The following is a 71,628-nucleotide window of genomic DNA, read 5'->3' on the forward strand; positions in this document are numbered from 1 at the left end:
TTAAAATCCTAAATCCGCCACTTGTTCTAGATATCTGGCAACAAGTTCCATCTTTGAACTTGGCCTCCGCCAGGTCCGTCTCTGGGGGAGCGTGAACAATGCGACCTCACAGGACCCCCAACTTGGATCACTTCATCCTATTGTTTCACCATCCCATGATCTAAATTCACTCGTACAATAGGAGAGAATCCAAGGCGGCATAGTTCCATCAACGTTCATTTCCCTTGCATTTTCATATTCATGGTGCTCCATCTCATGATCGGCATCTCACTGAGGCTGCCTTCGAGCCGCGTGTTAATCACTCATTGCCTATGCCAGGAGTCGGCGGTACATGCACACTTGATGTCTGCTCGAGTGCCGGGCGCTACCGGCCGTGCATACACAGTTGAGTGCTGCCACTGCACGCCTGATGCAAGGTGCATCGCTGCAGCCGTAGAGGTAGTTTATTTAATCCTTTTGATCCTTTCTTCGATTTGACCTCCAAGTCCTTCAAAATTCAGATGAATTAGATAACGTAGGGATTTATTTCTGTTAACTTTGTTCTTTTCATCACATCGTGCAAGCATTTCTAGGTTAAATAAATGCAAGTTTCCAAAACCCAGTCCTCCGATCCATTCTCCTTACGAGTGCACAATGTTTCCTTGGACAATCAGTGCATCTTGTGATCATTTTCTTGCTGTGCCCACCAGAACTTTCTTGGTGAGACGAGAAGCGCCATTCCAATCCCCAGCACCTATCTCTTCAGGTTTGGACCCGAGGTGTTTTGGTGGCCGCTGTTTTGGTGGGGTGGTTCCAGTTTTGGTTTTGATTCTGAGAGCTTTAATCTAATCTTTTTTTTTGCCAAGATCTTATCTAGACACATTAGTCAATGGCTCATTGATTAGTGAGTGATTACATGACGAGAAGGCTCTTTCTTCTGGGTGTCTCGATCGGGAGTCTAGGGGTCAAAATCGAAAGCGACTGAGAGACTACCGCGGACTGGGGTCTGGGCACTCAATAATTCAGTATGTTTCTTCCAAACGTTACAGATAGGCAAAATTTGCTGTGGGACACTGCGATATGACCTAATATGCTGGCACACACCGCAAACCATCGAATTTGCCCGGTACCATTATGAAAACGGATTCCTTTGCTGCATCACACCGCACCCCTTTTATATTATTTTGCCCAAACCTGGAGAGAGGAACCGAATTGAATGGACAATACTACCCTTGGCTCGGGTTAGATGGTCTGGTTCGACCAAGATGAACATGGGAGGCCGACGAGCCATTTACTAGCACCGGATAGGGTCACCCCGACCACGGCCGCGTCCATGGCGCCCCGCTGGCCGCGTGCGCCGGCGGTGCCGGTTGGCCGCGACGCAGGGTACACCCAGCAGCTCCAACTCGGCGTGCAGCCACGCCGCCATCCTCCGCGCGTCGCCACCGTGCCCGACGTAGACGTCGCACTCGCCCTCGCCGCCACCTCCTCGCTGCCGGCCCCGTCGACCCCCAGGGAGGTCCACGGCGCCGCCCTCCTCCTCATCCTCACCTCCTCCGGGTCCCGGATGCGGACCCCGTGCGCAGCCCCGGAGCTCGCCGCCGCCGCCGCCATTGCATCCTCTCTAGCTCAAAGGTAGCAGGAAGGGGTCCAGATGTGAAAGGCATTGAGGCTGTGAAGAGGGCCATCGTTGGTGTTGAGTGGTGCACTGAACTGTTGCAGGGTGCAGTTGACAATTTGAAGGATGCAGATGCTGCTTTCAAGAACATTGCTCATAGCAAGATGGCATTAGAGACCAAGATTGATAGAACAGGGAACATCTAGTTGTTCTAGGCGTAGCCAACTTGTTTCTTTTGCTTCTTGTTTTCTGATGGTGTTGCTAGTCAAGTAAGCAGTTTGTAGGTTATGTTGGTATCTTCTGATGAATGCTGTAAGACATGAGTAATGCAGTTCTGTTGTCATGACCAATCCAGCATGATTTAAGCCTGAACATCGCCAACAAGTCTAGCACTGCTTAATGAAGGCAACAAGTCTGCCATTACTTAACTAAGCCAACAAGTCTGGCATTGCTTAACAAAGGCAACAAGTCTTCCATAACTTAACTAAGCCAACAAGTCTGGCATTTTAGGAGACAAAGACTTTCACTCAGACAGTAGGTTCATAAGCAACTGCTTCTTGGTCTGCTTGTTCTGCACCTTCCTTTTCTTTAGCTTGTTAGCCTTCTGATCATCAGGTGTAGGTGAGGTAGCACCATCTGCATTGTCCAATTGCCTCTTGCGGCTATTGGAAAGAAAATTGTTAGGACTACTGACATGTGTAATTGACAAGTAAAGGAAATGTTACAAGTTCATCTCACCTCCTCGTGTTGCCTGCAGGGCTGTTTGTCAGTAAAGCAGCTGCAACGATTGTGGTGCACTCTCCAGTCTGGGAATGCATGGTTGAAGCAGTGCTTGTAGTCTTAGCTTTCTTAGTCCTTGTTTTCTTAGGCTTGGGGGGTGCTGGAGGAGGTTGTTATCGCCATAAATTAACATGGTTAATTTATGGGCCGAAAGCAAGATGTGCTTAAAGCAGAAGATTAAGGAAGGCTTGTAAATCGGCTCCTGCGTGAGCATATGGGCCACATTGGTCGTGTATCCTTAGATTTAGTTTAAGATTAGAGATAGAGTCCAATCGGGACAAGATTAGTTTAGATTGTTTCCAAAGTCTCCGGACTATAAATATGTACCCTTTGTTATTCATGAAAGAGAGCGTCATCACGACTCGCAAAACAACAACTCTCGGCGCATCGCCACCCCTAAATCCTAGGGTTTCATCCAAGTAAGTGCCATGCTGCCCTGATCGCTTCTTGCGATCAGGGCAGTATTGTTCTTGCTTCTACCTTGGTATTACTCGTACTGAAGCGTTTTTTATGGCGAGTAGTACTAGTTATCATGATATTCGTAGCATGGCTATTAGTAGATCCATTGTGCTTTGTTGCTTATCATCTGCGAATATCATGTTGTCTCTGTGCAATCACGTTCCGATCTCATGCTAGTTCTTATTGCATAGAATTAGTCGCACAGGGACAACACCCTGCTTCTTTCATGTTTAGTAGATCCGATCTGTTATGGTTTGCTCTTATCTTAAGAGTTGGCATAATATCTGCTAGGTTAGGCCTTGCAAACGGATTGGATGATCCGGTGGTGTAGTAGATGCTTTATCTTAGCCTTGATAGGGATTGTTCCGAGAATCGGCTCTTGCTAGTTCTTAGGCCTCTGTTTTAGGTTGTGGTTTAGTTGTCTGTTACGTTCGCTAGGCCTAGTCACGTGTAGGATGTTCCGATCTAGCAGTGAAGCTGTTACCATAGTGGATTAGATCAACTAGATTTGACAGAAGCAGTTTTATAGTAATTTGCTCTATTTATCATATCCGGATACAATCAGATCCCGTCTGACACCGGGACTCGATCGGCTCTTCAAAGCCGATGCAAGAGTCGTCCCGGGGAGCCGACCACAGCTCGGACTTACGTTTACACGTGTCTTTGTATGCAGGAAACTGTTCGGAGCACGTCTGCACCCTCCTGATCGGGTATAGGTCAGGTGGCACGCCCGGTTTTCCACAAAACCTCCGGGCGCGTGACGGAAATTGCGGGACCGTCGACGAGGGAGCAGTGCCTCTAGCGCCCTAGCAACCTCCCGGCTCTTCGTGTTGCCCGTCGTTGCTCGCCGGTGGGTTTCGGTCGACAACACATTCTGGCACGCCTGGCGGGACCCTCGACAACATCCACCGCAATGATGACCGGAGCTCAAGATCAAGAACCTGTCCCCAAGCCCGTCACGTATGAAGAGCTCTCTCCTGAACACAAGAAGAAATATGATGAGGTCAAAGCTCTACTGGAAGCCGATCTCATCGGCTCTTTTGAGAGGACCCGCAACCATGGCATCAGGTGGAAGGGGTTCTCGCCTGAAGGCGCTCTCGACAACGTGGACCTGTCTGTACCATCAGAGGAGCGAACCAGGGCCCTGCGTCAGGAGATGAACTACATGGTGGCCCATGCACTTCATCGGCACACTCAGAGCCTGATGAACGAGCTTGAGCGCATGGCGCACCGCGTCATCCAGGAGATAATCAAGAACCAGTACTCTCCATCGGGGCCAACCCTGGGGAGTCATACAGAGGAAGCTGCACTGCATTCTAGGCCGCAACTGCCATTCTCATTTGCAGCCCCCAGACCGCAGAGCTCGCCGATCTACGTCGTCCACAAGATCGGCGGTGATCCTGGAGAAGGCCAATTCCTCACCGAGCCACCCAAGGAGATCCCGCACTGGCTACACGTGCGCCTACATCCCAGACAGCGTCAGTCCAGCACGCTCGGTGCAGATGGTGAACCCAGGAGCTTCTGGAGCAGACACAGAGAAACAAGCGTGGCTGGCAAAGTATGCTACTGGGCCGAGTGCTGAGCCATCGGCCCCAGGAGTTCTTAGTGTGGAGCAGGTCAGTGCAATACTCAGAGACCAGTTCGACATCCTGCCCAAGAGGAAAGCGATCGGCTATTCCGAGCCGTATCCAAGCGACTATGACTTGATCCCACTGCCACCCAAGTATCGGCTTCCTGAGTTCACCAAGTTCAACGGATCAGAGGGAGCCAGCTCCATCGAGCATGTGAGCCGATACTTAACGCAGCTTGGGATGATCTCAGTGTCGGATCCATTGAGGGTCCGGTTCTTCGGCCAATCCCTTACAGGTCCAGCCTTTAGATGGTACGCGTCGCTAGCTCCGGATTCGATTCGGACTTGGAGGCAGCTTGAAGATCAATTCCATACCCAGTACCACTCGGAAGCTACAGAAGCCGGAATTGCCGACCTCGCCCAAGTCAGGCAGAAGCGAGGAGAGACCGTGTCAGAGTACATACAGCGCTTCAGGGAGGTCAAGAACCGATGCTACTCATCACGCATCACAGAGAAAGAGGCAGTCGATCTGGCTGTCCTGGGACTTGCTAAGCCGATCAAGGATGCGGCTTTCCAGTTGGAGTTCACATCTCTGGCTCACCTTGTGCAAAAGTTTACCGCATATGAGCATTATCATCCTGAGCTGTACCAGGACAAGTTCAAGCGCCATGTAAACATGGCACAAGCTGAAGAATCTGACGACTCGGGTGAAGAGCAAGAAGTGGCCGTGGCAGAGTGGACTCGGGGGGCAAATCCTGTCCCATGCAAGTGGATCAAGCAGCAGGGGCTTGTGAAGGGCTTCGATTTCGACATAACCAAAACAGAGCAGATATTTGACCTGCTCCTCAAAGAAAAACAGCTGAAGCTCCCAGAACATCACAAGCTGCCGACGGCACAAGAGTTGCAGGGAAGGCTATACTGCAAGTGGCACCACTCGTTTACTCATGCCACGGGTGAATGCAAGCAGCTGCGTCTTCAGATCCAATCGGCTATCGAGCAAGGCCGATTAATCCTGGCTCAACACACTATGAAGGTGGACACAAAGCCCTTCCCACAAGCTAACGTGGTGGAGCTGTTAGACTTCGGATCCGAAAGCCAGGATCTAGCATTCCAGATCAACATGGTGGGACCTATTCGCCGCCATGACAAGCAGAGGAGAGAGGCCGCTTTTGGCAAGCGGCCGCAGAATGCACACGGGTTGGAATAGCAGCATGTGACTGAAGAGCAAGTACGTCACATCCGCAATCAGCTTCCAGCTTCTAATCGGCTCCTAGAAAAATATCAGTACCAGTACAACCTGCGCCGCCGACACGAATCGGAAGAAGACGAGTACGAGCACCGCACAGGAAGGACATTGGGAAGGCGCCAGGCTATACGCGACCACTGGCATTGCCCATTCTTCAGGTACTGTTGGAATTCCGGCATGTGCCGATTACCTACTATAGATGATTGCTTGGAGTGCAGGCCTCGAGGGCACCAACAGGACAAGACATCGGTGTTCCGGCGTCTGGGGCCCAGAACTCGTCAGGACGACCATGTGGGGCTCCCATCCGGAGGTGATGTAGAGCTAGAGGAAGAAGACAGGTACCATCGCCCACGGTGGTGTCCTAACGGGCTCAATCGGTCGCAGAAGCGCAGAGTACAGCGCTTGCGCAACCTCGAAGATGCAGAAGCAAAGTATCTTGACGTGCTGAGGAAAGCGCGTCCGGATCTCGCGGAGCAAGTTAGGCGACCGCAGAGGAAAGAGAGGTGCCCCCCGAAGATGGAGTGGCGTCCCAAGCAGACAAAAGACGGTGAAAGGCCATCGGCTGACGTGAACATGGTGTTCGTGCTCCCGTCGGAGTTTCGAGCACCCCAACCGGAGGAATCGGCCATCGCGCAGCTGGATCTCGGACCATGGCCAATCGTTTTCGAGAAGCCCAAGGAGAAGAGCTACAAACACTTGAAGGGGTTATATCTCAAGGGCTTCATTGACGGCAAACCTGTGAATAGGATGTTGGTCGACACTGGTGCTGCAGTTAACCTGATGCCATATTCTGTGCTGCGCCGATTGGGTCGCTCTTCTGCCGATTTGATCAAGACCAATGTGATGCTCAACGACTTTAATGGACAGCCATCAGAAGCGATAGGGGTTCTTAATGTGGAACTGACAGTGGGCCGCAAGACTGTACCAACATCGTTCTTCATCGTCAACAGCAAGAGCACATACACGGTGCTGCTTGGAAGAGACTGGATTCATGCCAACTGTTGTATCCCTTCCACAATGCACCAGTACCTCGTCCAATGGGATGGCGATGAAGTAGAAGTGGTCCCTGCAGATGATTCCAGCGAGGTCTCGGTCGCAGACATGAACGCCTGGGATGCGGAAGGACAAGAGCCGATTTCCGGGATCGCCCTGGAAGACTGTAATCGGATTGAGGTGACAAAAAACAGAATGAGGCTGGTCTTATCCACTGGCCTCACAGAATAGATGCACTCTGGCTAGTTACGGGGTGTAAGGAAAATAGAGAGGCCGATCCCGGCGATCGGCCCCGAAAAATAGGAAAATTCTGGTTTTGGTCGGAATTGTTACATCATTTACGCATGAAGGCCTCCTGTAGCAGTTGGCTATCTATTGACTATTTGGCTCTGAGAAATGAGAGAAGTATAGAAGCGGCCAGCCCGTGCGGTTGGCCAAATAATTTTTCTTGTCATCTCCCTGTGTTTGCTGTTGACATTGTGGATAAAGAAGACTCGCTCGCATTCGCGGTCGATTTTTTAGATGACGGCAAACTCTGATACGGATTCACATCAGCTGATGATTTGGAAGAGGTTGACATCGGTCCTGGGGATAAGCCACGACCGACATTTATCAGCAGTAAGTTGGATCCGGCTTTGCGAGAGGAGATGATCACACTGCTAAAAGAATACCGGGATTGCTTTGCATGGGACTACACGGAGATGCCTGGATTGGATAGAAGCATAGTCGAGCATCGGCTCCCGCTCAAGACAGGGTTTCGGCCGTTTCAGCAACGAGCACGCCAGATGAAGGCCGAAGTCCTAGAAGAAGTTAAGAAAGAGGTGGAGAAGATGCTGGATGCTGGGTTCATCAGGCCGTGCCGGTATGCAGAATGGATCTCCAGTGTGGTGCCGGTACAAAAGAAAGATGGCCGATGGCGTGTCTGCGTCGATTTTAGAGATCTCAACAGGGCAACTCCAAAGGATGAATACCCAATGCCCGTTGCAGAGACGTTGATCAACGCCGCTGCTGGCCACAAAATGATGAGTTTTATGGATGGCAACGCCAGTTACAACCAGATCTTCATGGCCCCAGAGGACGTGAACAAGACTGCGTTCAGAGTACCAGGTGCAGTTGGCTTGTTTGAGTACTTGGTTATGACCTTCGGATTGAAAAATGCCGGTGCAACATACCAACGTGCTATGAATTACATTTTCCATGATCTCATCGGCAAGCTGGTAGAGATTTATATTGATGACGTTGTGGTCAAGTCCAAGTCATTTGCGGGGCATTTACAAGATCTGCGTCAAGTTTTGGAGCGGACTCGAAGGTTTGGACTCAAAATGAACCCAAAGAAGTGTGCCTTCGGTGTATCGGCCGGTCAGTTTCTGGGATTCCTAGTGCATGAAAGGGGAATCGAGATCGGCCTAAAAAGTCAAGAAGCCGTGAAGATGATGAAGCCACCTACTACAAAGAAGGAGTTACAGAAACTCATCGGTAAAATTAACTTTGTCAGGTGGTTTATTTCTAATCTGTCCAGACGCATTGAGCCATTTATGGGCTTAGTAAAGATCAAATCCGATGATGAGTTTCGCTGGGGGGCAGAACAGCAGCAAGCTTTCGATGAAATCAAAGAATATTTGTCAAAGCCTCTAGTGTTGGTTCCTCCTCAGCAAGATAGGCCGTTCTATGTGTACCTATCTGTCGGTGACACTTCTATTGCTTCGGTGCTAGTCCAGAAGCATGACGGCCAAGAAAGGGTGGTTTTCTACCTCAGCAGACGCATGTTAGACACCGAGACCAGGTATCCTGAAATCGAGAAGCTTTGTTTTTGCTTATACTTTACATGTACAAAGCTTCGCCATATTTTGCTCTCGGCGGAAACAATTGTCATATGTAAATCAAATGTCATAAAACATATGCTGTCGGCTCCTGTCCTGAAAGGCCGACTTGGAAAATGGATGTTTGCATTGTCAGAGTTTGATATCCGATACCAGCCTGCAAAAGCAGTCAAGGGACAAGCACTGGCGGATCTTGTTGCGGATAGGATCAGCATTGATATTGCTGCGTCATTTATTCGTGCTTGGGCTATGTTCTTTGACGGATCGGCTTGTGATGATGGATGCGGTGTGGGAATTCTGTTGGTGTCGCCTCGAGGGGCGACTTATTCCTTTTCCATCAGAATGACTGCCTCATGCACCAATAATTTGGTGGAATATGAAGCCGTTCGCAAAGGGATGGAACTTCTCCTTGAAGCTGGTGCAGAAGCAGTGGAAATTTTTGGAGATTCGAAGCTGGTGATTTCTCAGCTCACGGAGGAATATAGGTGTGAGAGCGAGGCTCTTTTCCCGATATGGATGCAATGCCGTGAGCTGATGTCACAATTTAGATACATCAATTTCCACTGGATACGCAGGACTCTGAACAATGAAGCCAATGATTTGGCACAGATGGCTTCCGGGTACAGAGAGACAGCCGATGGAGTCGAGGTGGAAGTCCAGTTTCTAGAATCCGGAGACTGGAGAGCCGATATCTTCAATTACTTGAAGGATTCGGCTCGGGGGCACCCAGAAGGATAAGACTCAAGGCCATGAAGTACGTTCTGATAGGGGATGAAATATTCTACAGGACATTGGAAGGACTATTACTTAAATGCCTGGGACCCCCAGAGTCAAATCGGCTCTTGCATGAGGTACATGAAGGAGCCTGTGGTACTCACCAATCGGCTCACAAGATGAAATGGCTGATTAGGCGATCGGGTTATTACTGGCCCACTATGCTTGAAGATTGTTTCAAATATTACAAGGGATGTCAAGCATGTCAGAGGTTTGGCAAAATTCAGATAGTGCCAGCATCAGTGATGAATCCTATCATCAAACCCTGGCCATTCAGAGGATGGGGCATGGACATGATTGGACAGATCAACCCGTCGTCTAGCAAGGGTCACCAATGGGTCTTAGCTGCCACAGATTATTTCACAAAGTGGGTAGAGGCAGTGCCCATGAGGTCAGTAGCATCGAGAGATGTGATCAGCTTTGTCAAAGAACACGTCATTCATAGATTTGGGATCCCTCAGACCATTACGACCGATGGAGGATCGGTCTTTATATCAGAGGAGTTCAGAAAGTTTGCCGATGACATGGAGATTAAGTTGATCAGATCATCTCCGTATTATGCCCAAGCTAATGGACAATCTGAAGCATCCAACCAGAGCCTTATCAAGCTCATAAAAAGAAAGATTGATGAATACCCTAGGCGCTGGCATGAGGTGTTATCAGAAGCTTTGTGGGCATATCGTATTTCGTGTCATGGGTCCACCAAGACGTCGCCGTACCATCTAGTCTACGGCCAGGATGCTGTGCTACCATGGGAAATCACGGCTGGATCAAGGCGTGTTGAGTTTCAGAATGATCTATCTGCTGAACAGTATGCAGCCTTGATGAACGATAATGTGGAGGACCTGACAGAGCTAAGGCTTTGGTCGCTGGAAAAAATCAAAGAGAACAAAGCTAAAGTCGCCCGTGCATACAACAAGAAGGTCAAGCCTAAAGATTTCCAAGTTGGAGATTTGGTTTGGGAGGCGGTATTGCCATTGGGAACTAAAGACAAAAAGTTTGGTAAATGGTCTCCGACTTGGCATGGGCCGTATAAGGTTGATCAGGTTTTACCTGGGAATGCATACATGCTCGAAGAATTGGATGGCGTCAAGTTTCCTGTTGCTGTCAATGGTCAGCATCTCAAGAAGTATTTCCCGAGCATGTGGGAAGGCGAGTAGCGAAAAGCCGATGAGATCCATCTGGCTGCAGTGTAATAGGCCAACACGTTGAGTTGGCAGCGCAAAAATAAAATAAAATAAAACTAAAATAAAAAAAAGAGAAAAGAGTCATGAAAGGCCAACACGTTGAGTTGGCCAGTAAAAAAAAGGAAAATCATGACAGGCCAACACTTTGAGTTGGCTAGTGAAATATATGAAAGTGAACAGCCGATGTGTGACCATCGACTTAAGATGTTTTTAAAGGACAGTTACGAGTTTCAAGTTAACAGGCAATACTAATTCTCTCTTGAGCCTATCTATTGGTTCAGGAACTCTTCTATGGCATGGATGGCTTCAGTACGGACGGCGTCTGCTCGTGCTACAATCGCTTCGTCATCCTTGTCATCGCCTGTAACTATCTGCCGACTCAAGGTGCTGATCTCTGCAAACTCTGCTTGTATCTGCTCGGCTATTTCCTGGGTTTCTTGCTTGGAGTTTGCGATGGAGGTTTCCTCGGCCTGGAGAGTTCTTTGGTGGTGCGGACCTTTTCTTCGAGTTCCGCCAGTTCTTTCTTCAGGAGATTGAGTCGGTTCGTGTTGGCAGACACGTCAGCTTTGATATCTAGGGTTGCTTTCTTCTGGTTCAGAGCCTTGCACTTTTGGGTAATGTCAGCTTTCAGAGAAGCTTGAGAACGACGTGCTTCCATCCTTTGTTGTGCTTTACTGACTTCTATCCGAAAGAATGGGAGGTTGCTGGCTGACCAGAGCTTGATTTGCAATGGCTCCGGGAGTTGGGGTTCTATTTGCTCAAAGATGTTCTTTATGTTGCTGGAATCATCAACCAGAGCGGTGATTGAAGCAGATAGAAAATCCTTGATGAGTCGAAGCTGATGTGATAAGTTAGCCGATTGCTGCAGAGGTAATGCTTTTGCTCCAGGGACAATCAGACCCATTGATGCCGGGTCGAAAGAAAGTAAACCTGAAATGTCAAAGCTCTATGGACATCTCTGGAGTTAGAACAATATACATTTATGAAGCTATCGGCTGGTTCGAAATTGGTTTCATGATGTTACCTGTTCTGAAGAAGAAGTGTTGGTCGTTTCGGGAGTAATCGTCCTATCAGAGCTGGTGTTAGCGTCAAGAGCCTCGACTGTATCAGTTTGTTCTTCGCTTGTATCCCTCAGTGCATCGGGGGTTGCAGCTGTCTCATGTTGATTCAGGCCTTCTACATTGGAGGTTTCTTCAGCTGCATCCTGGAAATAGAATTATAGTCAACCAGAGCATATATGTCTAAAATAAAAGAGAAGGTTTTGAAAGATGAGTTACCTGGTTGGTGTTGAAATCTGATGGAATCGAAGATGCTGGTGCTGGTTTCTTGATCACTCGCCTTGTGATCATCTTCCTTTTCTTGGTCAAGACTCGGGGGGCAACTACTGCAGAGGCTTGTTGTCGCTTGGAAGCCGACTGAAGTAAGTCTGGCTGAACAGACATTATCACTTTCTTCATTGGTGGTGATCCTTTGCAGAAAAGTACATCAGGAGCAGTTGGAAGAAAGTGAAAAGGTTCTCCAGTACTGGTCGTGGGTTCTGGACCATCTTGTTGCTGCTGACAGGATGAGCAGGTTAAGCCAAGAGAAAGGAGTAGAGGACTTAGGAGGAATAAAATGCATAAATTCAGTACCTCTTCCTCGAGGATTACATGTTCGGGATCGATTTGCTGCAGTCGAGGACCTAGAGCTTTTCTGAAAACATGAGTTTTCCACATGTTCCAGCAAGTATCGAAGCCGATTGATGAGGAGGTGAAAGACAAATCGGCTGGTATTGAAATGTGGAGATTGTCAAACATGCTGTAGCATCTCGAGCTAGTGAGACCATCAGACAGATCGGCTCTACTCTCCACCAAGTGGTAAATATGGAAGTGGGGAGGGACCTGTCCTAGGCCAAATTGCCGAGCTACTATGACTGGCTGGTAAGATTCATAGCCTGGCTTGATAATTCTGTTAGAAGTGCTGATGCCAACGGGGAGGAAGCCAGGTCGAATCATTAAAGAATATAGATGCCGAGTGCTGTTGTCATCGGCAAAGTTATCTAATCTGAAGGCAGTTGGGTTCTCAAAGGATTCAGATTCAGTAAAAGGGAAGTAGAGGGGATTATCTAATCCTTTGTAGAAGACCCTAAACCAGTTTATTGCATCTGCCGAATTCTGTTTACTGCCAGGGAGACTGAATAAAGCTTGGCCATAACTAGTACATCTGATTGGTTTGCCATTTTCATCAGGAAAGGAGTTCTTGGTTAGGCTTTGGAAGTTGGGAATATGGTGCTGGAAGTACAGTTGTGCCCACAACTGGATAAACCACCAAGGGCCTCCAGTTCTCAGTTTTTTGTGGTTGAGCAAGTTAGATGTCATCAGATGGAGATATCTGTATGTTTCTCCAAGGAAAAGTTTGCCTAGGCCGGTGTGATTACCATGGGCCAGGTGATAGGCCAAGGGGAGATAGTTCTTAGTTGGAGCTAAGGAAGGGCCATAGAAGATGAAGTGTTCTAGCCAAAGATTTAAGAAGGCTGTGTGTTCCTTCTCAGTCACTGGACCTTTTGTTTTCATGTGCTGACTCATGTAAGTACCCCAATTTTTGCAGTTGACTTTGGAAGAAAGTTTAATGGGGACTTCTGCCATTTTGTGAGCAGCAGGATTGGGAGAGCTAATGTCTAGTCCAGTGATCATGGTGACATCCAGCAGAGTAGGGGTCATGGGTCCATGACCAAAGAGGAAACAATTCAGAGCATCAGACCAGAAATAGCCGATGGTTTTCAGAAGATTTTCATCTTTGTCAAGGGGTGACAGTGATAAGCTAAGTGCATCGGCTATGTTCAAATCCTGCCATAAGGGCATGTGAGCTTTTGCTACTCTGTTGTACCATATAATCCAGCTCTCAGGTGGATTAGACCAGGCTCTTAAGCAGTCGGCCCAGAGGTTCAAATCGATGTTTTGACTCACAAAAGGAATCCTATTTGCTTCACAAGAGATCAAATCTATGGGGTTTTCATGAGTTTGTGGGCCAAGACAGAAAGATTTTGGATTAGAGGGATGCGGCAAGAGGATGTCTGACACCTGAAGTTCAGAAGTTCAGGAACATGCGTTTGGTGTCATGTTTCAGAGTTTCAGTTTCAGAAGCTTGGTAAGCTGAAGAAAATTAAAAGATTAGGCCGAATATTACCTTTAGGCCGCAGATTGCCGTATCATCAATTGCAGAGCTTGTTGTTTGAGTTGCAGAATCTGCCATGGTACAGATCTGTCGACTTAGGGTTTGCTTGCTGTGGGCTCTGATTCGAATTTCGGCTGCTTGGAGAGTTCTTGCTCGGATTTGTAGAGCTTGGTTTTCGAATTACACTCGAATTTGAAGGTCCGTCGAGTTCGGTTCAGACTGGAAGTATTATTCTTCTACGGGTCGCTTCTAGTTTGAATTTCGTCGGCTCTTGGATATTTATGGAAGCCTGATGCGTTGCCATCGGCTTTTGGGAAAATAAACGAAGACACATGGAATTAAGGGGAATTTGATTTCATTAAAAGGAAATTCATTACAGGGAAAGCCGATTTTACGAAAGGAATTAATCCTTCGGCTTTGAGGTCCTATTCCTACAATACTACTACTACTGTTCGTAGGTACCTAGTACCTACGACGCTTGGGGCTTCGGGCTGGTACATCCTCGCTACCGTTGTCGTCACTGCTGAAGGCGCTGCTGCCGCCTTCAGACCCGGAGTCGCTCCAGCCGTCGCCGTCGCCGCTGTCCTCCTCCTCGCTGTCCTCCTCGGAGGACCCGAGGAACCGGAAGGGCTTTCCGCCCATCGGCTCGTCGTCATCGGAGGGGGAGTCGATCTCTTCTTCCGAGGAAGAGTCGACTCCGTCCGAAGAGGGGTCTTCTTCTTCGTCCTTCTCCGACTCCTCTTGGAACAGGAGTCGGAGGTCTTCTCCTTCAGATTCGGGCTCGTCCTCCTCGGAGGCGACCCCGAAATCGAACTCCTCTGCATCCCAGTGCAGAGGAGCCAGCGCCTCGTAGGCTGCTGTTGGGTCCCACTCAGGGGTCGGCTCTCGGCTCTCTGAGATGGAGTCGATAGAGGAGGCCGAGAGGGAAGAAGAAAGAGGAGAAGAGGAGGAAGAGGAGGAAGAGGAGGAATCTCCAAAAGAGTTGGAGCCGGAAGAAGAAGAAATCGCCATTGCTGGTGCCGGAGGATTGGGGTTTCTGCGCTACTGGTTTCGGGAAGAAGATGGAGTTTTTCTGTGAATAAGAGCCGATGCAGAGGGAGGTTAAATAGTGAAAAGGTAGAAGACGGATCGGCAGTTTCACATTCTACGAGGAGCCAGTTGCAGAGACGTTGTGTCTTCCTTGGTGGTTGCAATGTGGTTAATGAAGATGAAGCGACGGATTGGTTTTGGAACTATCATTGCCAAAACCAGGGGGCATGTGTTATCGCCATAAATTAACAGGGTTAATTTATGGGCCGAAAGCAAGATGGGCTTAAAGCAGAAGATTAAGGAAGGCTTGTAAATCGGCTCCTGCGTGAGCATATGGGCCACATTGGCCGTGTATCCTTAAATTTAGTTTAAGATTAGAGATAGAGTCCAATCGGGACAAGATTAGTTTAGATTGTTTCCAAAGTCTCCGGACTATAAATATGTACCCTTTGTTATTCATGAAAGAGAGCGTCATCACGACTCGCAAAACAACAACTCTCGGCGCATCGCCACCCCTAAATCCTAGGGTTTCATCCAAGTAAGTGCCATGCTGCCCTGATCGCTTCTTGCGATCAGGGCAGTATTGTTCTTGCTTCTACCTTGGTATTACTCGTACTGAAGCGTTTTTTATGGCAAGTAGTACTAGTTATCATGATATTCATAGCATGGCTATTAGTAGATCCATTGTGCTTTGTTGCTTATCATCTGCGAATATCATGTTGTCTCTGTGCAATCACGTTCCGATCTCATGCTAGTTCTTATTGCATAGAATTAGTCGCACAGGGACAACACCCTGCTTCTTTCATGTTTAGTAGATCCGATCTGTTATGGTTTGCTCTTATCTTAAGAGTTGGCATAATATCTGCTAGGTTAGGCCTTGCAAACGGATTGGATGATCCGGTGGTGTAGTAGATGCTTTATCTTAGCCTTGATAGGGATTGTTCCGAGAATCGGCTCTTGCTAGTTCTTAGGCCTCTGTTTTAGGTTGTGGTTTAGTTGTCTGTTACGTTCGCTAGGCCTAGTCACATGTAGGATGTTCCGATCTAGCAGTGAAGCTGTTACCATCGTGGATTAGATCAACTAGATTTGACAGAAGCAGTTTTATAGTAATTTGCTCTATTTATCATATCCGGATACAATCTGATCCCGTCTGACACCGGGACTCGATCGGCTCTTCAAAGCCGATGCAAGAGTCATCCCGGGGAGCCGACCACGGCTCGGACTTACGTTTACACGTGTCTTTGTATGCAGGAAACTGTTCGGAGCACGTCTGCACCCTCCTGATCGGGTATAGATCAGGTGGCACGCCCGGTTTTCCACAAAACCTCCGGGCGCGTGACGGAAATTGCGGGCCGTCGACGAGGGAGCAGTGCCTCTAGCGCCCTAGCAACCTCCCATCTCTTCATGTTGCCCGTCGTTGCTCGCCGGTGGGTTTCGGTCGACAATAGAGGTGCATCTGAGTCATAAACAGTCTCATTGCATGTCTTCATCATGTGGCCAAGCTGTCCACACCTCTTACACCTCTTCTTACCAGTTACCTTCCCTCCTTCTTCGACACCCTTTATCCTTCTTGATCTTGGACGTCCAGCAGATCTCTTTAGAAGTGGTGGCCAAAGCTTGAATCCCATATTCACTTTTGGCCATTGGCTTCTACCTGTCATTGGCATCACTACACCTTCATAAGCCCTCTTGAACATGTCAACTGAGTAGTGCTCATCTACAAAATCGTCAACATCTCTGTTTCTTGTTGCATTGATTAGACACAGGGCATGTGTACATGGGAGCCTAGTGATCTGCGACCTTCTACAACTGTAGGTCCTATTTTCGAGATCAACAGTGTGTCTCCAGGTTTTCAACTTTTGGGTAGTGCCTTCTATCTCTGCAGTGTTATTGTGGCCTTTGTGAATGACATACTTCAAATTCCTGCTCCTAGCATTGAGGTCCTTTGTTATGTGAGGCAGGATCCTACTAGTCCACTTTTTAGCCAAATCCCTCCTAGTGTCATGCTTCTCCATGATCAGTTGTCTGATCCTGTCCATCAGGGGAATAACTGGTTGTGCCTTTTCTTTTCTGATCCAACTATTGAACGTTTCAGCAATGTTGTTAGTGACATAGTCACATTTGCTAACATTAGAAAACTTCCACCTATTCCATAAATGTTTGTGATTATCCTCTATCCACTTAATGGCATTTGGTGAGGCCTTCTGCATAATGTTGTAATGGTATTCATAATGACCTTGATTGTAAGCTCTACAAGCTGGCCATAAGTGCTTCTTGAATACAACACCTCTGTACCTTTTCTGGAAGTTCTTAACAAGATGGCGCATGCACTCCTTGTGTTCTACCCCATTTGAGAACACTGATGTCACAGCATTGTCAATCCCTTTTCCTGCATCTGTACAGATAACAAGCCCTGGTGGTGAGCCTATAGCAATTTGCAACCTTTCAAAGAACCACTTCCAATTGTCACTTGATTCTGACTCAAAAACAGCATAAGCTACTGGAAAAAGCCAGTTATGGCCATCAACTGTTGAGGCTGATGCAAGCTGTCCTCTCCACCTACCAGTTAAGATAGTTGAATCCACACCTAGAAATGGTCTACAACCAGTCAGAAATCCATCAACACATGTCTTTAAGGCAACAAACATCCTTGTAAACCTCACTTTATTTCCAATCTTTTGATGATCAATCTCCACTAGACTGCCAGGATTGGTCCTCTCAACCTCAACCTTGAATCTAAATGCATCTTCAAAACTATCATCCCATTTGCCCATGATCTGTTCCAGAGCCATCTCTTTTCCATCCCAGGCCACATAGTATGATAGCTTTATGTTGTACTTCTTCTCTAACATCTTCTTTAGAGCAGCAGCTCCAGTTGTTGGTTCCTCCCTTAGAATATCAATGACCCTGTCCCTAACCCAAGCATTAGTTGCCATGGAATTGTGGTCAACCTTGGCTCTGCTGGCACATGCTTGCTTGTCCACTAGCCTCTTTATCTGCAAAATACAATACAGCATGCAAAAAAAGTATTATTAGATCCAAAAACAATATTGTCAATATTGTATTCAATTAACAAAGCATATCAATGCCAACCTGCCAAGTTTGTCCATCCTGCAACTCAGAAGCATGAATCCTCCATTTACACCTCTTCCCCTTGCTCTGTGTGCCCTTGCAATGCCCTCTATACCTTGTCCTCTCACTGTAAGGAGCTGCAATTTCAAACTCATTCAGTACTGCATATTGCCTAATTGCCCTCTTAAATGTATCCCCATCCTCAAATGTCTCATTGAGGGCTATGGTGGGGTTTTCTAAGTTAGTGACATGCTCAAGTACATCACATCCAGCTTCGTCATCAACTAGGAGTTCATCATTCACACTAGAATCAGAATCAAAATCAGAATCAGATGGAGCATGATCTGATCTGTTGTTTGCCTCAGCATGTGCCTCTACATCTGACATATACGGAAGCTCATCATTTATACCAACATATTCTTCTTCATCATCAACCCAGGGTTCTTCATCATCATCAATTGATTTTTCCTACCATTGATCTTTTTGCCTTGTTCGCCTTTGCTTCAACAGATCCACTCTCAGCCAAAATGCTAGATGTTTCATGCCTACTAGTTATCATACCTGGTTCAATTGACTGGCTAGTTTGCTGGTGGCTATTTCCCAATGGCAGAGTGTCATAAATTGTGACTAACAGAGGAAGCCTTCTATAGTCCCAATACATGTCAAGTGCAGCCATCATCGTTGAGTCAGAAGTTAGAGTAGAATAAGCAGATGTTTCCTTGTTCCAGAAACTCAGATTCATTCCTTGATTTCTCCCATGCTTTACCTCTACTGCTATATCATCTGAAAGATCCTTGAAATTGGTTGTATCCCTATCCACAACTAATTCGAAATTTCTGGTTTTGTGAGTCAGGTGCCTACCGTCATCACGAATCTCAACATAGTCTGAAACACGCAAAGCAATTATGCAAGCAGAGGTACGATCCATCCTAAAACAATTACAAGCAAGAGAAACCAGGCGTGAATGCTAAGATGCAAGTTGTTAGACTAAGATGCGAAGTGCAAAATCCATAATGATCATGTCCAAACAACCATTCCATTATCGAATCTGCCAGATCAAAAGAACGAGAGGCTTACCCTTTGGGGATCCAATCAAGACTGGCTGCCTCCGATGGGGAATGGATGCTGGGGCACAATCGCTTCCCTCCTTTCGGAGACACCATCTTCTCCGTTGTGCATCCACGCTCGGCTTGGCTTAGGGGAGAAGGCCTACCAGCACTGGCACCGGCGGCACTGACGGCGACTCGAGGAACTCGTCGGTGGGGTGGCGGCGCAAAGGGGTGAACTTAGCTAGGGTTCAAGCGACCCTGTCCTGCGCTAGTAAATGGCTTGTCGGCCTCCCCTGTTCAACTTGGTCGAACCAGACCATCTAACCCGAGCCAAGGGCAGTATTGTCCATTCAGTTCGGTTCCTTTCTCCAGGTTTGGGCAAAATAATATAAAAAGGGGTGCGGTGTGATGCAGCAAAGGAATCCGTTTTCATAATGGTACCGGGCAAATTCGATGGTTTGCGGTGTGTGCCAGCATATTAGGTCATATCGCAGTGTCCCACAACAAATTTTGCCTTATAGATAATACATTTGTGAATGTTTTTCCATTGTCTGTAAGCTGTATTTTCTAATTCGAAGCTACTAGCGCTCGGACGTTCGAACACTCCGTCGGAACGTTGAAAATTAATTACTACAACATTCAAGATCACTACATGCATCACTACAAAAATATATAAAAGATAACTCTATCATCCAACTATGTGCAGTGATAAAAAATTACCGTCGCAACAAGACACTATATATGTTTCATGCAACCTCCAATAAGAAGGACAATGTGTAGAAATAGAGTTTTCTAACATCAACACTTACCTTTTGCAACATTTAAAAATTATAATTACGATTTAAACTACAATTGTAACATTCAAAAAAAATATTTTTTAAAGAAATAAGAAAATAAATAGAATTAATTGATTAGATTAAAATGGTGCGATATGGAAAATTAACTGTTGAAACATTTTTAAAATAAATTTAAGCAACATCCAAAAAAATTGTTGCAAAGCATCTTAAACCTCAAACGTACTGAAAATGACTACTGCAACATCATAGATTGATCCATCGAACAATCTTAAAATAACTATTGCAATACCAATAGTCAACTTAAACTTATATTGCAACATCATTATATGCCTATGGCAACAAAAAATCATGTAAGAAGTCTACCGCAACATCTGTCATTGAGATTAGAGTGAGACCGCGACATCTGTCCTGGTGCAACATCAGTTCGTAACTATCATAACAAAATTACCTGCAAAATTTTCCCACCGCAACATCAATGCAGTCTTCAGTTCTTTTTAGGCGTCGGACGCCATGACGCTAGCATTTCCATTTTTATTTTTATAATTTTCTACTAATAAATTGGCTGGTTTATCCGCCTGCAAATATTTAGCCCTAACTGTTAGCTCTTGCTTTCATATTATAGTTGTAAATTTTATAAGCTTGAGGCCAACCTATTCCCTTCCCCTGCAAATTTTATCCTGGTGGCGGGTAACAAGTGAATTTTAGTGATTTCTTTTTTTAGTTTATTGAAATGATATTATGCAGCTTGCTCTATGAATTTCTGATTAGAGTTCAGAAATTATAAGTTGCTGATTGGTTACAGTATTATATTGTTGGTTGTTACAATCTTCAGAGTATTGTAGTCTGGAAATGAACCTCTATCTATCTGAACAATGTACCGACTAAAAGTATACAAATCAATCACATGAGACAAATGTGGCCCGCAATAATGTGCAGGGCAATGCTTTCTGCTGGAAAACCACTCTTGAAATCCGGCGAAGGAAAAACTAAACCGGCGGCAACACATCACGCGACGACTGCGGTGCCGCCGCCGTCACTGTCTTTGCGGCGCCAGCCCGAGGCACGAGGTCGCACCGGCAGAGCGGGCACGTCGTGTGCGCGTGCAGCCACATGTCGACGCAGTCCCTGTGGAACAGGTGCCCGCACGCCGGCAGCCGCCGCACCGCTTCGCCGCGCCGAACGTCCTCCAGGCACACCGCGCACAGCGCGCCGCCCCCGGGCTTGCCGCCGCCCTCGGCGTCGGCGGGGCCGCACTCGTACGCGAACGCTGGCGGCACGTCGCCCGGCGCCGCGCCGACGAGCCGGCAGGCGCACCCGGCCGACGCGCCGTCCGCCCGCCGCGCGCTCGTGCCGCGCGGCCGCCGCGTCGAGGCGCCGGCGGGCACCAGCCAGCCGATCACGCCGAAGAGCAGCACGGCGGCGCCGGTGACGACGCCGGCCTTGAGGACGCCGGCCGTGGCCGCGACGACGCAGAAGAGGAGCAGCGACACGCAGGCCACCGCGACGCCGTAGCAGGCTCGGCACTCGACGTCGTCGTCAGCGCCCGCGGAGGAGAACGGGATCGTGCCGCCGCTGCTCATGAGTAGTACGCCGCCCCCCTCCGTGTCCTGGCGCGCGGATGGCAGGGTCTGCCTCTTGCCATGGCTGCGCGGCGGCCGCGGCAAGAAATAGGACAGGGCAGGGCGGCGGGGACTTCGCAGGGGAAGGGATAATGCTCGCTCGCTTTAGGAACTGCTGCTGTGAACTCTGCGAGCGTGCGCGTGGTTTGGGCGCAAGGTTTTCAGAAATAAGCTGCGGTATTCGTTGGTTGCCGCTGCGGTGGTTCGGCAAATCGTAAGGGAAACAGGATATTGAGAACTAGCCTACAAGTTGTCCAAAACATTGCTATGGTTTCTAGCCAAGGTTCTAAACAGCATGCGATAGCTGCGAGATGGATCATGGATGTACACGTAAACGTTTTCTCATTACCTGCAAGTTGCTTGTTATTTAAATTATTAAATTTACTAATTGTGTACCTCTAAAACCTAAAAAGAGTAAAATTCATGGCGGGCCCCTATACTTGTCAGGGGGTGTCATCACGGTCCCTGAACTCCCAAAATGGCAGTTTTGAGTCCCTATTGTTGGATCGGGTCCGTTGAGCCATCCAAACCCGCACCCGACTGGGTCTTTTAGCCGATTTGGCCGTCCACGAGGGAGCCGAAGTGGGTCAGGTAACACTCCTTCTCGGCTCGTCCTCTCCATTCGCCGCCGCCCCATTCCCCATCCTTCCCCTCCCTCCTCGTCCTCGTTGTCGTTCTCGCCGCGCCCCCTAGATCTGCTGACGGTGATCGGTTCCCCGCCTCCAGGTACCCACCCCACTATGATTTGGCTTGAATCCGCCCCTTCTTGTTGCCATTCACCTATCCTCTGCCTCTATGTACCAGTGCACATGGATTGGAGCTCGAGCAGCGCTGGGGGAAGGGACAAGAATGAGATGCCAGACCTCCCTCTGATTGAGTGCCCCGAGTGCCGTTCTAGGATGATGAAGGGCATGATGGCTAGGACAAAGAAGAACTTTGGCCGCTTCTTCCTCGTTTGCCCAAGTCGCCAGGTGAGTGACTGTTCTGATTGCCTGTATTTGTGCTAGGTTTTGCTCTGATTGAGCTGCAATGGTGTGTAGAAGAATGGAAGTGGATGTCAGTTTTGGTGTTGGGATGATGAGTACGAGAAGTATTTGATGAGCAATGGACATGTGTTTGCTAGCTACCAGCCGATTTTCTCCAGGAATCTCGAACTGGTGCAGAAGGAAGGAACTGAAGTGGCAAGAACACCCAAGCTAATGCAGCTGAGCATGATTAGGATCAGATTGTTCAGAAGATCATCATTCTAGAAGAAATAGGAAGGAACATTGTTCTGTTACTGAAATGTATTCTGTGTGCATGTATCTTTCTTTGGATTGCTGTAATGAGGGTTTTATGTAAGAATGCATGACCATATGTAATGGTTCTAGGCATGACAATATGTAATGGTTCTAGGCATACTGAATGACAATGAGTGGTTTAATTAAAACTCTAATTAAGCCTTGCTTCATCTCAAAATGTGTCTCATTCAGCATATGTTTTGGCCACAAGCACAAAGTTGACAGATGGAATGTTTGTTAACCACAAGCACACAAAGTTGACTGATAGAATGTTTATTAACCACAAGCACACATATTTAGAGGAGTGCATACATATCATTACCATAAATATCATCTCTAATTGTTCTGAGAGGATATATATATATATCATAGACGCCATCTCTAACTGTTTTGCACTTTCCTTCACAAAAGAGCTGTCTGATTCACAAAAGGTTAAGTGGTCCAAAAGATGAGATGCATTCACATTATGCCTACTTCATGCTTTTCCTAGCTCTAGATGGTGCAGCCTTGCCTGCTTTGGGATCCTTCCTCTTTCTTGCAGCTGCCTTCGCTTCCTTGGTAGCAGTTGTAAGAGCTTCTGGCTGTGGCACTGGTTGGTTTGAGCTGATGAAGTGAGAGTCTGGCAGAGGCCCAGCATGGAGATTGGAGGAGTATCCAGATTGTGCAGCCTTCAAGCAAAATTATGTTAGTAATTGATGGAGCATGAATGAGTTTGCAAAATGTAGAATTGACATAGTTTACCTCTTCCATCATTCTCATCAGCATGGTGGATGTCATCTGTGACAGTAATAATGAAGGCTGGCTTGACTGTTGTTGGCTATCTTGTGTGAAGCAAGTAGGCTGACTTGTAGGATTCACTGAGATCTCTTCAGGCAACTGGACCTCATCTGCAGGCAGGTGTTGTGTAGCAACAGGAGGCACATTAAGGACATAGTCTTCAGGTCTTATTCTCATCTTCTTCAAAAAGCAGCCTTTTGAATTGTGGTTTTCACCCTGATAGCAGCCACATTTTATGATCACTCCATGTCTGCTCATGTTTGTTCCATGTGGTCCCTAAACTTCATGTGGTTGCTTTCTCCTAGACTTAGGTGGCCTTCCCACTTTCTTCTCATATAGAGGTGGCAGCACTCGAGGACCATTCATTTTATCCCAGGTTGCCATATCTTGACATGGAAAGATAATTCTTTCACAAGCTGCATTGAAAGATTGCACTGAGTAACATTCATGCACAACACTCTCAGATGGGATCCTCTCATGTCTCAGGCATGATATTGCATGTCCACAGGGAATGTGTGTTAGTTGCCACCTTCTACACTCACATTCCTTCTTGATGATATCTACAATGTAATGCTTTTCTCTCTCAGCCACTTGAAATTAAATACACCTTGTCCAGCAGGAAGTGCATAGCAAACATTAGCATACTCTGCATTTTTGGCAACTTTTTTCCTAATCTTAGGACGGATGGTTCCTACAAAATTCTCTACTTCCAGTTGTTTGTTATAGTACCTAGTCATGAGCTGTTGTTTAATTCTCTGCAGAATACTAAGGATAGGCATCTCTCTAGCCTCTAGAATATACTTGTTGAAAACCTCACAACTGTTGTTCAAGAGCAGATCACATTTAGGGAATTCTGAAAAAAGGCTCTTACCCAAGTTTTAGGTGCCGTCTTGTCCAACCACTCGAATGCTTCCTGATCAAGTGCCCTCATTTGTTCCATATTGTGATTCCACCTAGCCATTGTGCTTGATCTTGCACAAGTCCACAATTGGTTCTTCAAAATGTCACCCTTGAATCCTGCATCTCTAAAATTGGACCATAGATGCCTCACACAAAATCAGTGCTCTAAGTTAGGGAATACTTTCTCAACTGCTGGAATAAGACCTTAAAATAGCATCACAAAAAATGTATAAGTAATAGTCATGGCTAAGTAACAGTTATGGATAAGTGCCAACAACTTACCTTTTGTTTATCAGTCATGCATGATAGTCCATGGAAATGTATTGATAATGCCCAAATCATCCTTCAAAGTTTGCAAGAACCACTTCCATGTGGCTAGTGACTCCACTTCAACCACAGCCAGTGCTATTGGGTAAATGCAATCATTGGGATCAATACCCACTGCTATGAGGATCTGACCACCAAATTTGTTCTTGATGTGGCAGCCATCCAAACAAATGAAAGGTCTGTACCTAGAAAGAAATCCTCTCTTGCATGCATCCAATGACATGTAACAAGAAGAGACTGTTCACAGTGTTGAGATAGAATGTACTTCCTGGATTACTTCTCCTCAATTCATGTCCATAGTCCCAAAGCTGATTGTACTGCTCACTCTCATCTCCATGTATTTTCTTTAGAGCAAGCCTCCTAGCTCTAGCCAGCTTGCTTCTTGAGGGAGTAAGGTTCCATTTTTTATGAAAAGTTCTTGCAAAGTTGGCAAGACTCATCTTGTCATCAGCTCTGAAACTGTCCATGTACTTCTCAGCCAGCCAATTTAAGGTGCACCTCTTCAGTACCCACTCCTTCTGGCAATTATATTGACCAAAATATGTCTTCACCATGAAATCCTTAACCCTGCTATTTTTTTATGCATACAAACTCCAAGGGCAGCCATCAGCACAATGTGCTCTAATTCTCCTCTGATCCTTTCTTGGCATCTTTATGTTCACCCTATTTTTCAAGCTGTACTCAGTTATAGCCTTTCTCAAGATCTCTACTGACTCAAATACCATTCCAACGTTGAATGCAGGGTTACTCAAATCCTCTTGTGTAAAATTCTTGAATTTCAAATTAACTTGACCGTCCACATCATCATCTGGTACATGCAGACCTTAATCATCACTTGATTCAGTTCCTCCTTCGGCAAATGTCACTGCACTTCTCCTTCCATTTTGTTGCCTTTAGATACTCCATCGTCCACCACATCAGCATCAACATAATCCAAAAACAGATCATTTTCTCCATCCTCAACCTCGTAGTCACTGTCAGCAAAGTCTGAGTCCTCACTATTCTCACTGCCACTAGCATTTTCTATTCCTGTGGCTTGGCAATTCTGTCCATCATCAAAGCTGCTTCTCAGATTTTTGTAGAAATCAGGGAGTGTCTGAGGCACATTCTTTTCAACATATTGTACCTTACAAGGGCTAAAAACCTTGGGCAATTCTGCAGAGGGGTTTACAACCAAATCATCCAAATTTACACCCCCAAGGACTCATCATGATCAATGTACATGGCCAGATTCTTAACCCTACCAACCACGGATCTCATGGCATTCATGTCTGAATCATTTGAGACTATTCTCAACCCATCTGCCAGTTCCTTCCCCGATAACAACCAATATACCTTCAGAGAGGCCTTATCAGTGTAACCTCGATGTTCAAAGAAATCCTCAAGCCATAGAGGAGACCAAGTATAAGCGTCATAATTATCAATCCAGCTAATCTTCCCATTCACATACGTCGTCAACTGACCAGACCCAACAAAAGACCCACCATGATGCAACTCAACTATAAAAAGCTCATCGCTGGCACCTGCATTACAGCACACATTCAAACCTAGGGTTCACAGGGGAAAATCAACAAACCATATCACAAAGATCTAACCATTCAAACTTGTCCCTAACCCAAACCAACAAATCGATAAGAGAAATTGGCTGCAAAAATTACTGTAAGTGGGAGCTACATTCGCCTTCCGCCGAAACGTCGGTGCCATCGCTAATCGGGGCCGCCTGAAGCAGCGTCATGGTGGTGTCGCTGGGTCTTCTTCCTCCACCCAGCAGGACCAACGATCCCCGCCAACCTCCATCGGCCGCAGCAGTAGCTGACGGGCGGAGGGCATTGGCATCAAATCATTTGGCATGTCTATAAAGAACTAAAATCACAGGCATTCATCACTAATTTATATCTATACTTGTTTCAAAAGCATGTATAAAGAGCTATCATCACTAATATTCAAAAACTAATTTCATATCATCACATGTTATTTAAATAAATTCAATTGGCACTCACTAGGAGCGTAGATGGAGCACGGCCGGCGGCGGGAGCCTTGACGGGGTGGGGGCCGGAGCACGGCCGGGGTGGACGCGGCGTGTGACACGGGTCGGTGGGCAGCGGGGCAAGGAGCGGGGGTTCTTCCTCCTCCTCCTCCTCCCTATGCCGGCTCGGTGCCCTCCTCTTCCTCCTCCTCGGACGTCGGCGTGCTGTGCCCTCCTCCTCCTCGGACGCCAGCGCGCGCTGCACTCCTCCTCCTCCTCGGTCGGCGCAGGCGGCGGCGGCGGCGCGTGAATACAACGGCGAAGGCGGTCGGGCGGGGTGGGCTCGATGGGGCGGCGCGCGAAGGCGGCCGCGGAGCGCGAAGATGGCGGTCGGGCAGGGTGTGCTCGGCAGGGCGGCGCGTGAAGGCGGCGGCGGCGGTCGGGTGGGGTGGGCTCCGTGGGGCAGCGTGTGAAGCCTGCGGCGGCGGTGGGCGAAGGAGGCGGTGGCGTGGGAGGCGAAGGCGGCGGCGGTGTGGGGGCGGAGGCGTGAGGGCGTGGAAGGCGAAGGCGGCGGCGGCGGCGGCGGCATGGGCTCGGTGTGCCGGGGCTGGGGCGTGCGTGAGTGATGAAGAGAGGCAACCCGACCGGTTAAGAGTCAAAATCGTCACTTCGCCGTGTGCCAGATCCAGGACACGGCCAGCTGTAGGGCACCTCGGCGGCTCAGGCTCGTGCGCACACCGGCCGCACTAGCAGCCCACCGCTCGTGAGGTCCGCCACCGGGCCAACGGCCATCCCCTCGGCGCCCACGGCGTTCCCGAGCTTGGCCACGACACGGAGTGCGTGCTCGGCGCCACAGACGTCGCCACGCAACCGTTGGCCATGTGCTCAAACGCACCTGATATCCTAGGAGAAACCGGGTGATTTTGCATCATTACTTTGTTTATTCATAACTTTTCATCTATTTTTCCTGTCTCACCTCTGTACATTTTTTGTATATCAATTATTGTAGTCTTATCTTCCATTGCAGCAGCGTGAGGCAGAAATGACGGCCGCGGTAAGCACCCTGTGCTTTGATTTATTGGATGAGATACTTATGTATTGCTACTATGACCAACCATCTTTCAATCATTACTTGCTTGTCTTTAGTACTATTTTCTTTGGTGGATCATGCAAGTCTGTTGCTAAGAACTAGTTTAATTCCTGTTAGCAAGTAGCAATAGCTCAGTAGTTGTTGGCGGCTCTTTGCTTTTATTAATTTGCAGCTCTTAGTTGTTGTTTGGAACTGTGACATGTCTTTTTAATCTACAGTGATACAATAATGTTTCATATTCAGTGATAATTAGCTTATGCTTGAAATATTTAGAGAAGTCTAATTTCACCGTTTCATTGTTATTACCTGTTTGCTTGGGTTTAGCCTAGTATTCAGCTTAGGTGAAATGGCTTTCAGGTATCGATAGCACTAGTCCCAGGTAAAAGAATTGAACACATGGGTGTCAAGATCGAGTCCAAATTACACTAGTTCAAATTGGCACGCTATCTCAGTTTCTGCTTGTTCTGTCAATTCTTGCAGCATGTTAATTATGAGACAATGGTTTTGCTTCTACAGATGCCATGGTCACTGTTATTCAATTTTACATATGCTGATTAGGTTATGTGACTTTACAGTTTACAGGTTAGTCAATATGACTAGATGAGAGTATATGTTCAAAATTGACATTAGCAGCAATGTTATTTTGTTTGGACTTCAAATCTGATGAGATGACTGAACGTATTTATTTTCCCTTGTTAGGTTGTCAGGTTGCATTCTCACTAGATGAGATAACTTCAAAATGCATTCTTACTTCAACTTACTAATTTCAACTTCAACTTACTAATTTCAACTTCAACTTGGTTTGCTGATTGCAACTGGTTTGGTTTGTCAAAGCAAGTCAAGGAAACAAAACAAGCAAGGTTTAAAGAACTGGCAGTTAGAATATAAGAGAAGCCTCGCAGAGAAGAAATCATTGGTAGCCAAATGTGCTGCCACAACACTCTCATCAAAACTGATAGGTGGTGAAAAAGAATTCTTTGCTTCCCTAGTGGTTGCTGGTGGTTCATACTCTTGATGAAACCTATTTTTTGTTGTTTCTGATGTATTTTGTTGTCTTTGATCTTGCAATACTACACTACTACTTTTGATACATGAAAAAAACTGTATGTGATCCATTATTCTGGTGTCATGATGATGGGATGCTAACATTATTGATATGAGGTTATAATTTGGGCAATAATTGCTTATTGTGACTTGTGAGTTGAAACTTTTGTTTTGGTAAATGGGCTGTGTATAAAATTGAATCTGGTTAGCTAATATTAAATGTTGGGCTGAAATCAGGCCCACTTTGAATTGGACCCATTCAAAAATGAGTTGCAAGGCTGATGTCACTCGCCATGTCACCTGCTATGTCGATTGCCATGTCACCTGTCATGTCAGCACCACATTCCACGTTATTGCCATGTCAGCAGCCATGTCATTGACCACGTTCATTTACACATCATCATTGCTATCCATGTCATCGCCAAGTCACCAGCCACGTCATCCTCCATGTCATCAATATGTCACATGGCAATTGAATCTGTGACGAAAATTATACTGTTTGTGATGTTTATTTTCGTCATAGAAAACAGGCTTGGGTTGGGCTTTGGGGGCCCGGGGACATTCTATGACGGTTTTAAAACATCATGGATCAAGCAATCCATGACAAAATTTTAAGGAACGTCACGAGGTGTGATCTGTGATGCTCAATATATGACGTAATTTGAGATCGTCATAAATACTATTTTATGACAGTTTTTGAGTGATCTGTGACGAAATTTAATCGTCATGGATCAACAGATTTTTTTTGTAGTGACATGGCGAATTCATGACTTCACCGTGTGCCAGTTCTAGGGCACACGCAAAGCCTTAACTTCACCTTGTGCCATATCTAGGGCACATGGCAAAGCCTTGACTTCGCCATGTGCCAGGTGTAGGGCACACAACAAATCTAAATTCTATTATTCATGTGGACAACTTCCATAATATGAATTTAAAAAATTAACTAACCTAAGTACTTAAATTTTTTATCTGAGCTCAATAACATGAAACTTATTTTTTGACTCACTCTATTCTATTATTTCATGTCATTATAGATCACACTTAATTTATATCAATTAAAATAGTTTAATTGCAATTAATACATTAAAATTACCAAATGGATCTGAAAAAATCTCAAATTTTAACATGAAGCAATCTTTATTGTCTATTGCCTATAGAAAAAGTTTTATAGTCAAACTCAAATTTGTCCGTCATACCACCTACAAACCTGACCACATCCTTCTCTTCTCTCTAAAACTTCTTCGGGAAACTCTCAATTTGTAAGCATCATACGTGATAAAATGTGCAAAACATACTCAATTTTTTAGCACAGAATCCACGTATGATAGCATGAGATAGTGACAAATCTCATCATTATCTGACGTTGTTTGAATTTTATAGAATTTAAACACTATTCACCCCCATGATCGTCGTAATGATTCGGGACCACAATTTTTGAAGTTTCATTTGAACTACTAGTTAAGGTCTCACATTGCAGTCAATATCATGAATATCATTTTTGACTAATTCTTTTCCTATTATTTCATGCACTTGCATTCAAATTGGACTTATACAAAAAAAATCTTTCAAATGAAATAAATTAGTTAAATATACCAAATATTTCAAGAAATACACCAAATTGAAACATAGAGTACCAATCAATATATGAAGAGGGTAGAAAATGTATTGAAGGAAGAAGTGAAAAAATTTCATCAACTTTGTCGTGTGCCAAAGAGAGGCACACGGCAAATACCATAGTTTGATGTGTGCCAGAGGTTGGGCACACAAGTGGAGTTTGAAAAAGGGAACGGAATGGTAAAACCGAGATATCTTTTCAAGGTAGATAATTTAGAGGACTAGTTCAATTAATGAATTCGAGTGAGGAAGTCATCTAGCAGCGAATCCATTTGCGTCCAGCAGAATCGATCATCACTTCCAGGAAATGTTCGGAACAGAGAACTTTCCTCAGAATCTTGATCCAAAAAGCTGATCATTTGGGGCGGAAAACGAATTGACATCTCGATGTTATACAGCCCGTCTTGCTTCTACTTTGCTTGTTTGCGCGTGGCTAGTCTGCGCTCTTTGGACTTTTCAAACTTAGCGACGATTAACGGAGCAAGAAAACAGATGTGCCCCATCAAACTTGCAAAATGACGAAATCGGTATTCAATCCCTTGCTTGTTCCTTCTTTCTTCCGGTGAAAGTGAAAGCTCGAATTACCAGCCCCAAAAGTGTTCTTTTCCTATTATTTCATGCACTTGCATTCAAATTGGACTTATACAAAAAAAATCTTTCAAATGAAATAAATTAGTTAAATATACCAAATATTTCAAGAAATACACCAAATTGAAACATAGAGTACCAATCAATATATGAAGAGGGTAGAAAAAGTATGGAAGGAAGAAGTGAAAAAATTTCATCAACTTTGTCGTGTGCCAAAGAGAGGCACACGGCAAATACCATAGTTTGATGTGTGCCAGAGGTGGGGCACACGACAAAGACTGAAGTTTGCTATCTGCCTCAAAGAGGCACATGACATGCCGAGCTACTATTGGTATAGTTTCCAATCCCAACCATTCTCGACAGGAGGGATCATAGCAGGGAGCGACTACTACAGTATCGGCTGTCCTGCGCCCCCCTCCTCTGGCGCCGGCAGAGTTCCAATACAGTTTGAGCTGAAACAGTTCCAATACAGTTTGGTTTTCAGATTAGACTGAAATTCTAATCTTCAATCACAAATGCAAACAGTTTGTTCATCATCAATTCTCGTCCATTCTCGACTTCCAATACACTGTCCTCCCCTTCTTGAGTAGACTAGAAAGCGATTCCAGTTGATGGAAGAACCCAAACGGCCGTCCCTCAGGCTGACGGCTGAGGCACGCATCGCGCACATGACGGCCCATTGTCATGTGCCAGTGCCAAGACACACGGCGAATGGCCAGATTTGCCGTGTGCCGAGGGAGGGCACATGGCAAAGCTTAATGGCCGTCGTTGGCCGTTGCTCGGCCATCAGGCCGACGCACACGTCCTGCACGTGTAGAGGGTTTGCCGTGTGCCTGATACAAGGCGCATGGCGAATAGAACAAATTGCCATGTGCCGCTACAAGGCACAAGACAAAGTGACCCGTTTGTCGTGTGCCTGAACGTTGTCGTGTGCTTTTTTTTTGCGATGCACGACAAAGTTCCTTTTTGCCGTGTGCCCGATAGAATGAGCACGGCAAAGCTTCGGGCACACTGCAACGTACAAGTTTCCGGTTGTGGCTGTATCTCGACGGCCGCACCTGAGGAGGGAGGAGGGGAGGGAGGGAGGCGGCCCCGGCTTTGCTACCAAGACTGGCGCGTGCATGTGGACGCGAGCGGAGTGGGGAGGAGGATCTGAGGGCGGCAGGGGAGGAGGAGCAGAGGGCACCGGTGATGGAGGGAGGCCGATGCGCTCGAGGTGGAGGGAGAGAGAATGGGAAGGAGGGGGTAAAAGGGATAAAAAAAATTGATGTGTGGGTCCTGCTGCTGCTGGTAGTTGCTACAAAGAGGAGATATAGAGCATGGGATGTGTGCGGGAGAAAGTGGTACAGAATAGAGAATCTCGATGATCAGGATAGAATATTTTTTTAGAGAATAAAAATAGAGGATGATGAGTGCAGACAGCCTAAAGAGTGGGCAACGGATTTGGATTTGACGGCAGTCGCCTGCAGACACAATGAAGTAGTGCGGGGCGGGTGAGAGTGGCGGATTGACTTGCCTCATGACACCTACAGGTGCATATTTGAACTGATGATATGAGTCGCGGGGGGACCGGGAGTCTACATGTTGTAGAAGCGGAGCTCACTGCGCTGTGCATCTTTCTCGTTGAGACTCCGGGTTTAGGGGGTATTTACAATTTACGAATATCATCATAAAAAGCAATGTGGCCCGCAAGTGTTCAGGACAAACGAGTTCTGCTGGAGTTGGAGCCACTCTTGAAGGAAAACTACACCGGCGGCAGCACATCACCCGACGACGTCTGCGCCACCGCCGTCACGGCTTTTGCCGCGCACGTCAGCGGCAAGGGCACGTCGCACCGGCACAGCGGGCACGTCGCGTGCGAGTGCAGCCACATGTCGACGCACTCCTTGTGGAACAGGTGCCTGCACGACGGCAGCTGCCGCACAGTCTCGCCGCGCCGCACGCCCTCCAGGCACACCGCGCACACCGCGCCGCCGCCCTCACCATTGGCGGCGGCGCACTCGTATGTGAACGCCGGCGGCACGGCGATCGCCGTCGCGCCGACGAGCTGATGATTACAGGCGCACCCGGCCCACCGCAGGGCCGATGCAGCACCCACGGCATCGTCACCTCGCCGTGCGCCCGTGGCGCCGGCGGGCACCATCCAGCCGATCGCGCCAAAGAACACCACGGCGAAGGCGGAGACCGCGCAGGCGTTAACGACGTCGGCCGTGGCCGCGAGAACGCTGAAAAGGAGCAGCAACGCACAAACCACCACGACGCCGTACCAGGCTCGGCACTTGACGTCGTCGTCGTCGCCGCCGCCGCCGCCTGCGGCCAAACTCGTGGTGGAGAGCATGGTCGTCGAGCTGGCACTGCTCGTGAGTCCTGGCACAGGGATGGCTTCGTTTGCCTTGCCATGGCCGCTGCACGGTGGCCGCGTCAAGAAATAGGCAGACGGCGCGGGATTCAGGACTGAGCTGGGGAAGGTTAGTGCTTGATTGCTTTAGGAACTGATGCCAGTGTGACTCGGCGAGCGTGGGCGTTCTGGCATAAGGTTTTCTGGTTGTGGCTCTGATTAGCAGCCAAGGGCAAAGGGCCGCCAGTTTCGGCCTTGTGGCTGGTGTTTGTTCTTGTTTTTTTTTCGCAGACGCTTGTGGCAGGCAGGTGTTTGTGGAGGAAGAATGATGCGGTATTCGTTTGTTGGTTATCAGTTGTCACTCTCGGCAAATCATAAGGCCACAAGGGAAAGAAGTAGTGACGCACATACAGTTCTATTATTGGAAACATTTTAAAGATAAATTTGGACAAAGTTTTGAGTTTCTGACCTTAAATTTAAGAGTTTCGCATAATGTAAGGGTCAGGACGAATCACGGTACCTACCTGATGTGGACTCTGCGGCCGGGCGCCGTGCCACTTGCCTACTACTGGTTCCATGGAACACCCTTCAGCCTCTACTGCAATGTAGAGGAGCTGCTGCGAGTGCCACCGTCACCGTTGGTGGCTCTCGATCTGGATCTAGCACTTGGGGGACAGAGGGGTTGACCTCGGTGCACCTGCCGCCATTCGTGATGAAGAAAGGAGCAGTAATGGAGTTCGTCTAAAAAAACGATGAGTACTGGAGGGCGTGGCGCCAATTCTACTATTCAAACTTCACGCGTCAGCAATTATCACCCAATGTTTAGGGATCGTTGAGCCCTAGTTTTAGAATGTATTTAGTGGCTCGGCGGCGGCGGCGGAGGCGGAGGCGGTGGCGGCGTCTGTTGAAGGCAACGGCTGCCGGCCCAAATGGAGGAGCAATAAGACTACGGTCGTCTACGCGGTCCTTATTATATATATATATAAACGTAGAAAACGACGGCAGGTCAACTTAGCGGTATGGTTGCTCTCATTGTGCAGCAGTAAAAGGCAACCGAGAACGAGTGTTACACAATGTAATGAGCAAAACATAACGAATTTGTAATGGTTAAGCATCAAAGGCAGACTTTTTTTTGTTTTGAAGGAATTCACTTTTTTTTACGAGCTGGTTAATTTCAAGGATCAGTAACCAGTTCGGTTCCCCCATCATCATTTTTCAGGTGTATGATGAGCCCAGAGCAACTAGGTTGTCCCTAGGTGTCATTTGTACACAATTGCACAGTTGGGAACGTATCTAGTGCAAACCACAGTCTTCGTGAAAACCCGTGCAAACCACGGCAAAAAGATCATCTAAATTCACCAAAAAATCACACATGTAGATGATATGATGATACATAATCTTGTAAAATATTTTGTCCAAAATCTACTTTATTTGTGAGATATAAAAATAACAAATTTCTAACAAATCATCTGGACAACTTTCTGGCTTGAAATTTGTTATTTTTATATCTCACAAACGAAATCGAGTTTGAACAAGATATTTTACAACATTATATATCATCATATCATCTACATGTGTGATTTTTTTGGTAAATTTAGATTTTACCGCGGTTTGCACGGGTTTTCACGAAGTCGTGGTTTGCACAAGATATATTCCCTTGCACAGTTACGGTGCAGACATACATGACATATGTACACATCTACTAGGCTAGCTATGTGATCGCACCGGCGGCAACTCATCATCTTCAGCTGACGACTCCGGTGGCTCCTCCGCCGCTCTCCGCCGCAGCCTTCGGCATCGCTGCTTGGAACGGCGGCGAGACCACGCAGCGGCACATCGGGCACGTCCGGTGCGAGTGCAGCCACATGTCGATGCACCCCACGTGGAAGACGTGCCTGCACGCCGGCACCTGCCGCACCCTCTCGCCGCCGCGAACGTCCTCGAGGCACACCGGGCACACCACGGAGGAGCTCGTCGCCTCGCCCCCGCCGCCGCCCGCCTCGAGCGGGCATCGGAACGCGAACGCCGGCGGCGCGTCCACCTGAGCGCACGGGTAGCCCGGCCGCGCGGCGCCCGCCGTGACCGTGACGACGGCCTGCAGCTCCGCGCCCGCGCCCCGGCTCTGCCCGCCGCTCGGACGGAACCACACCTTGGGCGCGAAGCAGCCGGCAGCGCCGAGCAGCAGCGCGGCCAGCGCCGCGGAGGCGAACGCCTTCCAGACGCTGACGGAGGCGGCGAGCACGCAGAAGAGGAAGATGGAGACGCAGAGGACGACGATGGCGTAGAAGGGGCGGTTGTAGCCGCTGTCGTCGACGTTCTCGTCGCCGTTGTCGATGGAGCTCGCCTGGAGCTGGAGCTGGTGCCTCGGGTACATGTTGAGCATGGTGATCGACTCGGTGAGTGTGTGCGAAGCGATTCTCGTCCTTATTTCTTGCTTCTCGGTGCCCTGCCGCCATGAACGAAGGTTTCGCGGCAAATTTATAGTGTTCGCCCTGGGGACTTGGCACATTGCCTTAGCGTGTCGCTGCTGCAGTTTGGTCAAAATTTTCGGGTCCAATTTAATTGTTTAACAAAGGATCATTCAGCTGGAGAACATGTGTGTTCTTATTACGCATGTGTTACTTTATCTGAACGCCTAGTTAATGAATTAAGGGTGGGTGTTTTATTTACGGACTGCCGCACGGCAGGAATTGAGAGCGACGCCGTCGCCGTGACGTGCTCCACAGGGCGTCCAAACGCCGGCCGCACAGGAACCGCACGGCGGCCGGCGCGGCCCAGCTAAGGAGCAATTTCAAACAGAAAAAAGATATTACACTTGTCCTATAGGAAGCATCAAATCAATGTAGATTTCGCCCCTAAACAATAATATCCGTGCGAGCGTAGCTCATCTGGTAAAATTCATTGTTATGGAATCTGCTCACTCTGATTCGAGTCCTCAACTTGGCACGGGTACGGTGCTCGTATTTTTCTAGATTTATTCTAGAATTGAACTGACATTATTTTTTCAATGATAGGCGACTCGGCCGTCAATAGTGTTACGCTCGTCAATTTTGAAGATCCGCCGACTCAGTCTCTTGAAGGTGCTCATAGCGGTAGGACTTAAAAATAGAAACGTTGGAGCGAGGTTTTGAATTGTGTGGTTTCATTGTTTTATATTCTAGGTACAAGGATTTTACAATGTATCACATTAAAGTTTTTAAAGTTCACAAATAAGTTTTGACACGTGACTTATTTTTGTCAACGTTCCTCCCACCTTCATGTAGACGTGAAAACAATACCCGCCAATTACTCTACCCTCCTCACCCGGTGTGACAAAGAGGGAAAAAATTGTGTGCCAAAATTCATTGGAGGTAAAATTTAAAAGAAGCCGGACAAGAGATTCTAGATACACCGACGGAAAAGAGGGTGCAGAAAAACTCAAGGTTGACATGCGCTAAAAAATATTAACCGTGACTTTTAAAAATGATCTCAGAGGTGAGCATGATTTTGAACCACCTGAAGGGAATCGGGTGCTCGTAGCCTAAGAGGGAGAGGGGGTGAATTAGGCAAACTAAAAATTTTAACATCAAGCTCCAACTATTTACAAATAAATTAAACTATGACATACTATATAGATGTGCGACTAGTGTTCTTCAAGTGTGAAAACTCTTATCCCAAAAAAGTTATGCAATATATAACCAATTCTATCAAAATTCTACTCTATGAAAGTAAAGTCACACAAGATTGCAATAAGTAAATGCGGAAATTTAAAGGAGGGATGAGAGAAAGCAAACTCTTTGACACGAGGATTTATCCCGTGGTTCGGTTAGCCACAAAGGCACACTTACATCGACGTTGTTGAAGCACTCACAAAGAGTATTGTTTCTCGGCCACCAAGTCTCTTCCGTGAACACAATCATGGTCACCTTGGCCCCGGGTTCCACTAAGAAACTTCACCAAGAAGGGTGGGGATCTCCACATTGTTGGAAATATGCCCTAGAGGCAATCATAGAGATGATCATATTTCCATGTATTCATGATTAATGAAGTGTTTCTTGAATATCCATGAAAGACAACTTGTATTGATTGACTATTATGTGAATTGTCTGTGAGACTCTTTACTTGTATGGTTATTCTAAAGCTGTTCCTAGTTGGAGTTCATGTGAGAACACACATGGATATTAGACTAGCACATGTATTAGTTGATGACTATGTTTCACAAGACATGGACATGTAGATGTCAAATTAATAATGTGGGCTCATGTGGGACATGAGTCTGAACTGACCCAACACGAGAGATGATGATTTCTCATTACACAATATGTACGCTATGTCCTAAGACCTGAGATCGTCGTATGTACTCAAGATGTGAACCGATTTACTTAGGAGACATCAAACGCTGCACCGTAACAGGGTAGTCATAAAGGTGGCTTTCGGGTCTGTCAAGAAGCATGCTGTGAGACATAGTCGATCAAGATGGGATTTACCCCTCTCTACAAGAGAGAGATATCTTTGGGCCCCTCAAGTGATTCGGATCAAGAAATGCATGGCCATGCTGGGGTTAAGAGTTAACCAAGGATTTCGAATCACAGGATTGAGAAAGAGTGGTCGGCTTTAAACTAGACCAAATATCGTGAGGCAAAGGGAACAGCATGTATATGATATTGTGGCGGCTCGTCTGATATAATCTTTGTGTGCGTATAGGAGTTGACATGTCTTGCTAGAGGCCACTGTCTACTATTGGACCGAGTAAGAGTACTCGGGCCATGTCTATTCGCATATGAGCCCATAGGGTCACACACTTAAAGAAAAAAAGCCTGATAAGGATGAGATCCGAATTAGACTGGACTTAGATGCACTAATGGTCCTTTTCGGCCAAAAAGAGAGTGCCCAAGGTGGGGACCAAGGCAGCCCACCTAAGAGGCTATATAAATAGAGGAGGGGGCGCCTAAGAACCCTAGCTGTACTATTCACATAAATAGTAGCCGGATCGCGACGCTTTTTCCCGTACGTGTGGATACCTTGGAGGTGCCGCATCTGCTGCACAAGGACGAGCCGCACGTGAGGAGGTTCTCGCAACTGCACTGCCGGCTTCCATCTGTTCGACTACATCGATGCGCAACAGAAGTTCCGCAACCGCGCGTCTAGTGGTAATCCCGTGATCTATAACTGCAGTAATCCTAGTTTATGCGGTAGAAAATTTTTTGTTTTTGCTACCCCATATTCCTACAGACGTCCCCCGCACAAAGATGTCATCGCCGCTCCACACCAAGCTGGAGAGTCGATGACGTTGCCGGTGAGCCACCAAGACTCCAAGTGGCCGGCACACCGAGTACAAGATGTGGTTCTCTCCTAGAACCAAGACACAAGGTACACAACCTTACTCACTCACTCACTCACTCAAGAGTTAATCTAACACTAACACTCACAAAGCATGTGCTAAACCTAAAGATATGATCAATAAACACTTTGGTTGGCTTGGAGGTATTGAGGATATGTGTGGGACTTCTCTGAACTCCAGCAATCTTCAAATGACCGGGGGATGGCATATTTATAGCCCATGAAGTCGAACTAGCCGTTGCCACTTTTTCTGCGTAGGCGTCGGATAATCCGACCCTGTCTTGACATAGGCGTCGGATCATCCGACCCCACTAACTTTTCCACTGTAGCTGTTACCCTCTGCAACTTTTGATGATGTCATTTATCCGACCTATTAGTCCGACGTGTTCTAAATCACAGGTCGGATCATCCGGTGCAACTGGCAAATTTGAATTCCAAACAACGGTCACTGATCATTGCCACCGCTCATTAGTCCGACGCTCAGAGAATGCCACGTCGGATCTAAAGAGAATTTTCCTTCACTGAAAACAGCCTCTCTGAAGAATGATCCGAGTATTAATCCGACCTTCATTTCCTTCGCGTCGGATAATCCGATCCCACAGACCAATTTCCAATCAGCGAAACAAGCTCTCTGAAGGATGCTACGACTCACTGTCCAACCTGCATTCTTGTAGCGTCGGACAATCCGAGTTCTTTTGTCAGATAGTCCGACCCTGGGGCTGTCGAATTATCCGGTGCCACTGTGCTTTTCCTGTTTCCTTATTGCACTTGTCCAACTTGTCGCAGCGGTCATTTGGACACTCCAAATATATTCAATGTGACTTGATATCTCTAAGGTGGATTGGCACCTCGTCTCGACGGTGCATTGGACATGTCGTCTCGACGATGCATTGGACGTCTCGTCTCGACGGTGCATTGGACGTCTCGACGGCGCATTGGACGTCTCGGATATTGCTTTGACTCTATTCAAGGAACCTAAAGAATTCTACAAATATGATCTTGCGAAACTCGTTAGTCCCATTGATTGCGTTGTCACTCGATCACCAAAATCACTCGAAATGGCCTAAATGGGGCCATGTTCATTACACCACCTCTCAAAATCAATTAACTGAGGCGGACGCCATAAAATAACTGCCTCGGTTAATCGATTAACCGAAGCAGACACTCTGTAAGGTCAGTATCAAAAAATATAGACTCGAAATAGCCTAGAAAGCCTGTTACCAGTGTTCCATATATATATTCGAGTTAGGGTTTGGAACTCATCTCCTCTCCGTCCCTCACTCCTCTATCACGGCGGCGGCGCGCCGGCGCCTCGATCCCGCACGACGGCCTGTCACGGCAGCAAGATCCGGCAGCTGCTGCGGGATGCGGCAGTGGCTGCGGGGCGTGGCGTGGCCCCGGATGGGCTCTGATGGGTTTGGTACGCCCGTGATGGGCTTGGCGGATATTTACCGTGATCTTTCATCCGAGTCCGTCTCGGTTAAAATTTTTGTAGTAGCGATGGGAAGGAAAGCACAAGAAAAAAAAACACACGTTGCCAGTAATTTTTGTGCGTTGCTGCTGGGACCACACTGCCAGGTGCTCTCTTCCCTTGCGTGGGTACTGCCGGCGCTATTACTGGATTACTTGGTACTGCCGGCGCGCGTGCGTCGCCAGCGCACCCAAGCGAACACTTGCCCGCCAGTTGCACCCCGGGCCCCGGCGATAGTGTCCTGCGACTGCGGCCATCGTGTTTCGTCGCCGGGGCGAGAGGTCGGACCTGCACAGGGGGCACGTCACGTGCGAGTGCAGCCACGGGTCGATGCAGCCGACGTGGAACACGTGCCGGCACCCGGGCAGGCTCCGCACCATCTCGCCGCCGCGCACCTCCTCCAGGCACACCGAACACGTCGCGCCCTCCGGCGGGCCGGCGTGAAGGTGCAGGTACGGGGACGCCGCCGGCAGCAGCGCGCGGATGTCCACCTCGGCGAGCCCGCGCGCGCCGCCGCGCCGGAATTCTCCGCACCCGCACGGCTGGCGCTCCAGCCCGCGGCCACGACGCTAAGGCACCAAGCGGCGCCCGCGGCCATGGCGGCGAAGGCGCACGCTTCCCAGATGACGACCGACGCGGCGAGCACGCAGGACGCGACGATCAGCGACCAGGCGTCCGCGGCCACGCCACTGAAGACGCCATAGCTGTCGATGTCGTCGTCGCTCGTGTGAGGAACCGCCCAAATTATATCGACTAAATCAAGTTATCATTCATTGATCAACCCAGCTTAAGTGAAATAATCCCGGTAGTCTCCGGTATGCGCCTCGAGCATCGCCCAAGAACCACTCGCATGCCATTTGTTCACATCATGACAACCATCACAAGGATATATAAGAGCAGAAATCTAAAGTTGTGATTACAAGTCTTAATTATTAATTTACAAAACTCATGAATTTAACTATAACATGAACAACTATACATAAGTGTTTTCAGCCATTAAACTTTCTTTACAAACTAAGATGTATTCTAAAATTAGGTGGATATCCTATCATGTTTTCCTATAGTCATAGGTAAAACGCAGCGGAAAAATAGAAAGTAATAAGTAGCAATAACGATGTCCTTACCCAAGACACCACTTGCATAAGTTTTGAGTAACTTCCACCATTCATCCACATTGCCGGCTCCGGCGGGATGAACGTGGCCATTGCTCCTTAGAAGAAAACCTGCAAAACAACTTAATGGCATCACCATAAGTACATTTCGTACTTGCAGGGCTTATCCATAATACTATACATTTGGTGGATGCAAGAGGCTTGTCAAATTTTAACATTTATAAATCAAAATGCGAGTATAATTTATCAAGTGAATAAGCAAAGACATGGCATCTAATATTTCTGTATCAAGCACCAATACAATTGCATAAGTAAAGTGATCATGTAATCATGAGCTCAATCTCCCATAAGCCCTTTACGAGAACTCTATGTTAAAGTCAAAGTACAAGAGCGTGCTCAATGATCGAGAGCGCAGCTATTGCAATAGATCAAAAACCCTGCAGGGGTGTACAACTTTTCCCACACGAGAACAAGACCAACGACCATACCCACTGCCAAGAATAAGTGTTGATTCATGCCTCAACCTTTCACACAAATACAACCGGCTATGATCGAACGGCCGGGAAGGACAAGTGCACCGGAACCGCCGATCACACTCCATCACAACTCGCACCGAATCCGATCAAGGCAAGGTGTGACTCATGCTAGTTGGCTTACCGTCCCATTATTAAGTATGTGGTTTGTACGGAAAAGTGCTCAAGTATCAAAGCGATGATGCGTCGGTCCTTAACCAACTCAAGCAAGTCTAAGCCACTTGGATTCCACTCCCAACATGACCCTACGACACTTGCTCAAGTCTCAATCCATCATTCTTATCTTGCTCATGTTTTAGTCTCTCTCGTCTACTCAAGTATATTTAGACAAACACCCTATAACTCGCGAGTGATGGTGACCTTGCCATATCTCGACTTCTACCGTAAGCTAAGCATGGCTAAGCAAATTAAGTCGATAAGTCTAAACAAACATACTTTGCCTAGTATGAGTGATTCTAGAGCTAGAAGGGAAAATATGCCAAATGGGTTCTACTCACATCACATGAACTAGGTAGGGTTAAGCCCATGCACAAACAATACTTTATAATAGCAAATTAAGATTCAAAAGTAGGGTTTGAGATACATCGGTGCCTGCCTTGGTACTCCGCAACCGCGACTCTCCGAAACGTCATCCTCTAGGAAAGGAGATAAATGCATGAATTAGAAAAAATGCCATGAATACTTATGCATATGAGATACAATGACTCATGAGAAGTAAAGGCTAACATGATTCAAGGTCATAAAGGCAGCAACTAAAATAAGGCACACCAAAATTACAAAGGGAGATGCAAAACAATAATAATATTTTTGCTCACACTCTACAAAATAAGTTGTAACAAAAGAATGTCATCGAAACTAGTTGTGGTATTATTAGTTGTCATATAAATTAAGAGTAAGTAATTTATCACAACATCAAGCATCAACCATGTGAGTTAGTTCGTGATTGTTATCAACATAAAGGATTAGAGCATGCTCATTCAAGTTGATACACTAGCATACCCAATTTTAGACAACTCAAAAATTAAAAGATGTCTAGCAACATCACATCTTAGTTAAGATACAATCATCATTATGTAAAAGAAAAGCTAGCAAATCATGTTATACTTAATTAAAAAAACATCATTATTATAAATTATTTCATGGAGATTCCTAACCATAGAAGCATATCATATTTATCTCTAATTAACAAGAAGATTGATAGCTCACATGAGCACAATTGATTCACTAGGTGTTGTACAAGTAAACTAGTTTTAGAACACGCATATATAAATTAACATCCTCCTAAGAACATTTAATTAAAGCTAGCATTTATCAACAACATATCATGAGCATTGCTAACTAACAAGGTTCATTCCATGAATTTAGGAGCAGCAGAAAATAATTAACCATGCGTGCATTCAACTAGGTAGCAAAGCTCTTAATTAACAAATTAGGAACTATAAGATTATATAACTAGTTAAAATGTGTTATCAATTTTAGACAGTAGATAAAGGTTCAACAAAGTAAGCAAAATTGAATCCATGATTTTAGAAGCACATATGTATTTATTGTGCAATTTAATAGCTAATTAGGTTTAAGCAAATATGGATTAAGCTGTATCAATCTACAAACAATTCATGCCAAACAACATGTCTAATGGATAGTACACATCATAAGGAAGCTAGCAAAGTTGGTTTCATAATTTTTGGACTAACAGATAATTAATTATATAATTAATATGATTTACATACTTTAAATAAACTGAGAAAATAATATAACTATTTTGGGAGCAAACATATTTTTAACAGGTGGATAAAAACAAGACAAAACCAACAAAATTTATTTCACATCAAATGGAGCTATATTCAATTTTATAGGAATTATGTAAGATGATTCATGCTTATACACTTAAACAAAAACTGTACTTGCCTCTGCTACAGTACCGTGGACCGTCCGGTCTGGAAGGGCGGACCGTCCTCGGTACAAGCTCGGGATGAGTTCCAGAAACACATCGGTTCTGTGTAAAATTTGGAAGTGAACGACGGACCGTCCGGCGGTGAATCGCGGACTGTCCACCGTAGAAAATTCTAGGGACGTGTTTTGTGCAGAGGCTCGGTCTAGGAGGTCACGACTCGCGGACTGTCCGACCGTAGGTCGCGGACCGTCCGCTTGTCGGCCGAGGCTCACCGGCAAGGTTGCCGACGGAGGCTCCGGCAACGGTTTCGAGTGTGGTTTGTTTCTATGGGTTCCTGAAGACATGGGGAACTTGTTTTGGCTAGTAGATTTGACATGCATGAAGTCTACGAAGCTCTAAGTCGTCAATAGTGAAAAGTGTTGAAAGGCCATGGATGGGATAGAGAGCTTGAATGAGGGCACAAGAAGAAAGGGGAACAGTGAGAGGAACTCACCGGTGACGTGTGGAGCACAAGCAAATGACCACTTGTTGGAGTAGAGCGCCGTCGGTGTAGATCGGGTCGAGTTCATCCTTGTGGGCTTGGGGAAGATGAAGTAGAAGTTTGGGGATGATCTTCTCCTAGGTCTCCGGTGAGGAAGAGATAGACGAGGTGGTGGAGAAGCTCGTCGACGTTATCCTCTGCTGGTTCTCTGTCGAACTTCGGCGAGGATGTGGTGGATTTAGTGAGGAGAGGTGGGTTCTTCCTCCATGGCTTAGTGGAGAAGAGGGCAAAGGGGAGGGAAGAACTTCTATGTGAAAAGAAAGACTACAGGGAGGGGAGGGGGTGCTGGTTGAGGTGGGCGTCGGATGGGGCATGGACAGGTGTGAGTATACGTGGCTCAACTTCTCTACAGAGACGACACACACAGGTGGTTCTCGCGGACTGTCCGCGAGGGAGAAGAGGACAGTCCAAAGAAAAAAAAGTCACGTAACATCCTGGTTGTGTACATAAACTTCTCTCTTTACTCCATTCTTCAAAACTGATCTTCCAAGCCTTCAAAAATCACACCAATTTTTGTGTTGATACTAGAAATCAAGAGCAACTCATTTTGCTTGGAATTGGTAGAAAAGCTATTGTAGATTTTAAATGAAAATTCTTCCCGGAATGCTATTTTTGGGTTTTTCGGCTGAGCTGTTTGGCTTCAAGATGGATTCCTAAAATCTAGTAAAAATCACCTTAATTCTAGATTTTGAAAATAGTAATTTATAAAAATAACTCCCAACATAAGTCATATAATAAAAATGCAAGTTGCTTCACAAAAGCATGAGTTTCAAAGGTATCAACAATTCAAAATTAAATTCAAATGCATTCAAATCAAGCATAAATTTTTCTCAAAGCTAAACAAAGATGCTCATTATACGATGCTTAACATGATAATTATATTTGGGTCATTACAGCCCGCCTCTCCGGTGATCGCCGAGAGCCGCCTCGTGTACCAGTTCGACATGATCGGTAGAGTGATGGTAGCATAGCTACCTAGTAGTTGCGGGCAGAGTTCTTGCGCGCACGGCAATGAGTAGTCAGAGGTCGCTTCCGGAGGCGTAGTTTAGGCTTAGTTCCCAAAAAAATTGTACAGTATTCGTCTCGAATCTTCGGACACACAAAGAGTATTAAATATAGTTATAAAATAACTAATTGCACAATCTAACTGATTAGCATGAGCTGAATCTTTTAAACCTAATTAGTTTATAATTGGACATTATTTGTCAAGTAACAACGAAATGTGCTACAATACCAAAATCTAAACTTTTTCACCAACTAAACACACCCTGTTCATTAGTAAGTATTTTCTTTGAAGTGTGAAATTAAGAAGAAAACCGGGTTCAGATTACGGCGGAAACGAAAGTAACCACGTTTCCTCGACATGTTTTGATGTTCATCGCCGTGCAGCGTGAGTTCCGACGCCGGCTGCAGCACGCCCAAGCTGACATGTTTCTAGAACATGTTGTGTCAGCCTTTGTGATCATCTGTTTCTCCTTCCCATCGTTCTCCTTCCTGGTTCGTTCCTGCTCTACCACATACCAGCTTCCTCTTCTCCAATTCCATTCAATTAAATGGGCAGTTCGATCCGGAAGCTGCCGTCGTTGCTCTCTCATTTCTTTTCCTCTCTCTTTTGGTTTTTTTAGGACGTCTGTTCTGGTTATCAGTGCTCAATTTCAGAAATCAGTCTTCTGTGGATTGACGCCTGTTTATCTTTCACAGACGAAGTACATGGTATTTTTCTTTGGAAAGGACTGCATCCTGCATTTTGCTGAACAATTCAAAAACTGTGACTGCTGACGAGTGTGCCAAACCATGCACAGTATGATCTTTTTCAGCTTAGTGTGATGGACGAGGGCAACAACTTTGATGGGCCAGTAGTATTTTTTGGCGCCTTCTGTTGGGTGGTCCAGGTAGTGTGCATCCACGACATAGTTGGGCCAAATCTTGCATGGACGTTCACAAATATATTCGCATTTTAGACATGAAGCCCAACGCATGGAGCAACTGGCCCAATCATAATTACTGAAGATTGTTTTCGGTTTACATTTTAGAGTTAAAATGGCATGTTTCTAGAAACGTTGTTGCGCATGAGCGATGAGATTTTTTTTCCTTTCTTACAATTTACATGAGTGAATTTTATATGATCTAAAAACAGTTTCAAGAAAACATGTGTAGTGAGATCTGGAATGCAGAATCATCTTTGTTACTAAACATGATTACTGAAGCTGGGGAAATTTTTCTAGAGCAATTATCCTCTTGCCAACAGGCCTTCAGTAGTTCTGTAATCATTTCAGGACCATGGTAGGAGTATTTGGGGCTAACTGCTCCTTTATCCGAGACAGTCTTGTGAAGTTGACGGTTGCAATGAGCCAATAAGCACAAAAATTATATGCACATTTGCTTACGTCCCTTTCAATTTCATATAGTGCAGGATAATTTGGATTACTCTGCCTAGCTGAGGGAAACAATGAGACGATCCGATAGATGCTCATTTCCTTTGATGTTGAAGTGCTCTCCACTAAATTACAAGAAGATGAAAAAAAAGATTTCATTGACTCTGAAGATGGGTTTTCTCAATTTTTTTATTATGTAACAAGTCAATCTCAAGAACCAACAGACTGGACTGACCATTTCAGCCTTCTAACTCTTTCATCATCGTGGGGTTCACTTCCAAATACTAACCTTACCTTACAATATTGAGACATCCATATGGGATCAGAAATGGACAAGTTACACACAAAACAAGTTAATAAAAAATAGCATAATCAGGCATTACGTTACGTCCTAAACATCAGCAAAACAAGTCAGCAGTTCTTAATGCATGAATTCGACAAAAATTCTAGTTCAACTCTACTCTTTTTTTTTCTTCTCAGTGGAAGTTTCATTATAAGTTTCAGGAGCATTAAATATTATGCTACATCAGCAAATTTGCTAACATAACAGGATCATTATAAAAGGAGAGGGGATAGAGAGTTTTACATAATGTAAGAGGAGTTTAATTCCCGTTGAACTCATTCGGCTTAGTTATCAAGTTCACAATCTTAGTAATAGTATAATAAAACTATATACTAAGACTGATCTTAATTGAAACGTAGAACTTTTGCTGAGAAAAAGACCTTATAAGATCATCAAGGGAAATTTATGATCGAAACATGCTCCCTAAAAATAAATGTAGTTTTAGCATTCAAATTTTGTCCCACAAAAAAGTGTACTTTTAGTTTGTAATAAGATCCATTTAATTAAAGCAATGTCAAGTACCAAAAAAATATTATATAGGAAAACGCATATAGCCAGATATTACCTTTTTTAGTACCAATGCCTATGCATTCATTTTGGATCCAAAAAATCAAATAAATGACACAATTTTTAATCATAATTGCTAGAAGTAATTAGAGGTAATAAAGTAATTTTTGAGATGAGCAATATGTCTAAAATTTTAGAAAATAACATGTATTTTGGGACAGAGGAGTACAAACCAAACTTTTAAACTCTGTGTTATTTCACTATTAGTACACAAAACGCTGTGTTATTTCACAATTTCACCGACTAGGATGCTCGCATTTACACCGGAGGCGCCAGCTCCTTTGAAGACGGCTCCTTGGTAGGATCCACGGCGGCCCTACAGAGGGGACACGTGGAGTGCGAGCGGAGCCACATGTCGATGCAGCAGACGTGGAAGAGGTGCGCGCACGCCGGCAGCCGCCGCACCGCCTCCCCCTCCTGCACCAGGCTCAGGCACACCGCGCACTGCGCCCACCCGCGCCCGCTGCCGCTGCCGCTGCCCTCGCCGCGGCCGGCGCCGCCTGCCGCTGGGCCCCTGCGGAACACGAACGACGGTAGCGCGGCCGCCGCGGAAGGGCTCAGCCCGCCGCCGCCGTCGCCGTCGCCGCCGTGCAGGAAGAAGGGCCTGGCCGCCACGTACACGACCGTGCCCCCCGCGAGGCGGCGGCGGCAGCACAGGCACTCGCAGAGCACGATGATGAGGATGGAGACGGCGGTGGCGCAGAAGCCGATGCCGAGGAGGACGAGCGTGTCGTGGGTGCTGTACCCGCCCTTGTCCGTCGAGTAGGGCAGCGAGTTGGTGCTGGACGACAGCGACATGGCTCACCTAGTCACCTAGTCACCTGGCTCGAGGCCGAAGCTTCTGCTGCACAGTGCTATGGATGGTGCCGGTATCGTAGATTCTTGGAAGATTGGAATTTGCTCGGTGACGGCTATATATATAATAAGCCGCGCAAGTTGGGGGCAATGTTTTTACTTTTTCGTGTTGAAGTTCATGGATGTGATTAACGATAGTAGCAGATTAATTAGTAGGAGCTAGCATGTCATAAGGAAACTTTGTTTAGTTGAGAATACACACACCCCGCGGCGCAGCTTGTTTGCCCACGGTATTGGAATTGACTTCTGAATTTGTAATCCCCCTTATGTGATATCAAATGAGCTAGATCACAGATTATTTTGCTTTTGTTCAGTTGAAGAATTGGCGATCAAAATGGATAAAATTTCTAGTTAGAATATGAGGGCTCTTTTGTTTCAGGAGCTACTTAGCAAAACACATATGAACGTTAATCGATCTGAACTACTTTTCAGTTTGTCCAATTAAACTGCGACTAAAATTATTCAGAGAACTTAATTCGGAAGTTGTGAGTGGCTAGGTCACTGCGAATTGTCGTAAACCCGGATTGGTCGAATCATAAAGAAAAGCTTCCCGCAAGTGCACAACGGTAAGGTCAAATTATTCACTTTCCCTGTGCGTCATGGATAAACTCAGTCACCAAACTGGAATCTCCACGCACGGATAACTTAGGTGCGTGTGCGAAATCTTCCGAGATTTAAGTTCATGTCACTCTTTTCGTTTGCACTGCACAAGTGCAGCATTGTTTAAGGGTTTTCAACGGCCGGCTCTTCTTCCAAGTTGGTAGCCAACATCTGAGTAACAATGCACCTTGCTGAGCTCTTTCAAAACCAGCGACAGAGACTGATGCGGCTGTACTATGTTAGTTTAGCATGAGATAAGTAGATATAAAAAAATTCATGCTAAATTAACTGGGCGTAATTTTTCGGCCCAATGTGTGATGTTAAAGTGATCAGCCCAAGCAAGGTGTGTGCAGAAAAGGAACGGCCCATGAAACTAGTGAAGTGGGCTCGTCGGCCCAAATGTAAATAAGCTTCAGATTTGGGGACGGCGAGCTTTTGGGTTTGGAAAAACTTCTGGAAATGTCATAGAAGGCATAGCCAGTTGGTGGTACACCTTGGCAGGAAGGCATAAAGATCATGAGTATGATAAGCATGACAAGGACAATCCTTGTGCTGGGATTAGGAAATTAGTATAGGAGAAGAAAGAGGAGAAGACTCCTTGTACGAAAATGAATTCACAATATCCATGTCAGGACAAGAGGGTGTTAGCTACCATGTCCATCTTGGTACAACCAAGTTAATTATATACATGTCTGGTGTTATGTATCTCATATATCGTGTTGGGCCTTATTCGTGCCTGACTCTAAATCAAGGATAAAATACGATTATATATAGGAAGGTCGATGTTCATCATAATCGCTCTATTCGGCTGTCTGTGGCTGGTAGTTGTTACTGATTTGTTGTCAGAGAAAAGTACTGCTGGTTGGCTAAAAGTTGGTTGCTGATGCTGATTTGGTATGAGAGAAAAATATTGTTGGCTGGTTGGCTGACAAGCCAGCTGAATAGAGCGAATACCAACTATTGCACATATTTAGCTATAGCAGCAAAGAAGCACTTACATCATTGCTACTAAATATGGGGCATCAACATTTAACTCTAGCTAGTGGGTGGAGTTGTACCCTGTCTCCACCACCACACTACAATATGTGAATAAGTTCCCCTCCATTATGTATCCACCCGGCATAAAAGCAGAGTGCATGTGCTGCTATAGTCATCTTTCTTCAACACCTATTGTTCTATCCTAAACAGACTTTAGTTGATGGATTTGTGTAATAAAATGATGGCACCAAAATTTAGATTAAATAGCCAAATTTCCTATATGATTTTTTTTGTTTCATTTTCTTTCTGGAAGATCACATCTAGATATAAGTGTCACTATCTAATGACTACTTGGCTGCAGGTAATTGTGATGGATGGGGTGCTTCCATCAAGTTTGGCCCTGTCCACATGGTTTACTTTCGAGCAGCTAACTTGAGATTCTGCACAAACTATTCCATCAAACTGAAAGAACTACAGAACAGTGACAGCAAATATGTAACAATGACACGAGATATTTTAGGTGGTCCATTTAGTTTGCCACAAAATTCTAAGATCTTTCAATCTACGTGCAGCGCAAGAGAGTCATCGGGGTCTTATGTTCTTATTGACGTGTGGTTTTTTATCACTTTTTTGTTAAGTCCAAGCCAAAAGATTCTCAATTTTAATTTGAATAATTTGTTGAGTAGAAATTATAATATCTATGGTCAAAAAGGAAATTATCATCAATTAAAGGTTAGGGCTCGGTTGTAAGACGTATTTCGATTTTAAAAAGCCAAACTTTTTCAATTTTTTGACCAATAATTAGTCAAATTATATACATATATATTTAGTGCACAAAAGTTACATCACTAGATTCATACTCAAATCAAAGGAATTTAAAGATGAAGATTCTGTAACTAGCAACTAAGAATATATAATGATGAATTAAGGGTCAAAATCTACCGAGACTTTCTCCTATAACAAAATACAGCCGACATTGATATAGGCGAAGTGCTAGAGTAGGTAACACTGTCAAGTGACACCATAAGAGTATGAGACAAATTCTAGATGAGGACATCACAGATCGGCATGTGTAGTAAGACAGAAGTATCCATTTCACAGATTACTTCACATTGGCTACCGTCAAATCAGGATACAAGACAAAATAGAATTATTTTTCTTATATTATCCTTTACGATAGATATAGATCCTTACAATATCCTTCGACAGCTGACCAACGTTGCCACCATTTCATCACCATCCTGTATTTTTTTTTACACTCCAATCTAATCCAGATCCTTATCTGATCGAGTTCCTTCGTCTCCTGATGTAGACACACCTCTAATATTTCAATGTGCATCTTGCATCCATGATTGCAGATTATAAAAATCCCAAAACCAAGTGAATTAAAAGAAACCACTACGGGAGCCATGGTGTTTGCCGTGTGCCAGAGGCACACGGCAAAGACTATTTTACACACGGCAAAGTTTTTGTCGTGTGTAACACATGGTAAAGTGCGCACGGCATCCAAACGTCGACAAAGAGCCACTTTGCCGTGTGCTCTTTCTCAAACACTTGGCAAAGACTTTGCCGTGTGTCAGATCTGACACTCGGCAAACAATTTTCCAAAAAAATTAAAAAAAAAAACATCGGCAGCCGCTGCAGTGGCAGTGCCGGCCACCACAACCACGCCGCCGGCCACTGTCACCACCACCACGCCGGCCAACCAGGCGAGGAGGCACCGCCGCTCGTGGTCGCGCCACCGCCGCCGCCCGCGGACGCCCCCGCCGGCCCGCCAGGAGAGGAGGCGCCGCCGCCCGCGGACGCCCCGCTTCCCGTGGGTGACCCAACCGGCCGTGGCCGCGCCGCCGCCGCCCCGCGGATGCCCCCGCTGGCCGCCGTCTGGTGTTTGCGCCCCCGCCTTTGGCCGCGCCACCGCCTGCGGGCGGCCCCGCCGGCGGCTGGGCCGCCGCCTCCCGCAGGCGCCCCCGCCGCCCATGGCCGCGTCGCCGTTCGGGGCCGCGCCGCCGTTCGGGGGCCCTCGTCGCGCCGGCCACCACTCAGGGCTGCGCCGCCGCCGCTGCCGCCCATATGGCCGTCGTTGAGGACGACGCAGAGAGAGAGTGAGTGAGTGAGAGAGACGAGAGACAGAGGAGGAGGAGGGCCGGCGGCCTTGACTTGGGAGAGAGGGGGATGATCCGGCACACGATTTTTGAACCAATGGGAGAGCTTCATTTTGATACCTTGGATTGATGACGTGGCAAGTGTTTGCCGTGTGCCGCCGATCTGGCCCATGGCAAACGGGTGGGGCCGGCGGCGCTACGTGGCGGGTTGGGCGCGTGGCGACGCGTGGCGGGCGGCCGGGGCTTGCCCGGCGGGCAGGTGGGGCGTGGCCGGCGGGCACCGGTGCATGGGCGGCGCGGCACGGCTATGTTTGCCGTGTGCCACCGGCCATGCACACGGCAAAGGCCCGTGTTTGCCGTGTGCCGAGGGCCAAGCACATGGCAAACATTTTTTTCTTTTCAATTTATATTTTCATTCAGTTTGCCTATTGTTTAACTAAATTTTATTGAATATACTTCAAATACCTTGCAAAATTTACTCAACAATTAATGTTTAGTAATTATACACAACAAACCTATTATTTTATGTAGTGATAGCTCAAGATCAATAGATATGACATGATATTGTTTAATTGCAAAAAAAATTATAATTATACCACTAATCTCAAAATTAACCGAACTTTAGCATCAAAGAACCTATGTTTTGTTTTGCACAAACAAAAAGTTTAAAAGTTAAACGCCAATTCGTTCGTAATTTTCTGTTCAATTGTAAACGATCCCGTCTCAATTTCACGGATCTTCTTTGGAGATGTTTCAATTTTTAACAAGCGTACGTGAAAACTTTTGCAAAATGTTCCTGAAATTTTACCACAATCTACATGCATGAAATCATGATGCCATGACAAATTTCATGATTTTATGAATTTGTTTGCTTTTAATGGAATTTTACAACGATTCGTTCAAACAGTTCTTAGCATGGTTCGCGACCAAGATCTTCGAAATCTACTTCTGTTTCAGGCTTATGCCATCACCTTGAACTCCTTACCATGAAAATTATTTTTCTATCCATTATACTCCACTATTCAAAACACTTTCAGTTTAACCCCAAAAATTCGATTAATGAAATCAAATAACTAAATATAACAAAAAAAAGATAAATATACTAAAATTTAACAAGGAGTACAATACACTGTATATGTATAGCAGAAAAAATTGGGAGTGTAGAATCTACTTTTTTAAAAAAAATTGCCGTGTGTAGAAGTTTTATCGTGTGCAAAAAATTAGACACACGACAAATAGTGTTTCTTTGCCGTGTGTAAAATTTTTGCCATGTGTCAAAAGTTAGGCACACGTCAAATAATGCTTCTTTGCCGTGTGTTGAATATTTACCATGAGTTTTTTGTTCGGGCACGTTTGCCGTGTGCCAGAAGTTTGCCGTGTGCTCTATCTACTGGCACACGGCAAAAGACAGATTTGCCGTGTGTCCGTGTTTATGCACACGGCAAAGCCGTGGGCACACGGGGCATACTGTAGGTTTCCGGTAGTGAACCCAATCAGATGCAAGGCTAAAAAATCTTAAATTCTAGCATCAAAATGGAACCATGTCTGTCTAGCTCCTAGCTAGCATGTACAAGTACTGAGACGTCGATGTCATGGAGGGAAACAAGTTGGGGCAGAGGCCGGCGTCTGATCCTGGTTCGGTCGGCAATCGACGAGCTCAGACTTTCTCGGCGGCGACAGCGGCCTCGCCGACGTCGCGCCGGCAGAGCGGGGCACGTGGCGTGGGAGCGCAGCCACAGGTCGATGCACTCGACGTGGAATAGGTGCCCGCACGCTGGCAGCCGCCGCACCGTCTCCCCGTCCCGCACCACGGCGAGGCAGATCGCGCACTGCGCCCACCCGGCGCCGGCGCCGGCGCCCCTCCGGTACGCGAGCATGGGGATCGCCGAGAGCGCGGACGGCGCCAGGCCGCAGCGGTCCCTGCCGCTGACGGCAGCGGCCCCGGCGCCGCCGTTGGCGGCCGCGGCGGCGGCCGCGTACCCGTTGGAGATGGCGCGGCGCGACGGAAGCAGACAGCCACCGTGAGGACGATGAGGCTGGAGGCGCAGGCCAGGCAGATGAGCACCACCGTGTCGCACACCCGGTAGCTGCCGCCGGCGGCAACCCCCAACGCGTCCGCCGGCGCGGCGGTGGTGGGGCCGTAGGACGACATGGCCAGGCGGCCGGGTGATTTGTTCCCTGTTGGTTGGTGAGGTGCCGCAGTCTGGGCCACCGTGAGCCGTCCTAGTGGCGGCCTTGGGTTTAATTAGTAGACACGGGCTTTAACTTTTGAGCGTTTGATACGGCCCTTTATTTTTCCTCCAAACATGGGCACTTTACCGATTTGTCGTTTTTTTTTCAAATTTTTACTTAGCGTTTATGATCACAGAAAAAACGTGGAAATATGCTAATCTCTCTGGTGACGAATACTTCTAAAATCTAAGATTGACATTTTTCATAATACATAGGTTGAAAAATTTTGAAATTATACTAGCAGAATTGTTGATAAATCACATTCAATTCTTTTCGATAAAAAATAACGACGACCAAAGCTACGTAGTCCCTCCGTTCCAAATTGTAGATCGTTTTGACAAATCTATATATGTATCTAGATTTGTCAAAACGATCTACAATTTGGAACGGAGGGAGTAATATTTACTAACTACGACTTGAGTGGTAACCATCTTTGTTCCAATAAAAACACGCTTCTAAAACATGAAGAGTAAAAAAAAAGAAGTACGTCGATTACCAATATGTGTACAACTAAGTGTGTACTGCATGCATCTAAGGATGTGTTTAGTTCCCAAAAAAGTTTGGGCAAAACTTTTTGGCAATGATTACAACAATAATTAGGAGTATTGAATATAGGTAATTATAAAACAAATTACACGGATAGACGGATAATCATGAGGTGAATCTATTAAGCCTAATTAATCCATCATTAGAGATTATTTACTGTAGCACAATATTGTCTAATCATTGCATAATTAGGTTCATTAGATTCGTCTCGCTATTTCACCTGAGGTTATGGAATCTGTTTAGTTAGTTATCCATATTTAATATACTACTTATTAGTCAAACAGTCGAAGTACTGTAGTGATGAAAAAAATTTGGAAACTAAACAGGAAGGTCTGTACGGCACGTTTTCCAAAAAAAAATTGTACCATGCAGAATTGTCATATCACTTTTCCAAAAAAACAATTGTACTGCATGCACATGCAGAATTGTCATATCACTCTGTTCGCTTCGCTGTAGCCGGTAGCTAGTGCTGATTGGTTATAAGAGAAAAATATTACTGGTTGGCTGGTGGCTGATGCTGATTTAGTATGAAAAAAAGTACTGCTGGCTGATTTGCATACCGATACTCCCTCCATACTCGAAAAAAAAGTCGTTTTCGAAAAGATTTGGATCAAATATTGGGAATATAAATCATGAATAATTTTTAAGTTGTTGAGTTTCAAAACACAAAAACTATATGAATAAATTTATCTTCAAAAATACTTTTCTAAAATATAAATATATCACTTTGCAATAAATATTTTTATGAAATAAGAAGTCAAAGTTACTTTGGAAACCATGTTGTCCAAAATAATTTATTTTCGAGTATGGAGGGATACTAAAGTATATTTCTTCACCGGACAAGTTATCTGCATGACCCAGATGTCCTGAAAAAAGAAACATAATGATGTGACTAGACGGATGGATTTAGACAGTTGTTTAGTAATAAACCCATGGGCTGTGTATCAGGATGCATGCAATGGATACCGGAGCATTCCTGCTGGATTAGCAGTTTCCATTCGTGCCAACTACATGGCCAATAGGGGACAGTTTCTTGTGCAAGTTGCAACATACTCCACATAATAAGGGTCAAGACTCACACTACTACAGCCATCTCTATCACCGCCGGTTCTAAAAGTGCATCACCAACAGTTTTGGGTACCGTTGGATTTAAGTCAACGGTGATAGGGGGCCTCCATCACCACCGGTGATGGAGGGAGTTCATCACCGCCGGTTCGTAAACTGTTAGTGCTAATACTTGATAATCTTATATTTATCATATCCAGAACTCAAAGGCTATGAGACTACAATGAACAGTCATTAGTGTTATCTGTATCCCATGCTTTCAAGCAACGTGGTCACTTAGAAAGATGTAACTAATTGATGGCGATAATCTTTGTCCCTATCCTCCTAGATTTATTATTATTGAATAATCTCAGTAGCTTCCAACTGTAACTATCAGATCCAAATCAAACAATCCAGCTTCACAACAACAGTGTAGTAACCAAAACTGATGGTATTCCCATGGTACAACGTGTACTCAAGAAACGGATCATAGATGAAGACCAAAAGAGTCATGCATGCACATTTATTTCATAATAGAATCCATAAATATACAAGAGAGATAGGCAAGATGATTGGGTTATACAGGTGTTGCACAAATACTTAATAAGAACCATACAGTAGTACCAACTAAATTATGATGTGATGCTCTCAATGATCTTAATGCTACCTTTGCTACAAATTATGATAATTTGTTATGCAAATTCCAATTGCTTAGCAAGGAGCATGAGGAGCTCTAGTTAAAAATTAAGAGTATCAAAAATGAAACTAATGACTCTTTGAAAATGAAGCAATCTATCCCTTGTGCAATTTTAATTTCTAAGGAAGATGCTTCAACTTCTTGTATTAATTTAATTGATGAATCTTGCTCCAATCCTTGCAATGAGAAATGCCATGAGGATGTTCTTGTAGAATCATGTGATGACCTCATTGTCAAGAAAAATGATGAGCTCAAGTAAGAAGTAGAAATGCTCATGAAAGACTTGGCTAGATTAAAAGGCAAGAGCATAGAGAGCAATGTCCAACATTCTCAAGATAACCGTGAAGACATGGTGAAGAAGATTGAGAAGGAGTCGACCGTGACTTGCTCCAAATGCCATCAAGAGGGCCACAACTCCAACAAGTGCCCTCAACCAATGAAAAAGCTTTCGGATGAGAAAAATAAGAAGGAACTCATAATCAAGAGTTCTCTCATCTACACCAAGCCCAACCAAATAAACAAAAGCAATAGCACATCCTATGTGATCAAGAAGAAGACTAATGGCAATATGGTTGCTCACAAAATTGAGAAGAAGGAAAGGAGTTGGAATCACTCCATTCGGGTGCCCAAGGATATCATCACCAATATGAAGGGGCCTTAAATGGTGTGGGTTACAAAGGAGACTTGAAGCCCAAGATCGGCTTCGGGGGATTTGGAGGCTTGGTTAACTAGAAGATGAAGGATTCAAGCTAAAGAAGCCAAGCTCGCATCTTGGACATTTGTTGCCCAAGTCCCCCCCTAAGGTAATGGTAGCTAGATTTCAATTCAAATATCATGTAGCTCCATTGCTCTTGCTAGGTTGTTTGTATTGCATCGCCTAGTGTTATATATGGTGGGTTGCTTGTGTCATGATCTAACCCACAAGCAATCTACATGGTTTCATAAGTGTGTAGAAAGCTACACAAGGTTATCTTTCATGGTACATGGACTTCAGGATGTATGTGTTTCATTTGTGTACCATGAACACAACTTATAGGGTAAACTTCCCATTGTTGTCAAAAATAATGTGTATATATTTGTTGGTGATTCAAAAACTAAATGTACATATTTAGGGGGAGTTCGTCCTATGGTTTGTGATTTTGGAGACTAACATGTTTTCAAGCTTATCCTTTGTAGTCTCTTTCCGGAGTTAACACTCTAAGAGAATGTTGTTCACGCTCAATGTGAATTAACAATTCTATAAGAGTGATTAGCACTACTAGAATCAACAGGTTTCCCTATGGTCGAAACCCTAGGGAAATACTAGGAAAACGGTAGGGAGACATTGTCCCTAGGAAATTTGGTGGGGAAAGTGTCCTAGGGACCAATTCGACGGGAAATAGATTGTGCCCAACGGTTTTTGGTGAAAATACTAGGGAAACAAACTTTCCCTAGAAACTTTGGTTCCTAGGGAAACCTGGCTGCCTGGCATGCATATCTACGTGGAAAGCGTCATTCCCTACAATATGGCATCCTAGGGAAAGAGATATACCAAAGTATTATTTTTATACAAGTTTTATTTTTATACCTCATTTGTATTTTGTTCATTTATTTTACTATGAGATAAATCGATTCATCGTTTTGTGTGAACAATAAAACGATCCTAAATAATATATTAACTGCTTAGAATTAATATCATACACCATTATTTACATGTATACACGGATACAAACAGTAATGATTATGAGTGTTTCCGTCAAAAAAGAAAAAGAAAAAGAAAAATAGAACATTTTCCATTTAAAAAAAAGGAAAAACAAAGCAGCCGATGGCACTGCACGCCGCCTCCGCTACTCCTCCGCTACAGCTGCCACTGCGTCCGCCGTTCCACGTTCCTGACGGCGCCACGGAGCTCGCCACCGCGTCCGCCGTTCCGCCTGCCCAACGGCGCCTCGGAGCTTGGTGCACGCGTCGCAGCAGCCGCTCGACTCGCATGACGCCGCCGCCGCAGGCAGCCTCCTTGTTGCTTGACACCCGCTCGACGCCACCGCTGCAGGTCGGCCTCGCGCCGCCTCTGTTGTTCCTCGCAGCTCGGCCCACGCGATGTCGCCGCCTCAGCTCGGCCCGTGCGATGTCACCGCCGCAGCTCCACCCGAGCTGGCTCCACCGCTCCTCGACGGCGTCGCAACTGCAGCTCGACGAGAGAGAGGAATACAGGTCTGCGAGAGAAAGGAACAGGGGTCAGCGAGAGAGAAGAGGAAGAAGGATGGGAGAGAGCAGGGATGGAGTTTGCTTTAAATAATATAGACACGAAAAATTCGAACATGAATGGCGGTAAGGTTTTGGCGGCCAACCAACAAATTTTTTTTCGGGCCATACCACTCACTTCCCTATGGTGTCATAAATTTCCTAGGGATATATACCCCACCTGGATGCTTACATGGCACGAACAAAGGCCTTTTCCTGCTTCATCCCTACGAAACTAGTAGATTCCTAGGGAAAGCTAGATTTCCCTACGGCTATCAAACCCAACCATAGGGAAATAAACTATCCCTATGGCATTTCTATTTTCCTAGGGAAAGAAAAAGAACAGTAGGGAAACTTGTAGATTCCAGTAGTGTAGATAAAGTAGTGTGCTTTCATGCATATTGAGTCATACTCTATTGAACTTAAAATTCAATATCTAAGTTCATAGGCTATGTGCTCATACATTTGCTCATCTTGGTGTACCAAGTGCTCTTCACTTCAAAGACTTTCAATTGGTGTCTAAATTCAAATTGACATAATTTGGCACAAGTCACTATCAATTGGTACATACAAGGTAACTAAAAACCCCGGAGGTATGCAAGGTTCTAAAACTCATTCAATTGGTATCCTTATCAATTCTTTGTTATTATAGAGCTACCTCCATGCATAATATGATCTTAACTTTCTCGTTCAAATATCTAGTTGTGCACTAGATTTTCACATTATCATTTCATGTACACACTTGTGGAAAGTTTAGCTCATATCATGCAAGTTTCATATTTTGTGATCCACCTTAGTAATTGTTCAATTGGTATCTTCATTGATATCATACAATTAGATCATGATTCATGTAACTAACTCCCTAGGCTACTAACTTTTCTCTTTGAGCTATATTATTTTGCAAGGTCTTTTTAAGTGATTTGATTCCAAAGGGGGAGAAGTTTGGATCAGGTTTGGATCAAAGCAAGGTTAATATGGATCAAAAGCAAGTGACTTTGACAAACGGGGAGAAACCAAGCAAGTGATCAAAACAAATGATCACAACAAATGATCACAACAAGATAAATGAAGTAGCAAACATGGGGAGAAAGAAAGTGGGAATGATGGATTGAGAGGGAGGCCAAGTAGACATTGGATGGTGGTAAGCATCCAAGCAAGTGTAAGTGGTTCAATTTGTCAATGTTGTCAATTTTTGCAAATTTTATGCTTGCTTTGATTGTGTTGTCATCAATCACCAAAAATGGGAGATCGTAAGGAACATGGCCCGATTAGGCCATTGTTTTGTGATTTTGGTGATCCATTGACAACACAATCAATGTGACTAATGAGTTTGTCAAGTGAACATTTATAGATCCCAGGGATGAAGCAAAAAGGCCAAACAAAGCAAAACACGAAGAAAAAACTCAAAGAAATATCGAATTGGACGAGTTCGGCAGAAAACAACTGCACCGGTTGAACCAACACAGAGGCACCGGTCTAACCGATGAGCATCGGATGAACCGACGTATCGGCGTCGGAGTAATGAGCAGCACTGGTGTCGGGCCATGTGGAGAAAGTCAAGTGGCACTGGATGAACCAACGATGCCAAGAAGGAGCATCGGAGCAAGCACCGGAGGATTGTGCAGAGACGATGTCAAGCGCGCTGAATCAATTTGTGAAGATTTTTTAACAAAAGAGCTTCATTCTGAGTTTTGAGGTTAAGGACTCCAAGGCCCCCTTCTTCTTTTGGAAGACAAACCATGCTCCATGCAGCCTTTGGGGAGCTTTTTGCATTAATGTCAGAGCCTCTCCACAAGCAATGCTTTCTATACTTGTCTATTTGATCAATAACTATTTGTGGCAAGAGTAAAGTACACATGTGATACATTGGTAGAGCTGTCAAAACTGCATTTGTCATTTGAAGCCTTCCTGCTTGTGAAAGGAAAATTGAGGTAGCCTGTAGTCTTTTTTCACATTTGGTAACCATAGGAAGAAAGTCCTCTACTCTTGGTTTTGTGATTCCTAAGGGCAGACCCAAGTATGTGAAAGGCAAACTTTCAGCTGCACAGCCAAAATTTGTTGCTAAAAAGTGTAGCTTTTACTGAGCGACATTCACCGGCACCATTTGTGACTTGTTAAAATTGACATTCAAGCCAGTTGCCAAAGTGAAAACATTGAGAATATCTTTAAAACTCCTAGCTGTTCACTGCAACCCTCCATTATGATCAGAGTATCATCCGCATATTGAACTATTGGAAAGTTGCTGTCTGAGTTGGAGGGTATTGGTAGCATTAAGCGACCCTATTGTGTAGCCTTATTTACTAGAGTTTGCAAGAAATCTGCTACTAGGACAAACAAAAGTGGAGAAAGTGATTCTTCTTGCCTTACCCCTCTGTTGCAGTGAAATGTTTTACCAGGTACCCCATTTAACAAGATTGCAGATGTTCCTAACTGGAAAGTAGAGGTCATCCAATTAATCCAAGTGGCACCAAAGCCTTCCCTTCTCATTATTTCTAGCATGGCTGCATGCTCCACTCTATCAAAAGCTTTTTCAAAATCTAACTTCAGTATGATGATTTTTTTTGGATTGATGGCATAGGTGTAGATACTCCAAAATCCAGGCCAAACAGTCCTGGATAGTCCTTGATTTGATGAATCCATACTGGTTCTTATGGATTAATTCAGTAATTACTTTATGTAGTCTGTTAGCCAGGAGTTTGTTTATAAGCTTCATTGAACAATTAAGGAGTGAAATGGGTCTATAGTCACCAATGCTACTGGGGTTATCCACCTTAGGTAATAAAGTTATAAAGGAACCATTGATGCTTTGTAAGCAGATTCCCCCTTTCTGAAAGCCTTCACAAAGAGCATAAAAATCTAGTGTAATGATGGACCAACATTTCTTTAAGAAATCATTATTGAAACCATCAGGCCCTGGTGTCTTATCCATGGCTAAGCTTTTGACTACCTCATCAACTTCTTCATGTGTGAAGGGGACCTCTAGTATCTCCAGATTTTCAGCCATAATAATTAGCTCATCAAGATTGTCAGGCAAAACAATGGGAGTAGATGAGCCTAATCTCTCTATATAAGTCGTCCAAAGAATTTCAACTTTAGTACCATGATTAAAAAATCCCTCATTGTTGTCAGATTTAAGTGAGGTGATCAGTTTCCTTCTATGTCTGATGGTTGCTGTAGAGTGAAAAAACTTTGTACTTGCATCGCCACATTTGATGCATCTTACTATTCCTCTTTGTTTCCAATAAATCTTCTGCTGATGAAGTAATGCAATTAATTTTTCATTTAGTATCTCTTTGAAGTTCCATTCTTCCAGTAAAGATCTCTATGTTCTTCAAGAAATTCCATAAAGGAAAGAATCAATTTCACATTTGAAATATTAGCTGATAAACTAGATATGTTTCACCCTTCTTAAGTTTTTAAACTTAGCTGTCAATCTCTTTGCCACATCTGTATGGAAAGTGGATATTGACCAACCATGCTCGACAATTTGTACAAAGTGCTCGTGTTCCATCCAATAATTCTCAAAATGAAATATGCTTCCTTTAGGAATGTTAGTTGCTACCTCAATCAGACAGGGAGTGTGATCAGAGACTTCGGCCACAAGAGTTGTTGCTTTGGTATTGGGGTAAAGAAGAGTCCAAGAGATGGAAGTGAAAAACCAATCAATCCTCTCGAGAAGGGGTGGCTGCTGCTTATTTGACCATGCAAAACATTTGCCAAATAAAGGAATTTCTAACAATCCCTGACTACTGATCACTTCATTAAAAAAAAGCATTTCTATAATATCTCCTCCTGGCCTGTTCCTATTTTCAGGTCCTCGCATGAGATTTTTGCAAAATATATTTTTGCATCAACAGAATCCCATGTTAATTAAGATGTTGTTGTTTGAGCAGCTGGAACGCATATATTGATCAATTGTAGATCAGTACTTCTCTCCTTAAACAACTCTAGATCATGACTTGTCCAAGCATGTTTAGGACTTTGCGTTATATTAGCCTTTGGTGGGAATCAATGCCATTGACTTAGGTTAGTCTCAGGGGAAGTGTCATCGACACAGTTACCAAGATCATAAACTAGATAATCGAGCCGGATAAGTATCATGGTGATGACACTTCTCTCATATTTCATGACACTGCCCATCCTCTCTCGTCATAAAAAGTTTGTCACGTCAGTAAATTTAATACTCATGACACTACTATGACACTCCCATTGAGACAAACCTTACAGCGGAGCTTTGCAAAAAATAAGATAAGATATAGGGATGGAGCGCAGTTTAGATCATGAAAATGGCAATGAATCCCATGTTAATCCTCACATGAAAAAGTTGATGACAGCTTATAAATATGAAACATTTTTTGTGAAATTAATTAGTCATTCGCATTAAATGGTACATAATGGTGGTGAAACTGAAAGACTTTTCTAGAGGGTAGAAAAAAAATCCTTGAGAATAGTATGTCAGAATAATGATTTTTTGTTGCAGTATAGGATCCGCACATCTGATGAATGTCCACGCATCAGGGGCCAAATAGGAAATGGACAATACCAGGAGCAAATAACAAAGATTCAGAGAGACCGGTGGATGCAGTTTGATGGATTGCTACGAGGTGTTCATACCAATATACCATGTAAAGCAAGCTTGCCGTATTTAATTTTATTTTTCTTATTATTTAACTATCTACTAATTATATGGACATATGCTAATAACTTTAATCTTACTGCAATAATCAACTATATAAATTGAGAGAAACTATAAAATTGACTTGGGGCTTCGTATATATGTGGCGGAATTGACCACTTTAAACCGTCTCAAATGCGCCTAATCAACAAGTACATCACCACAGCAATAATCATAACAAACGCAACTGAAAGGGCTGAATCCGCCATTCAGTCTGGTGACCCTGAGACATGCCTGATTCATCCATCCAATAAAGCACGGAGTTTGTTTTCCTACGGCCACCCAGCACATCTGACCCCCGTGAGGAGCGCCATCCTTGTGCACCCATGAAATCATCCCCAGAAATCTGCATCTATAAAAATTGACGGTTCAGATCTCAGTCCAGGAGGCTTCAACGCCATCCAACGATGTCTGTAAGGATTCGCCGGCTTCAATGCTTCCACGCCTCCTCCACCTCCGGCCCCCCCGCCCCGCGCCCTCGACATCACGCAACCGGCCGCGGTTCGATTCCCAGTGACCTTCTTTTCTCCTTTTAGACCGTCCACAGCGATAGGAGGAAATGGAGGAGTAAATCTACTGTTTGACACTGTAGATGTACTGTTTGGCACTGTAGACAGAGAGGGCGTGGAAACGAGGCAAGAGCAAATTTGCTCTTGCTCTTTACCTGATCCTTTTTCCTCGCTCTCTTCCCCCTCACCCGGCCACCCCCGCCTCTCTCTCCTGCCGGCGCCGGAGGCGGGTCGGACGACGCGATGGCGGTGGCGCGGGGCAACGCGTCCCGGCACGGCGGATGCGGGGAAAGCGGCGCCAATCCTGCTGGCGCCGGAGGCGGGTCGGACGACGTGACGGCGGCGGCGCGGGTCGCCTCTCCGGCGAGCGGGGCAAAGCGTCCCGGCGTGGTGGAGGCGGGGGAAGCGGCACGACCCGACGCGGCGGAGACGGGAAAGCAACGTAGACGCGGCTGCACGGCCCGGCTCGGCGCGAGACGGGGAGCCGGCACCGGCGCGTCCCGATGCGGCTGCTGAGCGACGCGGTGCAATGCAGGTGGCCAGGCTCCAACGCTTTCTTCTTCCCTCGCTTTCTTCCCCCGACCCCCAAACCTTGACTTGCTTGACGGCGTTCGCCGCCGGCCGCCGGGGCTGGCTCCGGGCTCGCCCTCACAGGATCCGGCCTCGCTCTCACCGGATCTGGGGTGGCTCGGGCCGGATCTGGCCGCTCCCGTTTGGGGTGGGGGGGGGGGGGACGCCGCTCGCCCCTGGGCCGCGTGCGTGCTCGCTCGGGCCCCCCGGCGGGCGTTCCTTGGGTCTGCGCCCCCCTCTCCCTCGGGTTGCCGGGGGGTTGGTGCTGGCTCGGCTCGGGTGTCAGCCGCCGGCCACCGGCTTCCGGCCTCCGGACCCGCTGCTGCAGGCATGCATGGCGCGCGGCCGAGCATGCAGAGTACAAGAGACTGCTCAACAGCTGAAGCGGCATAGTACGCATGATTCAGTACTGTCAGTCTCTGCAATGGTCTCATCCGCCTCTTTTTTGAGCTTTCACTCTCTACCTCAGTTTATCAACAGCCAGCTGTTAACTTACCACTACTAAATGCTGAGGTCAAACAGGAGCTCCAACATCAGCAGTAAGGAATTAAGGATCAAGTTTATTGTTGTCCTCCAGTGCCTTTTCTCGCTGCTGCCAAGAAGCTTCATCTTCAGTTTACAAGAGAAGTCAAGTGACACTGCATCTTCAGTCTGACGGATGTGCAGTCAATGTCCAGTTTCTTCAGATCTCTGCAATTCAGATATCTGCAATTCATAATCCCAGGTTGCCCGCCGAGGCCTCTGGCCTCTGTTCGGTGCCTTGGTTTGGGCGCTGCCCGGCGCGGCGGAGACGGGGAAAGCAGCACCGACGCGGCTGCACGGCCCGGCTCGGCACGAGGCGGGGAGCCCGCGGTGACGGAGCGACACGGTATGGTGCAGGTTTGTGACTATGTTTCCCTTTATGCAACCTTCATGTTGGTGGCGTGATGGTGCATTTATTGGAAAAAAATGCTCAGCTTTTCAACCAAACGGAAGCCTGTGTGACATATCATGTTGGTTCTTTTTCGTACTTGTATGGTGTATGTGTTATTTAGCTAGGACTTATAGTTGAAGGCATCAATTTATTGGAAGAAAAATGCTCAGCTTTTCAAGTTTAGGAATTTTAGTGACTAATCTCATAACTGTTTTCTGTTTGGGATGTTTGAGCGACGGAGCGAGTAATCTCATACTGTTTGTTACTTTCCAACTTGCTTGGACTGAACGAAACATTACTAAGAAAGAAAACTACTCCGTAGCACTGAACTTGTTCAGTTTTACCGAACATGATTGATTGCTTCATTCTTGAAACAGGACTTCTCTCTTTTGAACAGGCTATGTCAAGCATTACTGATGGCTATTTGATGCTGGGGGTCTTGGTGCAAACATCAAGTGGCAGTAAACACTGTGGTAGCGATGATGGATCAAAAATATATATGTCGTCTTTTGTCTTTTGTCTTTTGATCATATGCTAAAATAATCTTAAAATAAATTGGATAAGCAGCAGAAACTTGTAGGTTTCAGGCTGCAGGTCTGAAACTGAACTTGCAGGTTTAAAGTGCTACTCCAGGAATGCATGATCCGACTGATCTGATCTGAAAAAAAATGACTGATCTAGATATCTTGTTCTTTCTGCAGTCAATGAACATGTTATGATATAGCTCTACATGCTTTCACGATGGCAACTTTGCAATGTTGATAATTGAGAGGCCATGGCTTATTTGCAAGGGCATATCAATTATCATGCTTTTGGGTGCCTACTGTGTTGGCCTAAAGTCAATTCTAAATATGTTAATAGTTACGTACAGTTTCTAAACCTATGGTCATTTAGGTTCTTCCTCTGATTTGTTAAATGGTGACCTGCAATATTAAATAATGGAGTTAGAATAATATAGTGAAGTTTATTTTTCTTTAATTTAAGATCCAGGTTCACCATTTCCTCTTATTTGCCATTACTTTCTACTTAACTCATCTTATTTACTAAATCTCAGCCTGCTTCTTTAGTGGCCTCCAGAAGGTAGATGCATCCGGACTGAATTGATTTCTTCTCTTTTTTCCCTATATTGATGCTCTGCTCTTAGGGGGAAAAAACCTGGATACTAGAGAGTAATTGGGTGCCTATTTGTTGCCTCTTGAGGATGTTACTGTTTGCAATTCTGCAGTCCGACCCAAAGTAATAAATTGAATAAAAAGCTGATTTCAACTTTGGTTAATACTCTCATCCAAAGTTAAATGGTACAGGAAAGTCAATTAATGAAATCTAAAAATGTAACTACTCTCGACAAATGTCATCATTTATTCTTTTTTTTCTTTGTTGTCAATTTCGATTTATGTCACCTCTTTGTGCAGATTGTGGAATAAGAAGAAAGGACAAGAGAATGACATATCACCTCTTTGTGCATATTATGTCAATTACTTCTGATGTCACATTCTGAGATCATGTTTTATTCTGAGGACAAGAGTTATTTTTTAGAACGCTGAAGACAGGAGTTCAGACTCACAAAAGCTGCTCTAATTAGTTTTGAGTTGATGATAGTGCTTTTGGAACTTGTGTGTTTTTTTTTGTAATTTGTAATTTATCCGTGGCGTTAGCACGGGCACCTTACTAGTGTCACATAAGCTAAGTTGGATTTAGAGAAAAAAAGATTTTTTTATCTTGTCACATATGTGAAAGGAATTGGAGTTACGCTCATGTTTTTAACATAGATGAGAAAGGAGATAAAGATAGGGGTTACATCAATAAAACCATCCATGTTACGTGCCACGGTCGCAAAATACATCTATATGGAGTAAATGTGCCTGTTTATGCACGCGTTTGACAAGTTCATGTATCCATTTGTATGTTTTGCCGCTTGCTGGACCAAAATGATACAACATCAATAGTTATTGCTGTTGAACTATGGATAGTTCCTGCTGCACCTTCTCTATGCTGGCATGGACTTCTTTATTCTCTCTTGACTTTGTTGATTCCCTTGAAAATAAAAAAGAAAAGCTATAGTCAGAAATGATCTTGTTACTTTGATGAACAGAAGATTGTTAGGACACATACAATGATCTGTGACCCACTTTCCAGGTAAATTCAGTTATTCAATCATATTATTTACTTAATCTCATAAATGTCAGAAAGATTGTTCAGCATGTAAACTTATGTCAACATTTGACCTTATTCTTTGGTTTGGTTAAGCTTTCTGTGAACAGATTCAAAGCTTTCCTTCTTTAATTAAGTAATACTCAACAAAGCTCTATGTAGCTTCGTATAGAAGTCCATGTAACTAAAACAGCATCAAATATAATTACTTGGTAAAGTCATTGCAAATAGCAATATAAAGGCTACTTTGAGGCCATTTGTACGTCTAATTAAGATGGCACAAAATACCTGTTGCACAATTAAGAATAGTACTATGGTTCAGTCTTGTTGTGAAGTAAAATCATTCCATTACTGTTAAACATTAATTTCATTGCATTGAAATTTAGCAAAGAAGAAGATTTTTTGCATATACATTTTGCAGGATATAACATTCTCAGAAGTTCTTATCCAGAAAGATATAATTCCCTTCTTTTTGTAAAGAACAGAGTAGCATTCTGCAGGCAAGAAGATGCTCAGAAGTTCTTATCCGATATTTTTTTTGAATAAAACTTATCCGATATTTAAAAGCTTTCTATGCAGCTAACCTTGGTTTCCCTGAGTTAAGTTGTGTTAGCATAACCCTATTGTTCATTATCATTTGCCTTATGCTCTTTCTTTACTTAGTACTCCCTCCGTCTTGCAAAGACTGTTCGTTTAGAAAATTTCAGACATACTACTAGTGGTGAAAAATGACCATGCTACCCCTAATTAACAATTGCATTTGTGATTGAAGACCGCGCTATTTATTTGGTTCCCTAGATCCTAATAAATGCAAATTCATTGGAACCAGAGAAGTAACATCTCCTTAATCATTTGATTGGTTCCATATCCTTCTCTATGCAATCATTTCTTGGTATTTGTTTTAATTAGATGGACTTTACTACAATCTAGACTAATAGTCTTTATGGGACAAAATTTGAAACCTAAATGAACAGTCTTTGTGGGACTGAGGGAGTATCCATGTTTCTTTTAGTTATTGCCTGAAAATGTGGAAACAGAGCTACATGAGATAGTGTGAAACCCATATCCCAAAAGAGTTTAGCAACCTATAGTCTTTCCTATCAAGAATTCAAGATACTACTCTACGAAAGTAAAGGCACGCAAGGAAGCTAGTATAAAATACGAAAACGTAAAGAGCGGGAGATGAGGAAGCAAACTCTCGACGCGGGTGTTTATCCCGTGGTTCGGTTAGCCACAAAGGCACATCTACATCCACATTGTTGAAGCACTCAATAATAGTATCGCTTCCCGACAATCAAGTCTCTTCCGTGGACTGAATCACGGTCACCTTGATCCCGCCCGATTTCCACTAAGGAGATTCTTCACAAAGTATGGGGGTCTCCACGTCCCCCGCACAAGGTCATCCACGCCACTCCACACCAAGTCGGAGGGTCGTTGACGTTGCCGGCGAGCCTCAAAGCTCCAAGGGGCCGGCGCACCAAGATATCTTCTTGGTTCACTAAAGAACCACAGCACAAGGGCACAAGACCTTGCTCTCTCACTCTCTAAAGAGCTAACCTAGCACTAACACTCTCAAATGTGTGCTAAGAACTAAAGATGTGATCACTAAGCTCTTGGATGGCTTGGAGATGTTCTTGGGTGTTGGTGTGATGTTCTTGAACTCCAGCAACTCCAAAATGGCCGGGGGATGACATAAATATAGCCCACCAAGTTGGGAGAGCCGTTACTAGCCGTTACCAATTTTTCTGCGAGGGCACCGGTTGCACCGGTGATAGGGCACCGGTGTAACCGGTCACTCACAGCTCTGATCTAGCCGTCGGCCCTCTGACAATGCCACTGGTTAGACCAGTGCGTTGCACCGGTGATGCACCGGTTCAACCGGTCCTGAAGAATCTGCACTCCCTTGCTTGACATCGTCTCTGATCAATGGTATGGTGCTTGCACCGGTGCTTCTTTTGCACACCGTCGGTTCAACCGGTGCTGCACTGATTTCTTCACTTGGCTGTGCATTGCATGGCCCATTGCACCGGTGATAGGGCACCGGTGTATCCGAAGCCTACCGGTTTGACCGGTGCATGGTCACCGGTTCAACCGGTGCCACTGTTTCTGCAGAACTCGTCCAAATCAGCGTTTCTTTGAGTTGTTTCTTCGTGTTTTGCTTTGCTTGGCCTTTTTGCTTCATCCCTGAGATCTAAAATTATTCTCTTGACAAACTCATTAGTCCCACTGATTGTGTTGTTACTCAATCACCAAAATCACAAAACAATGGCCTAATGGGCCATGTTCCTTATAATCTCTCCCTTTTTGGTGATTGATGACAACACAATCAAAGCAAGCATAAATTTTGCAAAAATTGACAAATAATTAAACTACATACACTTGCTTGGATGTTTACCACCATCCAATGTCAACTTGGCCTCCCCCTAAATCCATCATTTCATCATTCCCCTTTTGTTTCTCCCCTTGTTTGCTACTTCCCCCATTGTCAAAGCCACTTACAAACTCCTCCCCCTTGATCACCTTGCTTTGATCCAAACTTCTCCCCCTTTGGAATCAAATCACCTAATAAAGACCTTGCAAAAACAATATAGCTCAAAGGGAAAAGTTAGTAGCCAAGGGAGTTAGTCCCATGAATCATGATCCAATTGTTATGATATCAATAAAGATACCAATTGAGAGATTACTAAGGTGGATCACAAAACATGAAACTTGCATGATATGGGCTAACCTTCCTACAAGTGTGTGCACGAAATGATAATGTGAAAATCAAGTGCACAACTGGACAATTGAATGAGAAAGCTTAGATCATATTATGCACGGAGGTAGCTCTATACTAACAAAGAATTGACAAAGATACCAATTGAATGAGTTTTAGAACCTTGCATACCTCCCGGGGGGGCGGGGTATAGTTACCTTGCATGTACCAATTGAAAAAGACTTGTGCCAAATGATACCAATTGAATTTAGACACCAATTGAAAGTCTTTGAAGTGAAGAACACTTGGTACACCAAGGTGAGCAAATATATGAGCACATAACCTATGAACTTAGATATGAAAATTTAAGTCCAATAGAGCATGGCTCAATATGTATGAAAGCACACTACTATATTTAATCACTCTTGTAGAGTAGTTAATTCACATTGAGAGTGAACAACATTCTCTTAGAGTGCTAACTCCGTAAAGATACTACTAAAGATAAAATTTGAAAACAAGTTAGTCTCCAAAATCACAAACCATAGGATGAGCTCCCCCTAAATGTGTGTATTTAGTGTTTGAATCAGTAATCAAATATATGCACATTATTTTTGACAACAAATAGGAAGTTTACCCTATAGCTTGTGCTCATGGTACACAAATGAAACACATACCTCATGAAGTCCATGTACCATGAAGGGTAACCTTGTGTAGCTTTCTACACATTTATCAAACCATGTAGGTTGCTCATGGGTTAGAATCATGACACAAGCAACCCACCATATATAACACTAGGTGATGCAATGCAAACAACCTAGCAAGGCAATGGAGCTACATGATGCTTGAATTAAAATCTAGTTACCATTACCTTATGAGGGACTTGGGCAACAAATATCCAAGATGCAAGCTTGGCTTCTTTAGCTTGAATCCTTCATCTTCTAGTTAGCCAAGCCTCCAAATCCCCCGAAGCCATTCTTGGGCTTCAAGTCTCCTTTGGAACCCACACCATTTGAGGCCCCTTCATATTGGTGATGATTTCTTTGGGCACCCAAATGGAGTGATTCCAACTCCTTTCATGCTTCCCAACCTTGTGAGTAACCACCTTGCCATTTGTCTTCTTTTTTATCACATAGAAGGTGCTATGACTCTTGTTCCTCCGGTTGGGCTTGGTGTAGATGAGAGAACTCTTGATTGTAAACTTCTTCTTGTTCTTCTCATCCGAAAGTTTCTTCTTTGGTTGAGGGCACTTGTTGGACTTTTGGCCTTTTTGATGACATTTAGAGCAAGTCACGGTGGACCCCTTCTCAAGCTTCTTCACCATGTTTTCACGGTTATCTTGAGAAGGTTGGACATTGCTCTCTATGATCTTGCCCTTCAATCTAGCCAAGTCCTTCATGATCCTTTCTACTTCTTGCTTGAGCTCATCATTTTCCTTGGCAATGAGGTCATCACATGATTTTACAAAAACATCCTCATGGCATTTCTCATTGCAAAGGTTAGAGCAAGATTCATCAATTAAATCAATGTAAGAAGTTGAAGCATCTACCTTAGAAATTGAATTTGTACTAGAGGTGATTGCTTAGTTTCCAAAGAGTCATTAATTTTTGTAATGCT

The 71,628-nt window shown here is 45.2% G+C and overlaps 5 protein-coding genes and 1 pseudogene across 5 annotated transcripts; all 6 read right to left on the minus strand.

Moving 5' to 3' along the window:
- Nucleotides 1-2,120: 2,120 nt before the first annotated feature.
- LOC120653334 lies at nucleotides 2,121-18,359 on the minus strand. The gene is made up of 4 exons (XM_039931094.1): nucleotides 18,242-18,359; nucleotides 17,702-18,060; nucleotides 16,904-17,604; nucleotides 2,121-2,259 (listed from the first exon to the last, which is right to left on the minus strand). Exons 1-4 carry the CDS (start codon nucleotides 18,357-18,359, stop codon nucleotides 2,121-2,123), a joined length of 1,317 nt encoding a protein of 438 aa, XP_039787028.1.
- Nucleotides 18,360-20,315: 1,956 nt separating this feature from the next.
- Nucleotides 20,316-21,444, minus strand: LOC120655264 (RING-H2 finger protein ATL14-like). Its single transcript, XM_039933014.1, has one exon. The coding sequence runs from the start codon at nucleotides 21,104-21,106 to the stop codon at nucleotides 20,513-20,515; it is 594 nt and encodes a 197-aa protein (XP_039788948.1). The 5' UTR covers nucleotides 21,107-21,444; the 3' UTR covers nucleotides 20,316-20,512.
- A 10,932-nt stretch (nucleotides 21,445-32,376) lies between these two features.
- On the minus strand, nucleotides 32,377-33,207 carry LOC120653971 (E3 ubiquitin-protein ligase ATL9-like). Its single transcript, XM_039931612.1, has one exon. It carries the CDS (start codon nucleotides 33,067-33,069, stop codon nucleotides 32,476-32,478), a length of 594 nt encoding a protein of 197 aa, XP_039787546.1. The 5' UTR covers nucleotides 33,070-33,207; the 3' UTR covers nucleotides 32,377-32,475.
- Nucleotides 33,208-34,776: 1,569 nt separating this feature from the next.
- Nucleotides 34,777-35,452, minus strand: LOC120653335 (annotated as a pseudogene).
- Nucleotides 35,453-40,002: 4,550 nt separating this feature from the next.
- On the minus strand, nucleotides 40,003-41,064 carry LOC120653337 (E3 ubiquitin-protein ligase EL5-like). Its single transcript, XM_039931095.1, has 2 exons — nucleotides 40,984-41,064; nucleotides 40,003-40,428 (listed from the first exon to the last, which is right to left on the minus strand). Exons 1-2 carry the CDS (start codon nucleotides 41,062-41,064, stop codon nucleotides 40,003-40,005), a joined length of 507 nt encoding a protein of 168 aa, XP_039787029.1.
- Nucleotides 41,065-47,459: 6,395 nt separating this feature from the next.
- On the minus strand, nucleotides 47,460-48,022 carry LOC120653972 (E3 ubiquitin-protein ligase EL5-like). Its single transcript, XM_039931614.1, has one exon. The coding sequence runs from the start codon at nucleotides 48,020-48,022 to the stop codon at nucleotides 47,483-47,485; it is 540 nt and encodes a 179-aa protein (XP_039787548.1). The 3' UTR covers nucleotides 47,460-47,482.
- Nucleotides 48,023-71,628: the final 23,606 nt, after the last annotated feature.

This window comes from Panicum virgatum, chromosome 1N (genome assembly GCF_016808335.1).
Source record: "Panicum virgatum strain AP13 chromosome 1N, P.virgatum_v5, whole genome shotgun sequence".
Taxonomy (NCBI): Eukaryota; Viridiplantae; Streptophyta; class Magnoliopsida; order Poales; family Poaceae; genus Panicum; species Panicum virgatum.

Bases quoted from the DNA above. Each gene is read 5' to 3' on its own strand.
- LOC120653334 (XM_039931094.1), bottom strand. From the start codon at position 18,359: ATGATGGCTGCACTTGACATGTATTGGGACTATAGAAGGCTTCCTCTG. The intron at 18,061-18,241 runs GTATGATAACTA...CGTATATGTCAG, and splicing joins TAGCCAGTCAATTGAACCAG to ATGTAGAGGCACATGCTGAG. The intron at 17,605-17,701 runs GTTGGCATTGAT...TGTATTTTGCAG, and splicing joins AGGATGGACAAACTTGGCAG to ATAAAGAGGCTAGTGGACAA.
- LOC120655264 (XM_039933014.1), bottom strand. From the start codon at position 21,106: ATGAGCAGCGGCGGCACGATCCCGTTCTCCTCCGCGGGCGCTGACGAC.
- LOC120653971 (XM_039931612.1), bottom strand. From the start codon at position 33,069: ATGCTCTCCACCACGAGTTTGGCCGCAGGCGGCGGCGGCGGCGACGAC.
- LOC120653337 (XM_039931095.1), bottom strand. From the start codon at position 41,064: ATGGCCACGTTCATCCCGCCGGAGCCGGCAATGTGGATGAATGGTGGA. The intron at 40,429-40,983 runs GTAAGGACATCG...TTGGTGCCTTAG, and splicing joins TTATGCAAGTGGTGTCTTGG to CGTCGTGGCCGCGGGCTGGA.
- LOC120653972 (XM_039931614.1), bottom strand. From the start codon at position 48,022: ATGTCGCTGTCGTCCAGCACCAACTCGCTGCCCTACTCGACGGACAAG.